Source organism: Callospermophilus lateralis, chromosome 5, assembly GCF_048772815.1.
Source record: "Callospermophilus lateralis isolate mCalLat2 chromosome 5, mCalLat2.hap1, whole genome shotgun sequence".
Taxonomy (NCBI): Eukaryota; Metazoa; Chordata; class Mammalia; order Rodentia; family Sciuridae; genus Callospermophilus; species Callospermophilus lateralis.
Window position 1 is genome coordinate 3,591,512 of NC_135309.1, and position 68,742 is coordinate 3,660,253.

General features: G+C 58.2%; 2 protein-coding genes across 2 annotated transcripts; one reads left to right on the plus strand and one right to left on the minus strand.

Annotated features, from left to right (window-relative positions):
* Nucleotides 1-5,915: 5,915 nt before the first annotated feature.
* Nucleotides 5,916-32,407, plus strand: Wnt9a (Wnt family member 9A). Its single transcript, XM_076855600.2, has 4 exons — nt 5,916-6,070; nt 26,307-26,563; nt 27,321-27,583; nt 29,575-32,407. Exons 1-4 carry the CDS (start codon nt 5,976-5,978, stop codon nt 30,055-30,057), a joined length of 1,098 nt encoding a protein of 365 aa, XP_076711715.1. The 5' UTR covers nt 5,916-5,975; the 3' UTR covers nt 30,058-32,407.
* Nucleotides 32,408-62,467: 30,060 nt separating this feature from the next.
* On the minus strand, nt 62,468-64,478 carry Prss38 (serine protease 38). The gene is made up of 5 exons (XM_076855601.2): nt 64,307-64,478; nt 64,062-64,224; nt 63,229-63,500; nt 62,959-63,101; nt 62,468-62,761 (listed from the first exon to the last, which is right to left on the minus strand). Exons 1-5 carry the CDS (start codon nt 64,476-64,478, stop codon nt 62,507-62,509), a joined length of 1,005 nt encoding a protein of 334 aa, XP_076711716.2. The 3' UTR covers nt 62,468-62,506.
* Nucleotides 64,479-68,742: the final 4,264 nt, after the last annotated feature.

Genomic DNA, 68,742 nt, shown 5'->3' on the forward strand with positions numbered 1-68,742 from the left:
CTGTGTGTGAACGCTATTCCACTTAATCTAAAGGATTTGAGCATCTGAGGATTTGGGTGCCCATGGGGGATCCTGGGACCAATCTCTCTATAGATACCAAGGGATAACTGTACTGGGAAGAAATCAAAAGGAACAAACTATTGACATATGCAACAATTTGGGTAGATCTCAGGAGAACCATGCTGAATGAATAAGGTCATTCAAAAGGCCACATACTGTATGATTCCATTTATATAGTGTCCTTGAAATGTCAAAATGGCAGGCGGAGAGCAAATCGGTGGTGGCCCATCTATCCAGAAATGGGGATGTTGTCCACCTGTGCTGTGGGGTGGACACATGAACCACCATGCCTGGTGGAACTGTACCTCACATGAGTGTGTATAGGAAGGTACTCAATGGTCTCCACCCAACCTCCTGCTGCATGCTGCCCATCAGTTTGCCTGGGGGAAAATGGGTGCAGGGTCCACGGTTCCTCTGTGTTCTTTCTATTCAGATCTCTGACACATCTCACAGTGGACACAGTGTGTATGTAGTTTTCTCACTGTGAACAATAAGCTCCATGTCTATTGAGCATCTGCCCTAGGCCTTGAGCTAGGTGCTGCTCAGAGGGTGTGTGCATGCTAGACAAGACCCTGACTGGGCTGGTGGTCAGGATGGTCATTGGGATGGCAGCCAGGACGGTCACTGAGATGGTTGTCAGGATGGTGGTTGGGATAGACATTGGGATGGTAGTTGGGATGGTCACTGGGTTGGTGGTCAGAATGATTATGTCATTGGGATGTGGTATGGTCATTGGGATGTGGTCAGGATGGTTGTCAGGATGATCATTGGGATGGTCACTGGTATGGTAGTTGGGATGGTTGCTGGGAGGTGGTTGGGATGGTCACTGGGATGGTAGTTGGAATGGTCGCTGGGATGGTGGTTGGGATGGTCACTGGGATGGTAGTTAGGATGGTCGTTGGGATGGTGGTTAGGATGCTGGCTTTCTTACTTGACCTGCAGGGAGTAGCCTGGCTGTGCAGGGACTTGGGTTGGCTGAGTTAGTTGGACGGGGCTCAGCTGTCCAGGCCTGACCAGGTGGGCCCTGGGGTTCCTTCTCCCCACCTCTCTGCTGTCTCCCTTTCTCTCCTCCCCTGTTGGCTTTCCCTTTCCTTTTCTCTGGCGTCTGTCTCCTCTGCTCCCTTGTCCCCCACCCCCAACCCTGTCACAGCCCAAGCTCAGCCCACCCACGCTGGCAGTCTGGGTGGGATCATGTCTCCTTGGGCTCTCTGTCCAGCTCCATTTCAAATGACTCATGCACGGTTTCTGCGTCTCCCCCAGGGAGACCCCTTGCCTGGCCTCATAAACCCTCCCAGTTAGGCAGTGTTTCCTGGTAAGTGGCCCCAGGCCCCTGCTCCCGACTACCTGACTCTGCTTCCCCTCCCAGTCAGCAGCCCGCCCCTCTCCAGGCCTCCAGAAGCCCCAGAAGGGAGCGTAGAGCCCTGGAGCCCAGCCCTCTCTCACGCTTCCAGTTGCTTGGAGACCCAGGCCCAGAGGGTGCGCAGCTGGGGGACCTGTGCTGCCTCCTGGCTCACCTCTCTCTTCAGTCGGTCCTCTGCAGTCCGCACTCTCTTCCTCCCTTTCACCTGATGTACCTCCTCCCCCTCCTCCCACACTTGGCCCCTTTTTGTTGGTCTCTCCGATGATGATGATGATGATGATGATGATGATGATGATGATAATTCTCTTTCATTCTTTTTCTTTCCTTCACTCTCTGAGCCTCTGTCCGACAGGGAATCCTGGCTATGGAGAGGGGCCCATTGCTGGGGTCACAGGAGCCTCCTGGTCCACGCTGCCTCCACGGTTGCCCTATGCTGTCCAGAATCCAGACAGGCCTGGCAGAGATGTGTGGTGGGCCTGACCAAGGGAGGCAGCGGCCCTCCCCTGCCTGGGGTCCTGGTGGGCCCAAATGCCGCGGGGCTCATGCAAAGTGTGAACTGACCAGGCCCCACAGCCTCCCCCAGATGCCCTGGCTGTCATCCTCAGATACTGAGTCCAGCCCCGCAGGGGCAGGGGTCTCCAAGGCTGGAAGTGTGGAGGACTCAGGTGGGGGTGCCCACTCCCACCGGTTTTCCTTTCAGGAGCAGGATTCACTGTGGGGCTCCTCCCTCCCTTCAGCAAGCCTGGGGCTGTGCCCTCGGGGCCTTGCTCCCCTGCTCCCAATGCCAGGCATGGTGGGCAAGGACACACCAGCCTGGCCTTACCCATGCTCACTCTCCCTCACATCCTGGGGAGTCTGTCAGCTGCTGAGTGTCTATTCCTGCAATGACCACGAGATGGACTTGGGGACCCACGGTGAGGAGTCTCCGACTGCAGAGATCAGCCGCCCCCACAAGCCTGTGTTCTTACTGGAGGGCCCAGGGGATGTTGTGGGTCCTTGGAAGTAGGCCAGAGCCAGTGTCCCCCCGTCCCTGAAGGTCTGATGGCCTTCCAGCAGGTGGTCCCTTGGTAAGGGACCCTGCGCAGCAGGAAGAATGGTCATGGGGTTCTCCTCTCCTCAGGGGCTCTGGCCTGCAAGGTGGTTGAGTCAGGATCAGCTGAGCAACTGTGGCTGCATATCTAGGATCTGAATGGAACTTTGCTCTTGACCGTGGACCCAGTGGATCTTGTCCAGCCCCCTGCCCCCTTATTTGGATGACATCAGAGGCCTGGATGATTGAAATGGGGGATGGCAGGCCTCCCATCCAAGGAAGGCCATGGCCCCAACAGAAATAAGAGGGGCACTTCGCCATCAGCCAGAGCACAGAACACTAGATGAGGAGAGTCTGTCTGCCTGGAGAACAGCCCCTTCACACACTGCCCAGAGCCAGGGAAACCCCGGCACGTGGCCGAGCAGGGGCCGTTTTTCCTCCCTGGCTTTCCAAGTGCCTTTGGTGAATTCTGCCAAACCTCTGGGGCTCAGTTTAGACCCCACGGAGGTAGCTTGGCAGGTGCCTGTCAATACCTCTCCCCTGAGAATTCACTTCTGCCTCCTCAGTGGCCCCGATGGGTCCCCCATTCTGTCCAGCATCAGAAAAACCAAAATTGCAACAGTTGTCTCCCCTGGTGCAGCCCCACGTCCCCTTCCCTCAGCTTTACGCCCTCTGCAGCTACCTTCAGGGACTGGAACTGGCTGTGCAGGTACGGCTACACCTCCAAGGAGCAGCTGCCTTCCATCCTGGTGTGGGCCACTGGCGACAGCTGGGCAGATGCCGAGGGCCCACAAGCCACAGTGTTCCCAGTGGACAAGGGTGCGCTGGGCAGGCTGGGTGAGGTAGAAGTGAGCAGGGGCATGCAGCACCCTGGGCCTATCTGAAGTCTGGGTTCCACAAGCACCTTAAGGGCCTGTGAGGGAGAGGGAACTGCTTCACGCTTGTCCTGCTCTGAGGAAGGCCCACCTCTGCCGTGGGTAGGGTGGAGCTGGCAATTCCTGGGCAATGGTGGCCTGACGAGGTGTGAAGCCTGAGGCTCACAGGGCAAGGAGGGTCTACTGGGGCCCTCTTAGGGTGAGGACAGTGGTGGCATCTCCCCAGGGATGGGCAGTTGAGAGCTGGAGTGGTCTCCCAGGCCCTCAGGTAGCTCTGGCATTACCCTACACTGGGCACAGGCCCTGCCACCCACGTACCCTGGGCCCAGTCACCCACATGCTCTGGTTCCCTGGGATGTCTGATATGTTCTTGTTTGGAGCTGGGCCAGGGCTTCAAGTGGGAGTTTGGTTAGGCAGCTCCCCTCACTCAGCTCTCTAACCCTATCCCACCACCACCAGCAAAGAAAGCAAAGCTCTTCCTGAGTGCATGAATCCTTGCCAGAACCCCTCACACCCAGTGTGGCCCAGGGGTCCAGGGAGCTCTCTGCTCCTTGGCTGGCCAGCTGCCTCCTTCAGCAGGGACTCACTGGGTGGCCAATGTGACAGAGCTCCACTCTGGCTGGAAGGGAGCTTTGTAACACCCGCAGTGCCCTGTGACACACATTTACAATCTCACACGTCATTTTTCTTGGAAGCAATCTCATGCCTTTAAACATGTCATCGCTCTGGGTCTCCCGTCCCCTGCTTCCTACGGCTGCCCCTCCACTGCCTCTCTTCCCTGACTGCAGCCAGGCCTTCAAGTGGAAGGAAGTCCTGGGAGCCACACTGGGCACTACAGCTGGGGTGAGCTGGGGCTGCTTTCTGTGCTTCTTTGCTGCAAGAGCCCTATTAGGGGGCCTGGCAAAGTGTGAGCAGAAGAGGGCAGGGGAGGGGTCCCGGGAATGGGAATGATGTGAAGCTGGTCACACCTAACAAAAAGGCAGACCCTAGGCTACAAGGTGACATCACAACTTGGAAAGAGCCACCATTCACTGGAATTAGATGAGTCTCAGATGGGAGAAGGGGGCTCAGAGAGGAAGTGACCTGCCCAGGCCGCTGCTCTTTGCCCATCCCTACCCAGTCACACAGCCAGCGTGAGCTCTTCTGGCAGGACAGAGCATGCTCACAAGGCAGGTCAGCCTGCCAAGGCTTGACTTGGACCATCAGATGGGTGCAGGTTCTGCTCCTGTCTCCTTTATTTTTGCCTTGCCACAGAAAGTGAGTGGTAGGTTTTCACAGCTGAAGAGCCTAGGCCTTCAGAGGTGCTCCTACTCAGACTGGGAGGTCGCAGGCCAGAATTAGCTCAAAGGGTGCTGGCCCACACTAGGGCCAGCAGCAGAGCGCCCCCTGGTGGGCCCAGGGCTCTGAGACCCATACTCTGTGTCTCAGGCTCTGACAATGGCTTCAGTATGGAGTGCTTCAGGCACTGAAGGTGTCCAGCTGAGGAAGCTGGCACTGCCAGGGCACCTACATGCCTGGATCAGGCAGCTTTGATCCCCAGTCCCTTGCTGTATGGTCACAAACATACACAATGCAGAGGCCTCCTGTCCAGGGGACTTTTTCTGAGCCTTCTCAATGCCAAGGTCCATCCATTGGTCAATCCGGTAACTGTATCTGTTTTAATTTAGGCTTTGAATTCTCTGACACCATCTTGCTCTTGCTCCAGAAACGGATCTGAATGAGGCACTGGTAGTCCATGCTTCCATACTCCAGCACCTTGATCCCCAAGAGTCACCCTTCATTCACCATCCTCATGGATGGTGAGGACATGGGCTCTGGGAACGGCTGCTTGATGGTCAGTGCTGGCGGTGACTTCAGTGCTAGCTCTTCTTGCTCAACCTAACGATGGAGAGTCAGAAGCCCTAAGGGACCAGATCGCACCGGAGTGGACCCAGGCCCAAATCGTCCACGGTGACCACTATGGGGTCTCCTTCCTTGGAAGTCCCATTTCCATTTCCTCTTCGTACTTGGTTGCCTGGGTGCCCCGACTCCGCGCAGGCAGAAGCGGCCCCGGACTCAACACCCTTCGAGAGTCCTGGACTCGCGCCCGCGTTTTTGCCTCGCAGCCAACGTCCACCCCCGCCCCCGCCACCCCGCCACCCCGCCCGCACAGCGGTCCAAGTTTCCTCGCAGTCGCACCCGGCTCTCCAGCCTTTCCCATCCCCGCCCCTGGCCTTCTAGCCCCTGGCGGCCGACACTCATCCCGCCCCAAATTCTCCCTGAGCTCCAGTTTCTGCTCTGCTCCGGGCTGTCCCGCTGCGGATACCCGATTCTGGCCCTCCGGGATCCGACCCCCACACTACCTCCCGCCGAGGACCCACTGCCGGGTCCCACCGCTCCGGCAGGCCCTCCCCTCCCTTCCCGGCGGGCGCGCCCCAGACCCACCCCGGGAGCGGCCAGGCCGAGCGGGCGGCAGGCGGGGCGCGCGGCTCGGGTTTCGGCCCGCCCCCGGCGCCGGCGTGACCCCTCCTCCCGGGCGCGGGGCGGGCCTGGCCAGCTGGCTGGCGCCCCGCCCCGCGGCCGCGGCTGCGGGCGCTATAAGAGGGCGGCGGCCGCGGCGCACCCTGCGCGGAGCCGGGAGCGCGATGGTCCGCCGCCGCGGAGCGGCAAGATGCTGGATGGGTCCCTGCTGGCGCGCTGGCTGGCCGCGGCCTTTGGGCTGACGCTGCTGCTCGCTGCGCTGCGCCCTTCGGCCGCCTACTTCGGGTAGGTGCCCTGGGCGGGCGGCCGCGCGCGCAGGCGGGCGGGGACGGCGGGGCCGGGGCGGGGGTGCCCGGAGCCCCGGGGTTCGCGCGGTCTGGGTGCCCGGGCCAGCGCTCAGCGGGGCCCCCGGGTTGCTTGGAGCTGTTTGTTTGCGGCTCGCGCGTCGCTCGATCCGTGGGTCGGTGTCCCCCGCTGCGCACTGCGGGTAGAGAGGCCGGCATACCCGACGGGCTTGCGCAGGGTCGAGGTCTTCCGTGACCCCAGAGTCGTCGCCGTCGGCGCCTTAGGCCGCGGTGTTCCTGCCAAAAGGCTGGAGCCTCCCGGCCCTTGCCCACCCACCCCCCTTTCTCTCCTCGAGAAGTTAATTTAACAACAACAAAAAAATACGTACAAAATCCAGATGTTCCTTGCACTGAGCCCCAAAGGGGGAAAAGAAAACCCTCCAAGCCAGAGAAATTTATTTTTCTTGCGCGTTGCTTTTGACGCCCGCCCGGGCCCCAACCCTGGCCCTTGGGAGCGCGTCTGTGAGACCTGGCCAGGACAGAGGACGCCGCTGTCCCGCGGGTCGCTACCCACAGTTTTGAGTCTCTGACATAGCAGTTTGCGGCACTGTCGGCGCGTCAGCCCCCCCCCTTTTCTTTTCCCCCCTTTTTCCCCATCTCCTCCCTTTCTCAGGTCTGGGATGCCTGAACCCAGCGACCTTTAAAAGGACCCACGCTGCGCTTTGGGCATGCGGAGGTCCAGGGTGTGAGGCAGCGCCCCAGGTCTCTCCCCCCTCCCCGGGCGCCGCCCCTGGGAGCCCTGGTTAGCTCCTTGGGTCCTCGCCGGCCTCCTGGGCGCCCTGGGCCGCTCCAGGGCCGCCGCCCTCCGCGGTCACCTGTTCCCTCGCCTCTGGCCCAGGCGCGGGCACTTGCAGCGGCCTCGCCGGCAGAGGGCCCCGTTGGTCCAGGAATCTGGCACCCGCCAGGGCAGGGAGAGGCCGGCCTGGGCCGAGGAGCCCTGCAGGTGTATCCTGTTCTCAAAGAAAATAAAATATTTTCATGGGAAACTTTCCCTTTGTGTTTTTCTTTCTCCTCCTTTTCTGTCTGTTCCTTTCTCCAGGGTTGTCTTCCAGGGTCAGCTTCGTGTCTTGGTTCCCCTGGGGTCCCCACCCTGGCCCTCTCCTGGCTGGGACTGTGGGTATAGCCCCTGCCTGCCATCTGTGCAGCCCTGAGCCTCACCCCGCGGGCAGGAGGCAGGAGGGAGGGCCGGAGAATGGCCGTCTGGCCACAGGTCCACCGTGAGTCACAGCCTTATCCGCCAGCTGTGCCTTACTCTCCAGCTCGGCCAAGAGGCTCTGCTCACCAGGCTCTTGACACACCCTGGGCTTGTCTGGGCAGCAGGTTTGCTCTGCCTGGGATCTCTCAGACCCACGAAGATGGGGAGGATGGGATCCTGGGCCTCCATCCCAAGCTTTGCAGTTTTAGCTGTGCCTGTGTGTTACAGCTCCCTAATAATCCTGGCTGCTGGCCATGTGCAGGTAGTAATGGTTTCAGTGCCACTGTGTCTCTCCTGGTCAGCCCCTCTGCCCAGCTGTGTGGCCTCAAAGGACCCCTCAAGGGAGTCCCCTCTGAGTGCTGCTCAAGTATAGCTCTCCCAGTAGCTGTCCTGTAAGGGTAGCTGAGAGCAGATGTGCTCAGTAGGGGCACAAAGTAGGGGGACACTGGACTCTAGTGGACTGAGAATGGGCTCCTCCCTAAGCCAGGGGACAGGCTAGGTGCCTTGTGCCTTCCCTTGAGTTGATTCCTAATATGCTGTGGAGGAAGGCAGGCTGGGGGCTGAAGGTCTGCTCCTAGCCCAGCCAAGGGAGGAGATAGGTTCCCAAGTGCTGAGAGACTCCACTGGGCCTGAGCTGTAGGAGGAGCCTGGGGGGATCTCCCTACGGGTGTGGGTGTTCTGGACATCCCTCCCCAGCTTGGAGTGGACAGGGAGCAGGGAGAAGAAACTGGAATCTAGGGCTCTTTTCTCCCTTCCCCCTCTCCAAAGCTCTGCCTGGCACGAGGCTCCCAGGCAGGAACGCAGCTCCAGTTACAGCCCAGGAACCCAGAGAGGAGAGGCTGGCCCCGGGGAGGGTCACGTGGCCAGCGGGAGCCCTCCCTGCCCCCTCCCTGAGCTGCAACCCAACCTTAGGCTGCCCTTCCCTTCTCCAGGCCTCTGGCCACCCCACTGCTGGACCCCTCCAGATTGGCCCCTGGCTGTGCGGAAGGGGCTCTCCTCTTCCCCCCTTGGCCCAGCTCTGCATCTCAGCCTGATTAGCAGGTGGCATTCCCATCTGGCTCTCCTAGGGCTGCCAACATGCCTGTGCTCCTGGGCCTAGCTGCCCAGCCGCAAGTCACAGACCCGGGTCCTCCCCTGGTGGCCGTGGGGGTGGGTTTCAGACTTTGACTCCCTTGTCCCTTGCCCATCTCCTGGAATTCTCAGGTGAGGGGATAAATCTGAAGGGCCCAGTGGGTGAAAGTTTAGAACAGATTGGGGTGCACCCCCACTGGGATGTTTTGTATTTAGAAGGGTATAGAGTCCAGATCTCAGGTTTTGGGGCTGTTCCTGGCAGGCCTGGGCAGCTTGCAGCCCTCCTCTCAGGGGTGCTGTGCAGGGGAGAGCCAGCCCCCTGCAGGGCCCTTGGAGCATGGGACTTTCCATTTGATTTCTTAGAAGACACAGAAGGCATATCATATACCTGTATCACTCAGGGAACATTTGCAGGCCACTTTGGGAGACAGAGGTGGGAAGCTGGGCCCTGATGGAATTCTGCAAGCCAGGTCCTGCCTCTCTTGCCTGCTGCAGGTCTGGTGTCCTCAGCCGCATACCCACAGCAGGCCAGACATCAGCATGAGTTGATGGTCTTGGAACCAGCACAAGCAGCAAAGTTTGGGTGCTTCAGGCCAGGAGGGGTCGTAGGGGCCCAGTGGTGCAGGGCTGCTGAGGCTGGGCTGGATATAACCCTCATCCCGTGGAGTTCTTCAACTGGGAGCCTTTGGTCCACCCACAGCCATCACTAATTCCAGAACCTTGCCCTCAGGGTTGAAAAACTCATCCTGTCCAACACTCAGCCCCCCTCTTCTTCCTCTGGCCCCATGGCCACTGCTCTGCTGTCCCTGTGGATTTTCCTGCTCTGGACACCTCCCATCAACAGAAGCACATGCCGCATGACCTTCCTGGTCTGGCTCCTCCCCGGTGTCATTTCCAGGGTCCTCCACCTCGAGCTTGGCTGGCGCTTGCCCCTTGTCTGACTTCCTCCGAGGGATGAACAGACAGGTGTTCCAAAGCGCTGTCAGCTGACACATAGTTGGGCTATTTCGGCTGTCTGGTTGTTTGGACAGTGTTGCTGTGAACGGGGGAGTGTGAGCATTTCTTTTCCTCGAGCAGACCTGTGTCTTCAGCTCTTTGGGGGTTTGCACCTAGAAGTGGGGCTATTGGGTCCTGTGGTCATCTGTGCCTCACTTTCTGAGGAGCTGCCAGACTGTCTTCCTAAGTGGCTGTGCTGTTTGGCATCCTGCAGCATGCACAACACTTGTTTTATATTTTCCTGGTTCTGGACACCCTCGTGGGTGTGAAGGGGAGACTCTTTGTGGTATGAACATATACGTACAAGGTGGCTAATGGTGTTGAGCAACTTTCAGTGGCTTTTGGCCCCATATATAATCTTTGGAGAAGCATCTATTGTGTTCCTTGCCTGTTTTAGTCAGGTTGTTTGTCTTTTTTGTTGAGTTGTAAGAGCTCTTTACTTATTCTGGCTTTCTTCTTGGGTAGAGAACCTTGTCTTTTGATCCTCGAGCAGGCAGACACTTGTCCCTACACATGGAGGTGGTGGCATCCCCAGGTGCTTCCACACCCTAGCATGTGGTGGGTGTCTGGGGGGTCTCCCCCTGTTCACAAGAACCTTCTGTGAGGGCCTGTTCTCACAGAGGAGGCTGCTGTTATGGGGGTGGAGGATACTGATGAGGATACAGGCCCCTCAGGGTAAAGGGCAGGGGCTCCCCACCCCTGTCCCCACCTGCCAGTGTGTTTATCCTGTTCCTGGCTGGGGATGCCTTGGGGCCATGCGCCCAGGTCTGACAGCTGCTTGGTCTGGGGGTACTCAGCTGGCCCCTGGAGAGGGCATAAGGTAGGAAGGGCCTGGATCACCAGGCTTCATGGTGCTTGAGAACCATGTGGTGGGGGCACAGCGGGTAGGGGGTGGGGGGCTGGCGGGCGGGGGGTGTCTGGGTCTGGGCTCCTGCTGTGAGCAGAGTGGACAGAGCAGGGAAGTCGAAAGCGAGGGTTGGGCTGACCTGATTAGGAGGGGCTGCCATACTGTGGACAGGTTCACACCCCAGGTTCCACCCCAGGAAAGCGTGGGAGCTGAGGGTGGGAGGGATCCAGGACAGGGCAGTGAGGGAGCTGTGGGGAGACTGGGCCAGCCTCTTTGAGGCGGCCCTGGAAGTGAGGCCAGCAGTGGTCGTGAGGGAGACCAGGGTCTGGCCAAAGGAGGCGCGCTCCCTCGGCTGGGGAGGTGGGTGTGGAGATGGCATCCATCCTTGGCTCATGAGGGCCTGTGTGACCAGCAGAAGGAGTGAGGGGCCTGTGCAGGCAGGCGTGGGGTGCAGGTGGGAGGAGCCCCTGCATGGAGCACAGAGGACGGAGGGCCTCCGGGCAGGCTGAGGCTGCCCGGTGTCTCCATCCCTGGCAGGGATCTTCCCTGGCCCCCAACATGGGCTAAGGCCAGACCCCAGGGTGAGAGTTCTCAGGCTCCCTGGAGCTCTCTCTAGGAGAGGGGTGTAGGGCAGCCCCGAGGCAGATCTGAGGTGAGGCGGAAGTGTCGGCCACCTGGTCCCCTCAGCTGTGTGCACAGATGTCCTGCCCACAGCCGGCCGTCTGGACAGGGCGTCAGCTGCCTAATCCCATTCCCATCCTCACCCCACGTGCTGCCTCCTCCTGCGGCGGCTCGGATCTTGCCCTGGGCAGGGCCTGGTGGGTGCCAGTTAGCGTCCAGGTGCCCCAAGGGCAGGGGCCACTCCTGTCAGTCCTGCCCCACCCCCGCCCTGGAGCATGGCCATCACAGGACAGCATGTGGGTAGTTTTTACCCCAGAAGAGAGTACACACATACAGATCCCTCCCGAGAGGCCTGGGCCCCAGGGAGGGCAAGGGCCATAAGGGTGGATGGCCGGGGAGTGAGACTGCCTGTTTCTCCTGCTGACTGCAGAAGAGTGGCACCTGGTGACAGGCCTCCTGCCCTCGCCCTCTTGATCCCAGCCTGCTGGGCACCCGGCCCCTTTGTGTACTGTGCTGGGCGACTGGGTCCTCTGCTGGTCCTGGCTAGTGCTGGCAGGTTGCAGCAGGCTTGGGACCAGGCCCAGACATCGGGGACCAGGCCCGTGCCTGGCATGAACCCTGGGGCAACCATGGGTGAAACCAGGCCCCTGAACCAATGGAGGTGGGCATTCGGGGACTCTCTTCTGACTGGTGTCCAACTCTGCAGAGTCAGGGTGAAGGGTGCCATGTGCCCCTGCAGCCCTCACCTGCTGCCCAAGGCCTCCCCTGTCCTGGAGGCTCTGCCTGGGTTGCCCTCTCTTCCAGAAACCCCTAACAGCCCCACTGTGTTTAATTCTCCTGGGTAGCCAAACCCGGGCAAGCAGGAGGGACTGTGAATCTCCCCTAGTGGGCACTGTCCCCTGCCCAAAGGCTCTGAGGCCATGGGGTCCCTCTGCTATCTATGGGGCTCATGGCACTCATTCCTCAGGTGGTCTGGCCTGGCCCACTGTCCTGGCTGGCCTTGACCAGCTGTGCTGTGTCCACACCTTCTGGTTGTGACCAGGGAGCGCCTATGCCCCTACCTGCCCCTGCCTGACCTTCTAGTGCATGGATCGTGGCCCAGGTACAGTGTGCCTACACCACTGTGAGGAGGGATCCCGGGTGTGGATGGCCACAGGGGCAGCCATCAGAGCCTGGCCCATCAGGGACTGGCAACCTTCTGGTTTTCCTGCGGAGGTTAATCTGGAAGTACGTCTGTGAGCCAGGCCCAGCCCAGTGGCAGGTGTTGGGGGACAGCCTCACTGTACCCGCCGGTCTGGGTGGCACTGGGCTGCCCCTGCTCTGGGCCCCATGGGCCTACCCCTCCTGCAAGGTCCCTGCTGGCCAAGTGCCGCTGCCCACAGGAGGAAACCCCGCCGCCCAGCTGGCAGCCCCAGCGCCTTGGGCCAGGCAGCCGGACGAGGTGAGGGAGAGGCAAGCCACAAGCCGCGTTCGCTTCCTCCACGACGCTGGGCCCGGAGCCACCAGGGCCAGTGGGTGGGAAGCCTGGCGACCATGAGGTGCTGCCAGAGGCGTCCAGGCCCTAGATCTCCAGGACCTGCTCTGTCCTGGCAAATAGCAATGGTGGGGCTGAAGCCCCAGGCCACAGCCTTGGCACAGTGCTAGGCCCCGGGGGACAGCCATCTCTGGGAGGAAGTGATGCGGAGGTCCCATGCTGCCCCTGCCTTCCCTGTGGTCAGGCTGCTGGTGAGGACCACAGGGGCCAAGGTCACTAGCAGAGGTGGCTCCTCCAGGAAGCTGCCACTCCCCTCTTCTCCCCAGGGGTCCTGGGGCTGTGGGACTCAGCTGGCTGCACCGAGGGTGGCCAGGACCGTTTCTGGTAGGCTCCAGGACATGGGCCTCCCTCGCAGCTTCTGTCCCCAGCTTGGGCACGTCTGGGCACTGGGTGTCTTTGCTGCCCTGCAGGATGCCCCTGGGCTTGGGTTGGAAGCTAGGCCGAGCAGGGCTACGCTGCAGGCCTTGGGGCGGGTGGAGGGTAACCTCAGCCCATGCTCTCAGTGCTGGAATTTGTTTTGATTTTGTTTCACATGGAAATTAAAGCTGTCTGGCCAGCAGAGGTTCACAGGCGGGGCTCTGCGGCTCCTGGGGTGCAGCCTTGGCTCAACCGCCCTGGCTGGGGGAGTGCTGGGTCCCGGCAGGGTGGCCGTCAGGGTGGCCGGGCCTGCTGGCAGGAGAGGGCTGTCAGGGGAGCAGTGGGGGCCTGGCCTCCCTCCCTCTGCCCTGAGGGGAAAGAGCTCAGCTCAGGTGACCAGGCACGTTGCTAGCCTGGTCAGCCTGGGGAGGGACCTGCTCTCCGGCTCTCACCTGAGGACAGGGATCACCGGGCTTGTCAGATGGGCAGCCATGGCATGGCAGCCTCAGGCCCAGCCCCAGAAGCTGGGATGGGGTAGGGTTTGTCCTCAGAGTGCCTTTCACTGCCCTGGGCTGCTGCAGGACAGGTCTGGGTGGTGGGCTGCCAGGCCCCTGCCTTTCAGCACTGGGTTCCCTGCTCTGGCCAGTCTCCAGGGCCCAGGGAAGCCATCCTATGACCCTTCCAAAGGTCACACCTCTCAGGCAGAGGCCTGGGCACCCTGGAACTTTGTGTGTGCTGTCATAAGGCAGCCCCGTCCCCAGGACACCGCCCTCCACCCCACCCCCCTGTGCCCATCTATATTACCACTGCCCCCAGTGCCTTGCCCATCCCCATGACCACCCTGCCCTCTGCACGACCACCGCCCCCCCGTGCCTGTCTGCATGACCACCCCCCATGCTGCCCTGTCCCCACAACCACCCACCCCTGCGCACGACCACCACCCCGGTGCTGGTCTGCATGACCACTGCTCCCCATGCCCTGTCTGCATGACCCCCCCTCCCCGCATGACCCCCTCCCTGCACAACCCCCCCACCGCAGGCCCACTGCCCCCCCAGCCCTGACCGCACCCCCCCCCACCCCCGTGCCCCGTCCGCGTGACCACCCTCCCTGCTCCATCTGAAAGACCATCCCCCGTGCCCCATCTGCAAGAACCACCCCTGTGCCCTGTCCACATGATCACTGCCCCTGTGCCCTGTCTGCATGACCAACCCCCCCCGCCCCATCTGCACAACCACTACCTGCCTGTGCCCCATCTGCACGACCACCTCTCTAGCCCCAGAAGCTGGGACGGAGTGGGGTTTGTCCTCAGAGTGCCTCTCACCACCCCCATGCCCCGTCCACATGATCACCTCCCCCTGCCCCGTCCACACGGCTACCTCCCCCTGCCCCATCTGCACGACCACCCCTGTGCACCATCTGCCTGACCACCACCCACCCCCGTGACAGAGCAGCTTCCCTTCCTGGAAGGCAACATATCTTCCACAGCTGCAGCTTGAACTATGGGGACAGGATAATGGGGTGGGAGCTGGATTAGGTTGCCTGGGGCCCAGGGCTACGGGCACCCCCTGGAGACTGCAGGGACTCCTCCCTGGGAAGGCAGCATGAGTGGGTGCTGGCTGTGGCCCTGGGCCAGGGCTGCAGACTCTCACTGGAGAGCTGGTGGCAGTCTGGCCTCTCTCCTCTGGTGGCTGTGCATCCCTGGCCTCAGCACTTGAGCCTGACCCTCAGTGTCTTGCCTCTGTGCAGCTGACAGCACCCAGCAGGCCAGGCACTGAGGGTGGCCTGAAGGTGCATGGGCACCTGTGCAGACACCTCTTCCAGTGAGGAGGTCCATCACCAGGAGTCACAGCTTCACCCTGTGCAGTATGGAGTCTGTACATACATGGGCACGTTTATACACGTGTGCTACATGTGTGCACTTGTGTATGCTTATTGCATGTGCACATATGTGAGTGTGTGTGTGTGTATTTCGCAGCATGGATTTGATGTGTGCATGTAGGAGTGAGAGCATTGTGTGTGTGTGTGTGAGCGTGTGGGGGTATGTGTGTGGGTATGTGAGTGTGTGGGGGTATGTGTGTGGGGATAAGTCTGTGAGTGTATAAAAGTGTGTGGTTGTGGTATGGTTAAGTGTGTGTGGGAATTGTGGTTATATTTGTGTGTGTGTATCTGTGTGTGTGTCTGTGGGTGTGTGTATGGTATGTCTGTGTGTGTCTGTGGGTGTGTATATATTATGTCTGTGTGTCTGTGTGTGTATATGGTATGTCTGTGTGTCTGTATAAGTGTGTATGTATGGTATGTCTGTGTGTCTGTGTGTGTATATGGTATGTCTGTGTGTCTGTGTAGGTGCGTGTGTATGGTATGTCTGTGTGTCTGTGTAGGTGTGTGTGTGTGTGTGGTATATCTGTGTGTGTATGGCATGTCTGTGTGTGTGTATGATATGTCTGTGTGTGTGCAGGTGTGTGTGTATGGTATATCGTGTGTGTGTATGGTATGTCTGTATGGGGGTGTGTGTGTGGTATGTCTGTGTGAGCATGTATGAATATGTTTATGTGTGTGTCTGTGCAGGTGTGTGTGTGGTATATCTGTGTGTGTATTGTATGTGTGTGTGTCTGTGTGTGGGAGTGTGTGATGGTATGTCTGTGTGTCTGCAGATGTGTGTGTATGGTATGTATGTATGAGCATATGTGGGTATGTCTGTGTGTGTTTGTCTGTGTGGGTGTGTGTATGGTATGTCTGTATGTGTATGGTATGTCTGTGTGTCTTTGTGTGTGTGTGGTATGTCTGTGTGTGTGTCTGTGCAGATGTGTGTGTATGGTATATCTGTGTGTGTGTATGGTATGTCTGTGTGTATGTCTGTGCAGGTGTGTGTGTATGGTATATCTCTGTGTATGTGTATGGTATGTCTGTGTGTATGGGTATGTGCATAGTATGTATGTCTGAGCAAGTGTGGGTATGTGTGTGTGTCTGTGTAGGTGTGTGTGTGTGGTATATCTGTGTGTGTCTGCGTATGGTATGTCTGTGTGTGGGGGTGTGTGTGGTATGTCTATGTGAGCAAGTGTGGATATGTCTGTGTGTGCAGTGTGCTGGTGGGGAGGTGTCGTAGTGCCTGTAGGGTGTTTGTGGGTGTGCGTGAAGGTGTATCTGAGGCCGTGTGAACACACAGTGCATTTCTCTTTGAGTCTGCCCAGGAGCTAACGAGCTGAAGGGAAGCTGAGAGCCATGGGAATAGCGCTGCCCTAAAGGTGGGAGCCGAGCAGAGCCCAGGGCCTGCTACAGGTTGGGGTACTTGGAGGACAGCCCTGGAGCCCATGGGAACCCCAAGACCGCCATCTTTGGGCCCCCAGGGCAGGCCAGGTGACGTGCAGGGTTCTGGCCTGAGTTGCTGGTGTGGCCCAGGCACAGCCTGGCCTTGGCCTTGAGTGTTCTGGGTGTGGGGCCTGAGTGGCTGGGGACCTGGCTGGCCCCCTCCCTGAAGAGGCTTCCTGAGACCAGCATTAGCATCCTGGATCAGCTGTAGCAAGGCACCTCGAGCTGGGCACCCTGGAGCAAGAGGATTTGCATTCCTGAGCCTGGAGGATGTCTGAAACAGACCTGGGCTCCCTCTGAAGGCTGCAGCCAGGGTCCCCTGCCCTCCAGCTGCTGTCCTGCTAGGGCCCGTGGTGTCCTGGGCAGCATCTCCCCAACGCCTGCCCCTTTGCATGCAGCCTCCCTGACCTCCTGACCTGTGCTCACCTTTCCTTACAAGGACACTGGCTCTAGCCCTGTTGTGACCTTACCTTGAGGGTCACCCTTCCCTACTTCTGCAGGACCCCTGATCCAAAGGAGGCTCCTCCAGAGGCCTGTGACCAGGCTCTCTGTGCACTGTGGGGACACAGCTTGACCCACGCAGTGTCTCGTCCTCTGCTTCAGACTCTACCCACTCACAGTTTCTTAAATTTGGTGACCAGTGTGTGGTGAGGGATAAGGAGGCCTGCAGGGCCGTGTGGCTGGGATCTCAGAGATGACAGTCCAGACCCATCGCTGGACCCCAGGCAGAGCGGGACAGCCCTTCTCACATCCCAAGAAGGCTGATGACAACAGCAGGAGACCAAGAATGAAGAAAAGAAAGGCAACCAAAGCAGTTAAGCTCAGAATGTCTGTGAGGAGCCAGCGCCACAGGAACTGGCCCAGCAGGTGGAAACGCCAGGCAAGACGGGGTCAGCAACAGACTGAGAGGCCATCAGAGACTATGGAGGGAGGTCAGGAAGCTGGGAGCCTGTTCAGAACCGCCAGTGCAGCCGGAGATGGGAAACTGGGGAGGGAACAGGCCTGGGCTAAGGCTGAAGGGAAAGGAGGCGAGGTCTCTGAAGCCCAGTAAAGCCATGAAGAAAACTCAAGAGGCCCAGGGTCTTCCCAGGCGGAGAACAAAAATACATGTGCACAGGAATGTGACATGCTAGGATTAAAGGACACCAGAGCCAAAGACTGTAAGAGCAGTTGAAAAAACCCAGTCCAGGTGGTGTTCCCCAGAGGCGCTGGGCGCCATGGGCTGACCCAGCTCTAAAGGCAGAAGGCCCTGCGGAGAGTGAGGTCCCTGTGAAGGGCCAGTGCAGACCCAGGAAACAGCCTTCTTGGGCCCGAGATGGAACCACTATGCCCAACAGCATGACCGCGGGCAGGGCAGCCGAGAACCAGGGAGCAGGTCAGACCCGGTGCTGAGGGCAGCCGAGGACCAGGGGGCAGGTCAGACCCGGAGCTGAGGGCAGCCAAGGACCTGGGAGCAGGTCAGACCCGGAGCTGAGGGCAGCCGAGGACCTGGGAGCAGGTCAGACCCGGTGCTAAGGGCAGCCGAGGACCAGGGGGCAGGTCAGACCCAGAGCTGAGGGCAGCCAAGGACCTGGGGGCAGGTCAGACCCTGTGCTGAGGGCAGCCGAGGACCAGGGGGCAGGTGAGCAGACTTCTAATGAACAAAGGGAAAACATCAGGCATACAGAAAAGAAGGCAAAGGACAAGGCAGCGTGGTCAGCGGCCCAGATGGACCCAGAGAGCACACCAGGACCCCAGACCTGAGAGTACAGTGCACGAGGTAAGGTGTTGGGGTCTGTGCCCGCATCTGTGGTTCTGTCTGCTGCCCGGGTCTGTGACTGGTCACCTGAGTGCTGCCTGGGTCTGTGACTGGGCCCCTGAGTGCCTCTGTGACTTGACCCCTATCTGCTGCCCAGGTCTGTGACTGGCCCCTGAGTGCTGCCTGGGTCTGTGACCGGTCACCTGAGTGCCATCCTGGTCTGTGACCAGTCACCTGAGAGCTGCCTGGGTCTGTGACCGGTCCCCTGAGTGCCGCCTGGGTCTGTGACCGGTCCCCTGAGTGCTGCCCGGGTCTGTGACCGGTCCCCTGAGTGCCGCCCGGGTCTGTGACCGGTCCCCTGAGTGCTGCCCTGGCCTGTGCCTGGGCCCCTGAGTGCTGCCCGGGTCTGTGACTGGGCCCTGTGTGCCTCCCTGGTGCTGGGACTAGACTGCAGGTCAAGAGTCACTGGAAGGATGACAGTTTGTGCCTTCCGTACCATTTTGAGGAGGAGTGTGACTTGAAAGCACGGAGCTGATACCTGGGAGCCAGTGAAGCTCTTCTTGCGGACCCCAGGGCACGTGGTGGAGGACAGTGCAGACTGTGTGCCCATCACGTACCTGGAGCAGCAGCAATGGCAGGTCACCTGATCCAGTAAAGGGGGCGTCCAGAGCACACGTCCCCTGCCTAAAGATGGACAGCGCGATGCAGCCACTTGGGAGGATACGCTGACAGTCCTCCAAAGTCTAAGCGTGTAGCTTGGCATTGACTGGCATGCCCATTCCCAAGTTATGTACCCAAGAGAAGTGAAGACACTTCCTCAAACATGTGTGTTCCCAGAGGCTTCAGGCATAGTTGTTGGAAAGTGGGACCAACCCAAGTGTCCATCCCTAACAGACAGAGAAGCAGAATGTGGCGGGCACTGGTGGGAGGCCTTCCTCTTGAAGGCAGTTCTGTCACGTGCCGCGATGGAGGCAACCTGGATGGTCCTGGGGCAAGTGAAGCACACTGGGCACAGGCACTGCTGTTTCCGACCTCCTTAGACTGTCCAGAGCAGGTGCGTCCACTGAGACGGGAGGCTGCCTTGTGACACGAGTGCAGGTGGATTCTTTTTGAGGTGATGAGAGGGTTCCAAGTTGGCTGTGGACATATGATCTGTGCCTTAAATTGCAACCATTCAGAGTGAAGGGAGAAAGGGGGTTGGAATGGAAATTATTCCACCAAGAGAAGCTCAGGTGTAGGTGGCTTTATGGCAAGTTCTTCCAGATAGCAAAGAGGACATGATTGTCCTAGCCCAGATCTTCAGGAGACTCAGAGCACCTGCCAGGCACCAGAACTTGACAGGAAGAGCAAAGGCGAAGAGAAGGGCCAACACTGGCGAGCAACCTCCGTCAGGTGCTGTTGGAGACCATCCGTCAGGGTCCCAGCAGGATGGAACCCTCTGACCAGGTAGGTTGGTCTCTCCAGGTCACCGCAGACATGCAGAGCTCTGTGTGACAGTGCCACGGCTAAGGATTTTTTTTGTTACACTGGGGATTGAACCTAGAGGTGCTTTGCCACTGAGCTGTGTCCCCAGCCCTTTTATTTTTTGAGACAGGGTCTCACCGAGTTGCTTTTGGCATCACTAAATTGCTGACTGGCCTCAAACTTGCAATCCTCCTGCCTCAGCCTCCCAAGTCACTAGGATTCCAGGTGTACACAAGCACTTAATCCCACTTAAGGATTTTGAAAGGTTCTTTGCTAAGAACCACAGGGAACGGCAGCGTGATCCGGGGTGACCAAGAGGCATCCCACAGAAGTGTTCAAGTGTAAGATGGGGGTGGCTGTGCTCACCCTTCATAAATGTGATTCTGGCTATTTTAACAGACCCTGTTTCCCTCACAGAGCAGTCTGCAGTTGGGCTCTGAGGGCAGTGTCCCAGCCCTTGCTCCTCAGTTCTCACCATTGTTCAGTACTGTCCTTGGGGCCCACTGACTGTATCTGGGTGGCAGGAGCCATGCTGGGGCTCCTGAGGGAGACCGGCGTGAAGGGAAGCCCTCGTCGTGGAGCGCGGGCTTGGCTGCACACTCCACCTGCCTGCCAGGGGCACCTCTTTGGAAGGCCTGCAGTGCCGCATTCAGGACAGCCAGCCAACGCTGCCACATCGTACCCAAGACCCTCTGGATCAAGGAAACAGGCACAGCAACAAAAACCAGGCTGTAAGGATTGAAAAGGGAGGGTGCGGAGGAAAAGAACCCTTCCTTCCACCGTTGGGGGATGCAGATCAGTGTGCGTCCAGAGGAGTTGAAGTCGGTGTGGGAAGAGACCCCTGTGCTCTGCGTGTGCCGCCGTCTCAGGAAACAGGAGCCGAGCGCGTGAGCTGGTGAAGGGGAGGAGACCGTGGTGTGAGCACAGGGGACTGGGCCGACCAGCTTGTACCCATTAGAGCTTCCCCAGGCAGCCCACAGAGTTACACATGGAGTGGTGGGCACCAGGGCTGGGCGGAGATGCCAGTTAGGTGTAGGGAGTGCTCCACCACACACAGAGCGAGCTAGCGGTGTGGCGGATGGGCTGCCCAGCTCAACCGGATCACCGTGCAGCAGACGTGTTTCAAAATACCATGTTGTGCACTTGTGTGTGCACTGACAGACATACAGTCATGTATGCAGTCGTCCAACTGTGAACCTTACAAAGAAGCCAAGCCCATCTCTGAACACGTGTGGTCGTGTGCAGAGAACATGGAAGACCTCCACAGGTGGTGAGGGCATGCGGAGGCAGCAGAGCCTGGTCAGCACAGGAGCCCACTCATCATTTGTGTGTCAGCAGTGGGCCCAGTGAACCTTGTAAAGACAGGCTGGAGTCCAGGACTGGAGTCTTCAGAGTGGACAGGAAGGGACCCCCTGTGAGTCCATGGAGTGGACAGGAAGGGACCCCGAGTCCATGCCCGCAGACTCCGGAGCCCAGTGTGGCGGTCAGCTGGCTCGCCACCGATGTCCCTGGCTTGCCTAGGGAGCTCCTGAGGAAGTCCTAGCAAGAGTTGGGCTATGGGCAGGCGGAATGGCTGTGGCACTGCAGGCACAAGGCCGGCTTCTTGAACGTCATGCTGGGACGGTCGTGTTCCCTAGGGACATAGGGCTTCCCAGAGATGGCGTGCTCCAGCTGGTATGGCTCGCTGGGAGCTGCCTGAGGTCAGCAGGCAGAGGGCTTTTGGAAGGTCCTTCGTGATGTGAGAGCAGGTGGGCTCATTTTCAAAAAGTGTTTTCTACATTTCTACTTTGAAATAACAGGTCCTATCGCCTGTGTCTGTTGGGCACTGCATGGTCCACTGTGGAAGGGCTGCTGGGGCGAGTTCTCACCTGCACAGCCTCACGGGGCTGCGTGCCTGCAGCGAGGAAGCATTGCTTCTCTGCATCTTTCAGGAACACAGTAGTCGCCATGCTGTGTGACCGACATCCTGAGCCTATTCTTCTGCTTAGCAGAAACCGTGCACCTTGACCAACCCTCTGGCCCTGGTGACGAGCATTGACTGCTGCAGAGTTTGGCTTTCTCAGCTGCAGAGTGTGAGGGAGCAAGCGTGGCCCTCGTCTCTCAGAGCCTGATTCACTCCCTGGACCTGACAATTCCCTGCTCGAGTGTGTGGCCTCTTGAACTCTGTAGCATGTACTTTCAACAGGGCCTCAGTGTCTTCATCTGCTATCAGTGGTTGGATGGGCTGTTCTTGTGTCTTGGCTGCTGGGCAGGGGGCTGTGGTGAGGGGCAGTTCTGGTGCCTCTTGGACACGCTGACCCATGTCCTCCACAGGTGCCCCTTGTGTAGCACATGATTGGACGGGCAGTTTCCACACTCTCCTCCACAGTGGTGCACATGTCCCTCTCCTCTGCCCCTACCTGCTGTCCTTGCTATTTGTGACAGTAGTCATTCTTCCTGGAGTGAGCAGGTGTCTCCTTGTGATTCTGATGGACATTTCCCTGATGATTAGCTTTCTTTCATGTACCTGTTAGCTATTTCTTCGTCCTCATTTCTGTTTAGATCTATTGCTCATTTATTAAATGTTTTATTTCTTGTTACTGAGTTTAGTTCCTTCTATGTTTTGGATACTAACCTCTTATCAGAGGTATGATTCTGAGCCAGGTATGATGGCACACACCTATAGTCTGGCTACTTGGGAGGTTGAGGCAGGAGGACCACAAATTTGAGGCCAACCTCAGCAACCTGGAGAGACCTGTCTCCAGGCTGTGTGCATGTGGTTTGCGGGTGCCCTCTCCCACTCTCCATCCTGTGGCCTCTTCTCCCATTGGCCGGCTCCTTTGCTGTGCAGCTCTTCAGCTCCATGCCACCCCATGTGCTCTCTTTGTTGATGTTGCTTGTGCTTTTGGGTCACGTCCAAGAAATCTCGCCAAGACCAACGTCGTGTGCATTTCCTGTTTTCACCGGTGGTTTCATGGTTTCAGGCGTAGGTCTCAACTCACTGACCTACTCCAAGTGGATTTTTGTGTATGTCGTGACATGAGACTTCCAAAATTGGAAATAAGAACATCTAAACAAGGTGGAACCCGTTGTGCCATCGAGCTGCCAGCTCTGAGCAGAAGACGGCACAGGGTGGGCAAAAGGGCCTGTGCCCCAGAGGAACTGCTGTCCCTGCCAGGAGGTGGCTGTGCTGGGTTTTGCAGCCGGCCTGTCTGCCCCCTCTCGGCAGGTTGCCTGCTGGGGACTGGGTGGCAGCTGCGTTAAGCCTGGCAGCAGGTGGTCTGTGTGAGGTGGGCAGCTGGTTCTGTTGGCGGGGACCTGTGCGGTGCGTGCCAGCCTGCCTGGGACTCTGCAAGGCAGAAGCCTCGAGGTGGCAGCCCCGTGGGCAGAGCCAGCCACCCACGCTGGTGTGCAGGGTGGGCAGGCACAGGGGTGGCTTTCAGCCGTGTGGAGAGGACAGGCTTCCCTTGCCCCAGGTCACCTGTGGTGGACCTTTCCCTGTCCTGTGCATTTGCAGATGGCTTCTGTCCTGTGCTGGGAGTCCTGCACACCTCTCAGTGCCCCTTATCCGATGTACGGGGCTGGGGCTGGGTCAGGGGTGCACCGTGGCTGCTGCTGCTTTAATGGCAACTCAACACCCATGGCCACGTGGGTCTGACCTACCGCCCACACTCCCGCCCCCTCCCCGAGTCCACTCAGCCATCCTACGTTGCTGAGTGTGGTCCGCAGGACCCGGTGTCCTCGGCCCACCATCAGGCCACCTGCCCGCTGGCCCACGAGATATCGTGACCAGAGCTGCTTTGAGCTCACCCCCCCTCTGGCACCTTGGAACTCAGCCAGCCCAGCTTGCAGGCACCCAGGGCACCCAGGTGGCCTTTGTCGGGCAGAGCCGTCCAGTGTGAAGCCTGCTCTGTGGCACTGCCCCACTCCTGGAGCCCCAGGGCACGGTGTGGAGCGTCTGGCCGCCCATCTTGCTGAGTCCTCTCGTGGTGGAGGGGTAGAGGCTCCCTGGGGTCCTTTTGTCAGGACACTGATCCCATCACGAGGCTCCCACCTCGTGACCTCCTCCCGTCCCAAAGGCCCCACCTCCTGACATTGTGGCTTGGGGTGAGGATGAACATTCAGACCAGGTTGGTGGATGAATCGTGGAATTTTATAGGCACACTGTTCCGGGGTTTGATGCGTGCTCCTCTGATAGAGACGGAACAGTGCTGTTTGGTGGTGGAGTGTCCAACAGCTGGCTGTGTTTCCTTCCTGTGAACTGCATGTTTGTCCTTTGTCCATTTCCATTATTGTTTGTCTTTATTTTTGTTTTTTAAACTGATATGTAAAATGTGCACGTGTGCATTGGTGTTCTGATGTGTAGGCTGCGTGTTGTGTAAATCGGGTGAAGCTATCTTATCTCCTCCGACACTTATCAGTTGTTCATGGTGGGAAGGTCTGAGGTCCTCTCCTAGCGTCAGGCACGCTGCGTGATTGCCACCTGTGGTCCCACTACTGTGCAACGGCACACAAGGTTCTTATTCCTGTCCACCCTGTCCGCTTCGATGGACTCCTGGGGTTCATTTATAGAAAACAGATGTCCACAGACACACACCCACGCATGGCACGCATGCACAGTTAGTTCTCGCTCAGGGATGTAAGTTGCACACTGATATTTTCTCCAATATTTCCCCATATGTCACTTGTCTGCTGGTCTTTAAGTCTCTTCTTTTGCTCCCTCTGCAGAGATTTTTAAAAACACCTTAATCATTGCTTCTGTAACGCCCGCTGGGTTCAGAGTCACAGAGACAGCGCTCCTATTCTAGGTTATTGTGTGACCTCCTCATCTTCCCCCAGGGCTTCCAAGGGTCATTCTTGGCTTTGAGGTTGGTATGGTGGAAGCCCTGACCTAGTAGACAGCATGCCACCTCTTCACCCTGGGCCTCCCCGTCGTGTGCCATAGCCCCAGTCCTCTCCCCTGTGTACCCTCCTTGGTCCTCTCATGGCACTGGCTTGGGACAGGAGCCTCTAGGACAGTTGTCCCTGAGGCTATGCATAGAGCTAAGGCAGGGTCAGCCATGGGCAGAGGGTGGGGAGCACAGGCTGGCCAGGTGGAGACCCGACCTCCCGGGTCCCTACTTATAGTGGGACAGGCTGGCCCACTGGAGTGGAGGGAGTGTCTCCCAGGCCCAGACACATGTGGAGTGTCATTGTCTTAACACCCCCGACTGGCTGTGTGTCAGGAAGTGTCCTTGGCCTGCAAGTCCCTCCCCTGTCCCCACTTCCTCTTTGTCTCCCTTGATCCTCCTCTGCCTGCCCCTCGTGCCCCCTTCCACAACTCCACGTGCACTTTGTGCCCCCATGAGACCCCCATGAGGGTCTGGGCCACAGAGCTTCCCTGGACACGGGAGTGTCTTGGCAAATCCAGGCCATGGCACATGGAGTGGACGCTGAGGCCTTTCTGGTGCTTTTGTCCTGAACCCGGCTGTGACATTCTTATCTGGGGACAGAGGTCTCCGATGAGAGCTGCCTTTGAGTTTGGGGTGTGGCTCTGCCTGCCTTGGTTTTCTCTGGTGGGCAGCCACCAGGCTCTGCCCCAGCCTGCCTCCACCCCTGGCCCTGGTGGGCAGTTCTCCTGGGGCCTGGTCTGGAGCCATCATTGAGCTCAGCCACCTGGCAAGGCTGGAGTCCACCGGTGGCCTTTGGTCCTCCTGGAGGCCCTCTGCTCAGATGGAGCTTTGGAGGTGAAGCCCAGCCCTTGGTGGGGCTCTGGCCCTAGCCCTCCAGTCAGCTTCCTCCCAACTCAGAGCCTCTCTCCAACCTGGGAGCTCCCAGGAGACCCTGCCTCTGCCCCGCTGTGCCCTCCTGCACCCCTCTGCCCTCCTGGAGGCCCCACCCCACTTCATGTTCCCAGGGCCCTACCCCTGCAGTGGGGCTGACACATCCCCTCTGCGACCTCTTGGCCCTGTTCCTGCCCCAGCCCTCATGTAGACCACCCTTATGCAGGTGAGTCCACAGCCCCCTGCGAGGGACTCAGGTGAGGGCAGTGTTCCAAAGCCGCTACCCCCCAATCATTCCCAGAGGAGCCTGGGCACAACAGCATTGCCCCTGCTGAGGGGCAAAGGGGACTGTTTCCTGTGGTGTTTGAGGCAGGGAACTTAGTCCTGCCCACGTGCGAACAGATGCCTCCTCGTCCAAGGATGAAGGCTTGGGCATGGCGGGAAGTGCGTGTGCCTGCGGGCTCCATGTGCAGTCTGCCCACATGGGGTGCTGAGGCCTGTGGGTGACGCACAGAGGTGGCAGGACTCGGGTGTCAGTCCTGGGATGGAGCAGGGTGCAGAGCTGCCGGGTCAGGGCTGAGGCACTGAGGCTGGGAGCCTCGCTCAGTGTGCACAGCCTGTGCCTGCACAGTTGTGTTCTGGACAGGGACTGCTGGAGTGTCCAGGGGTTGCCATCTGCTGTGGGGACATGGGGGTCTAGCAGGCTTGAATTTGGAGGAAGGAGGTGCAGGAGCCTGGGGCAGGAGGGTACATGACTGGAAGGCGAGGAGGGGAGGGTGAGCCCCTCCTTGGTCGGCCATTAGGCTGGGGGATGAGCTCTCCGGCCACCTGTGAAGAACTGGGCCCTGGGGTGTCTTCACTGAGAACTGTCCTTTCACTCTGGTGGCCAGTCCTGCCCTTCCAAGACTGAAAGACCCTGCCTGGTCACCAGGCTGCAGAAGGCAGGCAGGGAGGAACAAGCCAAGGCCTGCCCCTGAAGCCATAGACCCATGGGACACCCCCAGCTGGTGGCATCAGAGGGAAGTGGTCTCCAAGCTGGGGAAGGGAGCAGAGTGTGGTAGAGACACCAGGGAGCTGTAGTCCTGGATTTGGCCCTTTCCCCTGCTGCAGCTTGAGCCTGGCTGTGCTCGTGGGGGTGGTATGTGTCAGGGAAGGGGCTCCATGGGTCTGGGCAGTGTGGCTGGTGTGGACTGGACTCCCTGAAATGGCTGGGATCCTCCTGCTTCGCTCTGTGGGATGGTTCTTCTGTCCCCAGCTCCCGCAGTCCTGGCTGGAGCTGGGGCTCACTCTTGCCTCTCCATCCCCAGGCTGACTGGCAGCGAGCCCCTGACCATCCTCCCACTGACCCTGGAGCCTGAGGCGGCTGCCCAGGCTCACTATAAGGCCTGTGATCGGCTGAAATTAGAGCGCAAGCAAAGGCGCATGTGCAGGCGGGACCCGGGCGTGGCAGAGACGCTGGTGGAGGCAGTGAGCATGAGTGCGCTCGAGTGCCAGTACCAGTTCCGCTTTGAGCGCTGGAACTGTACCCTGGAGGGCCGCTACCGCGCCAGCCTGCTCAAGAGAGGTGAGTGCCCAGGTCCTGCCCAGATCTGGCCAAAGAGCCCAGGTGGCAAAGGTAGGACTGCAGGGCTGTGGGCATATCCCTCCTGCATACTCTCTTCCTCTGGGTCCCAGGTGACCTGAAGCCTGGCTTCTGGCAGTGGCTGGGGCCTGGACAGGGCAGCCCCTTACCTCCCTCCACCCATCCCCTCACCTCCCTCCACCCATCCCCTCCATCACACACACTCATGGAGGGCCTGGTGGCATAGGACATCTTTGCTCAGTCTTTGACAGGTCCCCGGGCTATCTGTGAGCGCTTGACTCATGCCAGGTATCTGAGTGCCCAGACACCTCTATCCAAGGAGAAGCCCACCTCTTTCCTCCCTCCTGTACCTGGGGCACAGAGGTCGGGGCCCCTCCACAGCCTTGCCTCAGCTGAGGGCTAGGGTGCTGGGCGGATGATCAGTGGTAGATGCTTAGGGAGGTCCTCCACGGAGAAGGCCCTGGATTCCATCCCCAGCACTGCCAAAACAAAACCAAAGGAAACCAAGCATAGGGGACTTGAGGCCAGGGCAGGGCCACGCCCTGAGTTCCAGCACCCTGGACGTGCCCTGCACCCCAGGCAGGCAGCACCACACACCTGCTCACCTGAGGGGATGGTTCAGAGCCCCCCAGCTGTGGTTTGGCTGCAACACATGTGAAATGGGAACTTCCAAGTGGGTGCAGAGTCCTGGGGCCTACCTGGCTACCTGGCCTCACTGACCTGCCCCTGCTGACCCCAGGCTTCAAGGAGACCGCCTTCCTCTATGCTATCTCCTCGGCTGGCCTGACACACGCCCTGGCCAAGGCGTGCAGCGCCGGGCGCATGGAGCGCTGCACATGTGACGAGGCGCCGGACCTGGAGAACAGAGAGGCCTGGCAGTGGGGCGGCTGCGGGGACAACCTCAAGTACAGCAGCAAGTTCGTTAAGGAGTTCCTGGGCAGGCGGTCAAGCAAGGACCTGCGAGCCCGCGTGGACTTCCACAACAACCTCGTGGGTGTGAAGGCAAGCAGAACGGGGCGGGGTGGCGTGCAGGGTGGGTGGGGTGCAGAGTGAGTAGGTGTGGCAAGACGTGGTGGATTGGGTACAGGATCTGTGGAGAGGCAAGGCTCAGGGTGGGTGGAGCTGGGCATGCAGTGGGCGGAGCCCAGGGTGAGAGGAAGGGGCTGGGCGCAGGCCTGGGGTTGAATGTGGATGAGTGGACATAGGAAGGGAGGGGCTTGCTGGACGGAGGCTACTTCCCGTAGAGCTTGTTAACCATAGGACAGATGGGGGCACTAGCCATGGAGGGGTGCCCCGTCGTGCCCCAGTGAGACATCCCCTGTGGAGAAGAGGAACTGGAGGCCCCAGGATAGTCTGGGAGGGACAGCTGGATGGGCCCCTCTGGCGTGCCACTGCTGGTCTAGAGCCCAGAAGGGTTCCTGGGTTGTCATCTAACCAGGGGTCGGCAGGATGTGCCCCTCCTGCCAGGGCAGCCCTCAGGCTTGTCACCAAGACAGTTGAGAGCAACCATAGTGGGAATGTGCTGCCTGGGGGTCCTGGGAAGAGTCTGGGAGTGCAGAACCCACTCACCCAACTCAGGGCTGTCCACACCTCTTCTGCTGGCCCCTCTATAGCCAGACTCCGAGCAGAGCTAGCTACAAGAGACCCAACTAAAAAGACTCAGGTTTCAGAGAGAAATTTCCAAGCTCTCCAGTGGGCCCTTTGGGAGGCCTTGGGCTGCAGCCTGGGTGTACCTAGCTCTGCTGGCTGTCCTACCCGCCTTGAGTCACCAGAGCTCCAGATGCTGGCTCCTGCGAGGGAGGGGCAGATCCCTAACTCTAAGACACCCCAGTCCCCGACCAGCCCTGACCACCAAAGGCTGACTCCAGGTCCAGCCTGGGCCTCAGGAGGGCAGGGCCAGCACGCCTCCTCAGGAGCCGCTCTTTATGAGAAGGCAGAGTTCTGGCCACGCACTTGTTAAGCACTCAGTCTCCCTGTCCATCAGTGCTCTGCTGCCTCCTTCTGCCTTCCTGAGCCGGCTGGCAGGCGGGTGAAACTGGAGGGCAGATTAAATCCCCAGGCTAGGCCCTGGTTTTCCTTTGTGTTGACCCCTCCTTCCCCAGTCGCCCTTTTGTGAGCTATTAATGAAAAGTCAGAATGTGAAAAGCCCTGGACCTGGGGCAGCCACATTTTAATTAAACCCGTCTAGGTTTCTCAGCAAAGCATCACTAAGTGGAGTCTCCGTGGCCGCAGTAGGGGGCGGGTGGCTGCATTTCTTAACCCCTCATCCAGCCTGCCCTCCTGGGGCCATGGTGGGAACTCGTGGTCTGGCTCAGGGCCCACCTGGGAAAGGGCTAGTCCCCTCCCCACTTGCTTCTGCCCCAGGGAAGAGATCCCAGGCTGGAGATCCCAAGGGAAAGCCAGCCCCTCTTGGGACCCCAGCCTCCTCCCAGTGTGGACCCTGGGTGCTCAGCCGGGGCTGCTCCTGAGAGCACCCCGCTCAGGAAGCTCTTCCAGCAGTAGAATTCTCTCACTGTCAGGAGTGGACTTCTGCCCTTCTGGAGCGCCTGACCTACAACAGCAGCTGGGGCTCAGGGCCGTGCCTGTGGGTCCCCAGTATTTAGGTGGGAACCGGTCAGCCCAGGTGCAGACCCTGGGTCAGGGCACGGTTGTCCAGCTTGTCCAGTGAGTGACATAGCAGACTTCAGTGGGGCTAGGGTTGTTGAAGGGGAAGAGGGGTGGACATCCAGGCAGGAAGGGGTGTCTCAGCAGGGTGGGGGGTATCTGCTCACAGAGGTTTGGGGAGGTGTCCTGGAAGCTAAGGTGCAGCCATAGGACCTCTGTCCTGGGTAGTCCCTGGCTTGGAGGGAGAGGGACCTGCACAGGGACCAGGGAGTGGAGCCTCCACGTCAGAGAGATGGTGATGACCCCTGCTGGCCAGGTCTGGGTCTGTCCAGCCCTGGGTGGGTGGTTGGGCTACCTGGCAGGTGCTCTCACGTCCACTCCTTCTGCAGGTGATCAAGGCCGGGGTGGAGACCACGTGCAAGTGCCATGGTGTGTCGGGCTCCTGCACCGTACGGACTTGCTGGCGGCAGCTGGCGCCCTTCCACGAGGTGGGCAAGCATCTAAAGCACAAGTACGAGACGGCGCTCAAGGTGGGCAGCACCACCAATGAGGCCACGGGTGAGGCAGGTGCCATCTCCCCACCACGGGGCCGGGCCTCAGGGGTGGGCAGTGCTGACCCGCTGCCCCGCACACCCGAGCTCGTGCACCTGGACGACTCACCCAGTTTCTGCCTGGCCGGCCGCTTCTCCCCAGGCACAGCTGGCCGCAGGTGCCACCGTGAGAAGAACTGTGAGAGTATCTGCTGTGGCCGTGGCCACAACACGCAGAGCCGGGTGGTGACAAGGCCCTGCCAGTGCCAGGTACGCTGGTGCTGCTATGTGGAGTGCCGGCAGTGCACACAGCGTGAAGAGGTCTACACCTGCAAGGGCTGAGCCCAGGCCCTCCAGCCCTGCAATGTGCACACTATGAGAGGAGGTCTACACCCACAGGGGCTGAGCCCAGGCCCTCCAGCCCTGCCGTGTGCACACAGTGAGAGGAGGTCTACACCTGCAGGGGCTGAGCCCAGGCCCTCCAGCCCTGCCATGTGGGGTGTAGGCAATGCACATAGTGAAAGGAGGTCTACACTTACAGGGGCTGAGCCCAGGCCCTCCAGCCCTGCCTGGGGTGTAGAAAATGCACGGAGTGCAGGGTTCACACCTGCAAGGACTGAACCCTGGCTGTGGCAGGCATTGTGCAGCAGGAGACAGCTCCAGCTGCAAGGGCTGAGCCCAGGGCCCCAGGGTTGGTGTCTGGGTCAGCTGTGGAGGCCAGCTTCTGTCTGGCCTCCCCAACCCCTGTGCTCCTGCCCAAGGCCTGAGCTTTCTCCCATGACCCGAGAGCGTTGCAGCAATGCTTTCTCAGCTGTCTCCATCCCTGACACCAGTCCCCCATCTGGGCCCCAGTCTGTTGGCTGCCCCTCCCCGCCTCCGGGCTCCCTCTGAGGCTTGGAGGGCAGGTGCACCTTTGTGACCACAAGGCCGCCATGGGGCATGGGCCTGGCCCGGCACCCAGCACCAGCACTGTCTTCAGAGAGCCAAACCACTAGGAGAGTGCACAGCCCTCCATCTCCAGGGCCCTGCTGCCTAGGCGCCCGGGTGGGGAGGACTCTGCCTTCCCTCTCTGACATCGAGCACTTCTCTTTGGAGTGAGTATCAGTAACTTTAAGTTATTATATTATATTATATATTATTATTATTATTATTATTATTATTATTTAACTAATATAATAATTATTATTTTCTCCATCCCCTTTGCCTCTTGGGCTGACTCTGTCTTGCCCTGAGCTGGGCAGGGAGGGCTCCTCTGTCCCTGTGCTCCAGTCTTCCTCCCGACCTGTTTGCCCTATCGTTTGAAACCACTAAATTGAGATGATATTGTTAAATGAAGCAAGTGGCCTGCAGAGCTTCTTGGAAGCCGGCCCCCCACCCCATGCCAAGGGGACAGTGCCACTTGGTGGCTGTGCTCTGTACCTTATGGGCAGAAAGTCAACACCAGGGTCTCTTGCAGATTCTGGGTCTTGGGGTGGCAGAGGGGTGGGCTTGGTGAAAGAGGCAAGGCCATCCTTTGAAGGTTCATCCCATGGAGAGACCACACTTGCTCGTGTGTCACAGGGGTGGGGGCAGGCAGGGACAGACGCACTTGGAGAGTCTCTGGCTGGCCTCTGACAGTGGCACACCCTTCTTTGGGGCCATGCTGTTGTTTTTTCAGGGGGAGGGGTGACCGACACTGACCTAGTTTGGTTTGAGCATGTGTGTGGGGGTGTGTGTGTGTTGCGTGAGTGTGGGTCGTGTGTGCATACTGTGCTGGTGTGGTCAGCGGTCACTTGGGTTGTCCCACCTCCTTGGTGTACCACATAGTAGCCCTTTGGCTTGCAGAGGTCTGGCCTGCAGCTTTTTTGGTGGGTGGCCTCATGTGGGATGGGGTCTGGGAGGAGGCAGGTGTGGAACTACTGAGCAAGGAGTGGGCTCCTCAGAGCCCGGTGTCCAGGAAGCAAAGGGGAAACTGTTTTTGAAAGGAAGCCTGTTTATGTGGCTGCAGGTCTCTGGTCCTTCTGAATGGTGTCAGTACCGTTTATTCTCCTGGGTTCAGATGGCAGCCCTTGGTCAAGGCCCCGTCCCAGTAAGTGAGTGTGGGTGGGCTGTGTGAGGGCTGCATCGAGGTGACCAGAGGGGCAGAGTGACTGGCAGGCCCGGGGGGCCTGTCCTCCCAGGTGTCCACACCTGCCAGGGTCTCAAGCAGCAGGCCTGGCCACTCTGCCCCTGAGACTGGAGCTCAGTCATGTGATTCATGAAGGACACCCAAGGGCCAGAGTCTTCTTACCCAATACCAGTTGAGCTCTGTCCTCAACATTCAGAAAAGGCGCTTCACCCGAGGCAGCCTGCAGAGGTCTGTTGGTGGTTTTGTTTCTCTCTAAAGACACACAGAGCGTCCTGCTCAGTGAGGAGGCCACCGTGCTGGCCGCCGCCTCTGACCTTGTGGGACAGTGTGGAAGGAGCTGTTCTGTGGGGCGTGGAGCCAGTGGTCTCCCTCTGCCCCATCCACCTGCTCCCACCAGCCCAGCGGGGGCCTGACCTGAGGCCTGCCTCTGGCGGGGCGGGTGGCCCAGGAGGGAGGGGCGTCCCTGTGCTGAGGCTCCCACGAGCCTGTTGATTTCTCTACCTCATCTGTAGCCCATGGGTGTGAACCCGAGTGACTGTGGAGAATGTATTTATTTAACAGCTTTGTATAACAGAACCAGAAACAAATGGAGTACTAAATAAATGTATTTTAAGTTATGCCCACTTGAGTCTGCCACCTTCACAGGGGCCCTGGGGGTTGGGGCAGGCAAAGGAGGCGGCTACAGGGGAGTGGGGAATGTGAGGAGGACTGGGGAGGAAGCTGGGGCAGGCAGAGGAAGGAGGAAGATGTGGGCCCAGGACGAGGAGCCATTGCTCGTGGCGGGCCTGTGTCCCCATGCCATGTGGCTGCCCAGGCCCCACTGGTCTCTCTACCTCCTGTGTCCTCTGGGCAGGGGCTTACTCACCCACTCCCACCCAGTTCTCTCCCTCCCTCCCAAGCTGTCCAGAGGACGGCCCCCCACAGGCCAAGCCCTCCTACTCAAGTCCACCGTGGTCCCCACCCCTCTGACACATCCTGCTGGAACCCCTCCCTGATGGCTCCTGCTCGTGCCCTGACTCCCCCCGAGTCGCTGCCCTCTCAGCCCTCTACCTGTTCCCTGGGCCTCGGGGAGCATCAGGGAGAGGCCTCCATGGAGAAATTCAAATCTGCCTAATTTGAATTCCAAATTCTCTTTCCTGACTCTGGGACTCTCCTGGGAAGGGAGGATGGCCTCCCAGTGCTGAGTCCTCGCCTCCAGCCTCTGGCCTCTACTGGGCTGAAGTCCCCCTCTCAGGATCTCCACAGACTACCTTTAGCTCCCAGGCCTCTGCCCAGCAGGCCAGGCCTGAGTGGGCCTGTTCTTGAATGTTGGAGGCAGAACTGTCCAGCCTGGGTGAGAATCTGGCCGGGTCAGTTTCCCATGGCTTGCCCTAGTGAGGAACCCTGACTGGTCTTCTCTGGTGGGTCCTGGGTCCCAGCTGTGCAGCTAGGGTTCCTGTGTGGGTGGATCGTCCAGTGTTCAGGGTCTGTACCTGCAAGCCTGCATACAGGTGGCGTTGTGGCTGTGTGCAGTTGCATCTGCATGTCCCCATGTGTGTACGTATGTGTTCAGAGGGGCTAGGTCCATGCATCTGTTATGCATGCATGTCTGTGGCTGGGACCATGTTGGTTCACATGTGCCAAGTGTGTATGTGCACACATACATGGCCCATATGTCTGTGTGCTCGCCCATGGCTGGCTCCACACTATGCATGCTGTGTGCGTGCATGTGTGTTGTTCACGTTTTTCTGCATGCATGTGCATGTGTGAGTGCTGTGGGGACTAGTGCTGGGCTGTAGCCTGCTGCCTTGCCCTGTGCAGTGTGCGGGGCCTGCCTCCAGAACCCCCTGCCCCTCTCTCTGCCCTCTTCAGCTCTGAGCTCCAACAGGTCCATAGCCTGAGGCAGGAAGGAAAACCTCTCCTGACCAACCGCTTCTGCCAGGTGGGTAGAGACACCCTGTAGGCTGCCAGGTGCTCCCCACCTATTAGGGCAGAGGAGAAGCTTCTAGGCAGTTCTGGAGCATAGGGCACCTGGAGCTGCCATCCTGGAGGTGGAACTGAGGGTCACAGCCCCTTCCTGGTAGGCCAGGGCTCTGGGCTGGGGTCTCTGTCCTGGCCAGTGTGGGGGCTGGGAGGGTGGTGGCCTGACTGGCAGCTTTGCTGGATGCCTTGTGGATGGGAGTGGAGGAGGAGCCAGCACGTTGCCAAGGAAACAAGACCCAACAAACACTCCCCCCTCGGCCTGGTGGGGGGCCTGTGGCAATGACCTCATCTGCCCACCCAGCCCCTCTCCCAAGGCCAGGCTGAGGTGGGGGGTCCTGGGCTGTTTGTGTTGGGCCTAAGTCCATGGAAACGGTTGTGAGCAGGCAACTGGTGGCCTGACCTCCCAGAGCTAGGGAGGGGAGGGGTCCTAGAAGGGAGGGGAGAGAAAGGGGAGGGAGGAGGAAGAAGGAATGGGGAAGTGGGGTACCCAAGAAGCGGGAGGAGGAAAGAGGAGAGAGGGTGGGCTATCCAAGAAAGAAAGGGAGGGAAATTAGGGGGGGAAGAGAGGGGGAAGGGAGGAGGGGGGAGGGCGAGGTGGGAGGAGGAGAGGGGAGAGGGACAGGGAGAGGGGAAGAGGAAGGCAGAGGAGGGAGAAGGGAGAGAAGAGAGGAGGAGGACAGAGGGGAAGGAGAGCGGGGAGGGGACTGAGGAGGAAGGCTGGAGAGGCACCTGCCCTTGGCAGTGAGGGGCCAGGGCAGCTCCTGGGGGAGGTGCCCTAAAGGACAAGAAGGGCCTGAGTGAAGGGGCTCAGGACATGGGGCAGGTGGGCCAGCCCTTCCAAGCCCTGGGGGGTCCAGGGCTGGGTAGGGTGAGAGCTCTGTGGAGCAGGGCCTCGGTGTGGATTTTACCTTGTGACCTCCCTCTCCTAGAGGATCTCCCTTGTCTTCCCCAGCCAATGTCTGTGGGCAGGTTGGATGCCACCCAGCCTGCAGTGAGCTCTGACGTTGGCCCTGGTGCTGGCCAGGTAGCCATGGTTAGAACGCCCACAGCGAAGGTCCAAGGGTTCCAGGGGTCGTGCGTCTCAAGGCAGGGGCCAGAGCCTGTCTCCCTCCCTCTCAAAACGTACACATCTTTGTGTTGTTTGAAATAAGTTGGAAACATCTGATTCTGTGTCCCAAATGATATTCCTCCCAAGGCGACTGTTTCCACCCTGACATGAGTGCACCCCACCCCTGCTCAGCCCCCTTCCTGGTGTTCGAGGTGTTCGCTTTGGCGTTGTTTGCCCCCCTGACTAGGGATCCTGAAAAGATAAGCCTCTCTTCTTGGGGCCCTGTGTTCAGCAGAAGGTGGTGGCCACACTTGGGAAATGGAGATGTTCTTCTGTCCTTCCTGTCTATTGAGAAACTTAGTGTTGTGCTTTTCTAGCAATGTCAAAATAGGTAAGATATTTTTCTTCTAAATTTGGTGTGTCATGCAGGCTGAATGTCAATCATCTGAAATGCTTGGGGCCTGAGATGTGTTACAGATGTTAGGCTTTTTTTTTTTTTTTTTTTTTGGATTTGGGGATATTTGTAAAAGTTGAATACCCCTAATCTGAAAATCCAAAATCCTAAAATCTAAAGTCCAAAACTTTTTGAGGGTCACATAGGTACTTAAAGTTTAAAGTTTTGGATTTCAGATTTTTTGGATTAGGGATGCCCAACTGCAAAGCAGTGCCATTGTTACTGGATACTTGCATTTCTCTATCCATTCATCCAGCTGTCTACCCACTTATCTATCCATTAGTCTATCCTTTCACCCTCTTGTCCACCCATCCATTCATTTCTCCACCCATCCATCCATCTAACCCGTCTATCCATCCATCCACCCACTTATTTATACATCCATCTATTCATTTCCCCATCCATCTTTCTATCCATTTCCCCATCCATCCATCCATCCATCCATCCATTTCCCCATCCATCAATCTACCCACCTATCCATCTATCCATCCATACATACATACATACATCCCCCAGCCACCCACCTATACATCCATCTGTTCATTTCCCCCATACATCCATGCATCGTGTCCCCCCACCCATCCCCCCACCTATACATCCACCTATTCATTGCCCCATCCATCCATCCATCCAACCCCCATCCATCCAATCACCTATCCATCCATCCATCCATACATACATACATACATACATCCCCCAACCACCCACCTATACATCCATCCATCCATTTCCCTGTCCATCCCCACCCGCCTGTCCATCCACCCACTTCCCCGTCCATCCACTCAGGACAAGTATCCATCAAGTGCCTCATACATGCCAGGTAATGCCAATGCTAAAATCAAGGGTATCAGCATCAGCATTAAAACTGTATGTTCCATGGAGGAAAATCCATTGAGGACAACTAACTGTCCATGCAACTGTCCTACCATAAGCTATCAGGGGGACAAACCCTGCAAACTCTAAGTCTGTTATGGTGGTGACATGTATGAGAAGAGGTCCCCAAAGTCTGGCCACAAAGAAGCCCCTGCTGATGCCCACAGAAAACACACCCAGCCCACAGGGAAAGCTTTGAAGGAAATGGAGTGTAGGCTGCCCAGAGTGGAGCAGAGGCCAGGCGTCTAGTCACTGCCTGTTGGACGGGGTGTGAAGACGGCAGGTGCAGACTGTCAAAGGGCCATGCTCAGGCAGGAGTGGGGTGGCTGGAGCAGGGTGGACAGCCAGCTTGGGACAGCTGAAAGCTGCCACCTGGGTCCACAGAGGCCACAGCAGGGAGTTTGGGCAGTAACTGAGGACAGCTTCCCACATTCTGTGGCTTCCCCCTGCAAGGTTCAGGCTGTAACCAGCCCGATGGCCTGACTTCTAGACTTTTGCTTATCTCTGCACTGACCACTTTTAGCAAGAGCTCTGCTTCAGCACCCTCGCTATCTGATGGGTTCCTCACCCCACCACCCCCAGATGATGTCTGGTCACTGGCCTGCCTGCAGCAAGAATCCTGGGTCCAGCCAGAGCCCCTCTCTGCTCCTGGCCATGTCCCAGCCATGGATCCTGCTTTCCACTTGCTCATGCTGTGTCTGGAGGGGAGCCCGGTTCTGTACGAAGACTTCTTTCTCCCTATTGAAATTGCCCTGAATAAAATCTGATTTTGCTGCTATAATTTCCATCCAGTTCTAGTTTCCTTGGATGCTGGTGTCTCTCCCAATATGAGATGGGGGGGGGGTTGCTTGGTCATTTGCTGCTACAGGTGTCCAAGGAGCTGTGCAGAATGGTCCTGCAAACAGAATCCCCAGGAAGGAGCAGGAGGGAGGACAGTGCCCACCACCCTGGGGCACATTCTGGTGAGCAGGAAACAGCAAGAGGAGTCGCGGGTGATGTGGGAGCGAGGGCGTCCCTGTGCAGGGAGAGTGCAGGCCAGGGGGCTGTGCTGGTGAGATGTGCCCAGCCCTCCAGGTCAGATAGGGGAAGTCAGGGTTGGTACAGGGAGGGCTAGGGCAGGGGTCCAGAGAGTCACGGAGTCTCCTGGAAGAATCTTGATAGTGGATATGGAGGGGTGAGGGGCTGGTGGACACTGAGGAAGAGGGTGCTGTAGGGGATGGGCCAGCAGGCTCCAGCAGGGGCCTGGACACAGCTGTAGGGGAGCTGGCCAACTCCAGCCAGCTCCGCCCCCCCACCACCCCGTGCCCAGGGAGGAGCCAGGGCCATCCCCTGCCCGCCAGCAGGGTCCTTCTGTAGATGCCAGCACAACCTTAGTGGCATTTCTGCACCAGGTTCCGAGAGCGGGGGAGGTGCGTGGGCGAGGAGGCCCATGCAGGCAGTGTAACCTGGACCCACTGGGAGTGAACTCTCCTGTTAGGACCCTGTCTGGGTGCAGGGCAGGTCTCTGGCACACCTGGAGCCAAGCTCGGGGCCTGTGGAGGTGACAAGGCACAGGGGAGCCAGAGGACGGAGGTGGAGCTGGCTCCATGTGGCTGCGCATGGTGACGGAGCCACGGGACAAGAGTGCCACTCAGCCAGTGCCCGCTGAGGGACCCGCTGCTGTGGGATCCCCGCTGTAGGCACTTGTGTGTAGAATGATGTCCCCTCTGGCCTCCTGTCCACTCACGGTCTCCAGGCTGGGCCTGCGGGTCCCTCTGTGCAGGTGGAGTCTGCTCCTCAGGGAAGGGGTGTGTCCTGGGCGGGGACCCCTGTGGTATGCCAGGGACCCTAGTCAAGGGCAGATGTCTCAGCAGAGGACACTGTTGGGCCCACCAGGGGGCCCAGAGAGCCTACAACTTTGTGAAGTAAGCACAGTGAGCAGCAAGAAACGAGGGGCTACCCCACCCTGGCTTGGCCCACTGCACAGGGCTCAGGGCAGGTGGCCAGCTGTGGATCTTGGAAACTGTCACTGATAGTGTCCCCTGCTGGTGATGTTTGTGATGCCCCAGGAAGTTCTCCATGCCAACCTTAGGGCTCCCACGTGGCGGATGGACAGGTGAAACCTGGGCCATGTGGGGCGTGAGGATTTACTGCAGGGTCCAAGGCGGGGGCTACTTCCCAGGACCCCCCACCCCCAGCATTGTGCTGGATGTTGGGTGGACCCTGAGCCCACAGGGCCCAGAGACCCTGTCCTGCCTGGCATCTCAGCTGCTCCCATGTCCTGGTATACAGTGGTGCTCAGACAGACACAGAAGACAGGTGGGCCCCATCCTCCTTCTGAGGGACAGTGAGGTAAGCCCCCTCCCCAAAAGTCGGCAGCGAAGGTCTGTGCAGGGGAGGAAGGGACAGCAGGCCTGGGAAGGGGTGCTGACTTGGAGGAGGCTGGGAGGGACCCAGGGCAATTGGGGAGGGGAGGACGAGCTGGAGGGACTGTCCCCCACGGCCTGCACCTCTGCTGCAGCCCCTACGGAAGAGCTGGCTCTGGTCACCGAGCAGCCATGCAGCAGGCTGGACAGGGACAGCCTCCAAGCCACATACCACAGTCCGCCCTTTGGGCTCAGGGAGAATGTCCCCCTCCAGCCAAGGGGACCTAGGGCAGAGCTGCCCTCTTGGACCTGGGGATGGCAGCAGGCAAACACCACAGGTGCCCCAATGTCCTGCTGTGTGTGTCCCCAGAGCCTCTGCAGGCCACACCCCTACTGGCTTCTGCCTGACCTCACAGTCACACCCACCAGCTAACTTCTGCTGCCCTCTGGGTATTCCTTTGTCCCTCTGGCTGCCCCCTGCCTGTTCCCGGACCCTGGGCTGCCCCTGTTCACCATGAGGCTGCCCAGTGATTTCCCCCCTGACGGATGGAGCCCAAGGGAGCAGGGTTCCTCTGCACCTGAGCCGTGCCCCGCTCCTGCTGTAGGAGGAGAGGAACCTGCTCCCTGACACCGTCTTCAGTGTGTGGCCCTGGACAGCCCAGAGAGAGCCAGAGAGAGACAGAGAGGCAGAGAGAGAAACAGAGAGAAACAGAGGACAGAGGGGGACAGAGATAGAAAGAGAAAAAGACAGGCCTCCAGTGCAGGTCACCTCCCCTGGGGAATGGAGTGGACAGGGACAGTCCTAGCGAAGCTCCCCTTCCACTGCTGATAGGCGCTAGGGGTGCTCGGCTGGAGGAGGGGGTGGACTGGGCCCTTACTGGTGCCCCCCACACCCTCTCTGAATTCTGCTCCCCAGACACCTGCATCTCACCCAGCCTAGCCTCTTCCCTGGTGTCTGAACCCAGAAACCTGGGGCTGCGGCCTCCTGGGGGATCAACCTGCTCATCCATCTGCTCCTCCACACTGTGACCCTGTGGCCAGCAACTGGACTGTCCTAGGATGCACCCTGTCAAGACCTAGGAGCCTGCCTAGAACCCCAGCCTTCTCACCCTTCATTCAAACTCCCTTTCCAAGGGCTCAAGTGGCCAGGTGCAGTGCCACACCTATAACCCTGGTAACTCTGGAGGCTGAGGCAGGAGGATTGCAAGTTTGAGGCCAGCCTGGGTTACTTTGTGAAGCTCTGTGGGGGTGGGCTCAGCGTAGAGCCTGGCTTAGTCCCCAGCGCCATGCACATGACCCAGGTGCCACGTCCTCCTGCCTGCAGCCATCTGGGTTATCTGCCAGGCCCAGGGGATGGGAGTGAGGGTACACCCATCACAGGGGGCGGGGTGGCGGGGGGCCTGTGTTCATGTGGTGTCTGTGTTCATGGAGAGAGGGGCTCTCTGGACCCAGGGTTGACTGGTGGAGGAAAGCTCAGGACGCCTCCCCAGCAGGGGTGAGATACGGAGGAGAGGCCAGACTTGTCCCTTGCTGCCTCAGGACAGTGATCAGTGCTGGCTGCCAGGAGCCCAGGGGAAGCCTGGCCGTGGGCTGTGGGCTGGGGAGAGAGCTCACGCTAGTCCGCAGGGCTGCAGGGCAGAGACGGAGGGGGAGTATTATGTAAACACTCGGCTGCTGCATTCTAGCAGGATGAAATCATGCTCCTCTGGCTTGAGGCTGGGAGCCGGCCAGGAGGGCTGGGTGGGCCTGGGGCTGCACCAGGCCCTCAGTGAGGGGTCTTGGCGAGGGGCATGCTGGAGTCCCCCAAGCTGAGGCAGCCAGAGCGCAGCCACTGCTGGGAAGCAGCGCCTTGGCTGGGTTCTTCTCTGCCAGGCTCAAGGGCCTGCGAGAGGAAGGGTCAGGGCCCTGTTGCCCAGGAGGCCACAAGTTTCCTGTGGGGCCCACTCCTTCCATGTGGTATACAGAGGCATGTGCATAGAGGACGCTGCACAGCTCCTCCTGGACCCACAGCACCTGTGGCCACCTTGTCCCCTAGAGCATCCACCCTGGAGGCCAGAGGCCTGGCTGTGCTGGACTTGCCCAGCCCCACTCAGCGAGGCCTGGTGCAGCCCAGGGCCTCCAGCCACCCTAGTAGTTCCCAATCTGTGGATCACCCAGTGCTCAGGAAGGGACAAGCACTGAGGAGACCAGGGTGTGCCAGGTGGGAGAGATGCTTGGGGGCCAGGGTGTGACTAGACAGGGCTGTAGTGAGCCCTGCAGTCCCCTCTTGGGTGGGCAGTGCCGGACAGTCTGATGGCCTCCTGCCCCTTTCTGCCAGCTGAGGTCCAGGTGTGCAGGGCACAGGCTGTGTCTCATGATGCAGACAGGGAGAGACAGGGGGACAGAGACAGGGATGGAGAGACGGGGGGACAGAGACAGGGGACAGAGATAGGGATGGAGAGATAGTGAGAGAGACATGGGACAGAGACAGGGATGGAGAGATAGGGGGACAAAGACAGGGGACAGAGACAGGGATGGGGAGAAGACAGGGAGAGAGACAGGGGACAGAGACAGGGTGAGACAGGGAGGGAGACAGGGATAGACACAGGGAGAGAGAGACAGGGAGGGAGACAGGGGGACATAGACAGGGATGGAGAGACAGGGGGACAGAGACAGGGAGAGAGACAGGGGACAGAGAGGGATGGAGAGACAGGGGACAGAGACAGGGATGGAGAGATAGGGAGAGAACAGGGGAACAGAGACTGGGATGGATAGACAGGGAGAGAGACAGGGGATTGAGATAGGGATGGAGAGATAGGGAGAGAGACAGGGGACAGAGACAGGGAGAGAGACAGGGAGACAGAGACGGGACAGAGACAGGGATGGGGAGATAAGGAGAGAGATGGGGGACAGAGACAGGGATGGAGAGACAGAATACAGAGACAGGGATGGAGAGACAGAGAGAGACAAGGGACAGAGGCAATGACAGAGGCAGAGATGGGGACACAGGGAGAGACACAGAGACATAGTCAGCGGGTGGGAGACATCCCCAGTCAGTGATGTGGCTGGGGATTGGCTGGGGTGGTGGCCCCAGGACATGGTATTCTGTTGCCTCTGGGGAGTTCTGAGTCTTCTGAGGGCAGCTGGGGGGTCACTGGTCATGGGGCCCTCATGTTCTGGCCTCTGCTCTGCGTGGCCCCTCCATCCCCATGTCCCCAAGGGCGGACAGCCTGCTGCCCACTGCTCACCTCAGGAGCAGGAGCCCACACTGATGACTGCGCCTGCTTACTAGTGTCCCCCACTTTCCTCAACCCCAGCCTGTGCTGGGTGTCACCAGTGTGTCCTCATGTGTGGGGGCAGATGGACAACAGGTGTGAGGGGCTGCAGCTGACATGGGGATTCCCTGGGGATCCTGGGGCTCGAGCTCAGGTGCTGGGACCTGGGGAGAGACCTGGAGAGGGGACATGAGTCCGCCATCCCACCTACCTTGGAGGGTGTCTGGCCAGGGATGGTTGGGGGCCAGGCCAGCCTCTCGAGTCCCTACTCCGGCTGCCTGCAAGGGCTCAGCTGGGGAGAAGCCCCCACTCTTGGCCCTTGGGAAGGGAGCCATTTGCCCACCTAGGGCAGGTTCCTGGGCCCTCCCCCATGGGTCCGTGGGCAACAGGTGGGAAACCCCCAGTGGGTCCTCCCAGCCCCCTGTGCACATGGGGTCCCCAGTGCTCAGATGGGTCTCCAGTGGTCCCGGGGTCACAGTGTCCCACTCTTGTCAGGCAAACAGGGAGGACTTCCTGGAGGAGGGTTGGGCCAGGCTGGAGCTGAGGCGTCCTCAGGGGACGGCATGGGATTGCTCTGGCAACTGTGGGAAGAAACTTTGAGTTCTGTGTGTGCATGAGCGTGCATGTGCACATGTGTACGCTCCCCGTCCAGGCCCTGTGAAGACCCCGGAGCACAGTGACTCAGATCCATCTGACAGGGGACACTGCGGCGCCGTGTGTCAGGTTCCAGGCAGTGGCAGTCAGCTCCTAGCCTGTCCCCTTCTGTGACTCCTACCTATGAGGATGTGGCAGAAGACTCAGGTCAGGACAGGACTCTGAGCCGCTCTGGAGGCCTGAGGGCAGAGTGAAGCCCGCCACTGCAGAGGCACGAGGATGTGGGCTCCTCTGGGTGACTTCGCTGATGCCACCTGCTTCTCAGCAGCCCCGTCCCCTCTTCAGAGCTGCCTCCACTGGCTGGCCCAAGGGAGGGCCCCACCTCAGCCCAGTCCAGGGCTCCGCGCCCTGCCGGTGCCTGTCCAGGAGCTCTGCAGGACTCCAGCGGCAGATCTGAGGTGGTGGTCCAGACCCCTGCTGCTGAGAGCAGGAGGGGAGACCCTCACCATGGCTGGGGTGGCCTACAGACCCCACTTCCCCATGAGGCTGTTGAGGGAGGACATGCCCAGTCTGGGGACTTGGGTCAAGAATCAAGTCTGGCTGGTACAGATGGACTCAGCCCCCTCAGCTGCCCTGGGGACCAAAGTCCACTCTGGATGGGTCTGTGGCCTGTGTCTGGGAGTCTGGCTACCACCTGTGACCATCTTGGACCTCTGAGGAAGGGCCGCTCCAACCCCATCTCCACAGGGGCGCTCCTGAGCAGAGAGCTTCTTCCTCTCCAAGGTGGGTGGGCACCCAGGGGCAGGCTATGCAGGACAGGGCTGGGATACTGGGCAGCATCTTTGTGTGACCCCATGGAAAGTGGTAAGGCAGCTGGGTCTGGGGTTTGGGTAGGGGTGGCCAGAAGAAGGAGGGAGATAGTCTCCCATCCCAGGCCCCTCTGCCCTCACTCTGTCCTCCTTCAGAACCACAGGATCCTGAGAACCAGCCTCCTTCTGGCCTCCTGGCCTTTGTGTGGCCTGGCCTCTGGCCTGGAGTACTCTTCAGGCTTCTTGAACTCTTATTCACACAGCAAAGCCCATCTCAAAAGGCCCCCTTCCCTGGGCCATCTTCCCTGATAGCACCCCTGGACAGAGAGCTGGAAATTTCCCCTAGATGACTCTCCATCCTGGGCCCACCCCACCACCCTGCTTACGTACCTGCTCCGAGTGCCCATTTCACTGTGGACCCTAACCTGGGCAGGGTGGAGGTGCCAGCTCCTAGAACATGGCTCAGGGACAACAAGTGACCACTCAGGGATGGAAGATGTAGGACTGGATGGTCAGAGAGCACTTGGATCAGGAGCCTGAGACCTAGAGAGACCCCTGGAAGCAGGTACCCATGGGCCCCAGACCTCCCACACTCCCCTTCCTCCTCACTGCTGTCCTTTGTCCTCCTCCTGGGCCCAGTGGGCAGCCCAGGCCTTGCTGCCTGAGGGGAAAGCAGCTGGATGCCCATCCCTGAGCCCAAGTGAGACTCCCAGTGAGTGGGCTTGATGCTGAGCAGCTGCCTGACACACGCTGTCTACTGAGCCCCTCAATGTGTGGGCACAGCAGGCCCCATGACCAGGTGGAGCTGCTCTCCTAGCTGAGCATGCCCAGGGGCCTGAGGCTGGCAGCCCTGAGGGGCCTCCCCTCACATCTGGGGCCATTCTTCCCAGGAGCAGGCCAAGCCCCAGGAGCCCAGGCTGATTGCTGCCTGGTGGATGGCCCCAGCAAGAATGACCCTTTCCACCTGGGTTTGGGATTGGGAGGAACATAGAGAGATCAGAGTCTGTCCTTGGCCAACTACTCCATTCCTACTGAGCTCTGCCCTGACCACTGGGCGCCCATGATGATCTTTGTACTGTCCAGCTTCAGGAGAACCCTGCTGTGTCGATGCAGTCGAAAGCCCTGCCCTCACTGCTGCCCAGCTCCTCACCCCTCAGTCTGGCCACTGGCCTGCTGAGTCTTGCCAGCTGGGTCCAGCCAGAGTGCCTGACCTGTGTCTTCACTGGGTCACTTTCTAGCTGTGGACCTACTCTTGGCCACCAATGTGTACTCACCACTGTGCTGGGGCATAGCTCTGTCTGCTCCCCACTGTGAGACCTCCCCATAAAGTCCTTCTGTCTTGATGAGTGTTGTTAGGCCTTTCTTTCTTAACGGAAGGACAACGGCAAGTCCAGGCAACGTCCCCAAGTCCCCCCCACTGCCTGGGGACGTGACTCCTGCGGCACTGATGGGCCACCAGACAGAAACTAGAGTCCTATTATCCATGTGGACCGTGCGAGTGGCCTTCGTGCCCACAAGTTGCCAGGCAGCCTCTGAGCCTTGTGGACGCCGGCAGTGGGGCCCTCTACCTGAGAAGCCTTGCCCCATTCCCCCACCCTCAAGCCCCAGGGGCCTCCTGTTCCTGGGCAGCCCCCGCTTCTCTGGGTGTGCACACTCCGACCTCTCCGCCTGTGTGTGTGTGTGTGTGTGTGTGTGAGCCTGTGAACGTTGAGAGACCCATCCCGCAGCAGGAGCTGGTGCTGCCCGTGGGCAGGCATGGATGGGCACGTGTGTCCTGGACATAGTGCAGATGTGGTGCGCGTCTGCAGGCACTTGTGTGTTGGCACAAGCACATGTGGGCACTGGCATGAAGCTGTGCACGGGCAGTGGTGTGGGCGTGGACACAGGATGAGTGCATCTTGGATGCGTGTCTTGGGAGCAGGCCTGTCTTGGGCAGCCTGCGTTGCTGCAGGGATGATGCATGGACACGGTATTTCAAGCTCAGACACGTAAGTCACGGGCACCCTGCACCCGTGTGGGGGCTCAGACCTGAGTGCCCAGGTGTCTGTGCTCCACGGCTGTCCGGCTATACCCATCCTGTCCTACGCCAGGGGCTGCCCCTGCCCCTTGGCTTACTCTGCTCTCTCTGTGGAAAGGTCTGATACATCTGAGAAATTCCACTCCCAGGCGGCCCCAGGGACAGGTCTGGTTTCCTCACTGCTGGAGAGGAACTGGGGCTGCTGCCCAGGGTGGGGCTCCCGCCCCTGTGGGTGTGTTCCCAGGATGAGCCCTGGGTGGGGAGGGCAGTTCCCACATGAAGGGCCCCAACTGTGTGGGGGTGACATTTGAGGACCCTGTGCATGCCACCCATGCCTGGGTGCTGCCTTGAAGAACCCCATTCTGCATCCTGGATGGGCCTGGGGTGGTCAGGGAAGAGGCTGGAGGGGTGAGTCGGAGAAGCCTTGGGGAGCTTAAGTGCTCCCTGAAGGGTGCCCTCTGGCTCAGGTCCCGCCTCCTGCACCCTCCAAGGCAACTGGATCTGTCCTGCTGGGGCCACCCTGCCTGCTTTGGAGACTGAAGGAAGCTGGCTGCGGCCCTTGTGGGAGGGCTTCACCCTGAGTCTGTGGGGCTCATGGGGACTCGCTGGTGTGGGCTGATCAGCAGGGAGGACTCGACATCCACTGGCCTCGCTGCAGCTGTGATAGCTCAGGACCCAGCAGAGCTGCAGCCAGACCCACCAGCCTGGGGAGGACATCTGGAGACACCGCTGGGTGCACCCTGGGCTGGGGTAGGGGCCAACGGTGCCCTCTGTTCTCCTGGGGTGCTGGCACACCAGGCATGCCCGACCTTCCTGCAGCCTGGGAGAGGGGCAGGCTTGGAGAGGGGCAGGTCTCCCTAGCAGGGGTGGGGGGTGCTTTGCCAGGCAGGGTGCCATCCCTAGACCTGTTTGTTGAGCTCCCCACCTACTACATCTCTACCCTACCCTACCCCAACCCTTTCTTCTGGGGCCCAGAGACCCCAGGGCCTTGGGTGGCTGCTAGTGGATGGACACTGGTCAGTGGCCACTGCAGTCTTCTGCTCTCCTGCCTGTCCCATCTCCCAAGGCCCCCAACCCAGGGCCCATACTGCTGCAGCTGCCAGCTGAGCTCCCTGAGAGTGCTCAGGTGGGTCCTGAGGACCCTGCCCAGACTTGGCCTTGGCTCACCACAGCCTCCCTGGCCCCCAAGGCAGCCCCTGGTCCTGGCGACCTGGCATGGGCTGTGTGTAGCTGGCCTTGTCTTCCCTGGATGTCTGGGGCAGACAGACCCGGGGTGCTTCCCTGAGCCCCAGCTGATGGACAGAGGACGTGGTGAGGCCAGTCTGAGGAGGCTGCCACAGGGAGGCAGTGAGAGCAAAGGGCCCTGGGGGGGTGTCCAGTGTGTCCAGCCTGGGGGAAGGTGGGAGATGGCCCTCAGGACTCCACTGTGGACTGGGAGCTGGTTTCTGCAGACGTAAAGGTGACAGTCCTCTTGAAGACTTCTGAAAGCCAGTATCCAGTATCTGGAAAGTCATACCAGTCTTCCAGCACTTCTGGCCCCCTGGCTCTCCTCCCTGTGAATTCCTGGAATTCCTTCCCCGCCCCCTGCTGGGCTGGGTGCGACTGGGGCTGCACTTCCCAGGGTCAGTCAGGCGCTCAGCCTCCAGGCCCCAGGCAGTCACCCCTGCCAGGCACCAGGCTGCCCTCAGAGGCCACCGGTGCTGTGGGGCTCCTGCCCTGCACCCAGGGCTTGGTTGCAGGAAGCTTGGGCTCATCCACCCCTCACCCTGGAGGAGGACGCACTGTGGGTGTCCTGTGGGCTCCTGGCGCTTCTGACCACACGTGCAGGGGTCCAAGAGCAGGTAGGGAGAGGCAGAGACAGGGGGACAAAACAAGACGGAGACAGGAGGCCAGTAAAAGAGCAAGAAGGGCTGGGGGTAGCTCAGAGGTGGAGTGGGCACTTGGCTGGCCTGTGAGAGTCCTGGGTTCATCACCAGTGGAAAAGAGAGAGAGGAAAAGAAAGTGGGGGGAGAGATGGAGAGAGAGAAATGGAAAGAGAGAGAGGAGAGATGGAGAGAGAGAGAGAGAGAGAGGAAGAGATGGAGAGAGTGGGGGAGAGATGCAAAGGGGGAGAGAGAGAGAGGAAGAGATGGAGAGACAGTGGGGAGAGGTAGAGAGAGGAAGAGATGGAGAGAGAAATGGAGAGAGAGATGGAGAGAGAGGGAGAAAGATGGAGAGAGAGAGGGGGAGAGAAATGGTGAGAGAAAGGGAGAGATGGAGAGAGAGAGAGAGATGGAGAGAGAGAGGAAGAGATGGAGAGACAGAAACAGCGGAAGAAAAAGCATAAGACAGACCGAGACGCAGAGGCAGAAAGGGAGAGAGAAAAACAGAGATAAACGAGGGAGAGAGACACCCAGAAACAGACCCAGATAGACAGAGCTGTAGAGAGAGGGAGAGAGAGACTGATGGGGACAGAGGTGGCAGGACAGCTGGGGCAGGCCGCAGCTGCGGTCTTTTGTGCCAAGGGAGAGGTCTCAGGCTGTGGCAGGCCCAGGAGCCCCGCTGGGGTGAGGTGGTGGTCTGGAACACTGACGGCTCTGAACTGCTGCTGGACATTTGGCCTTGTGGCTCCCAATGCAAACTTCACCCTGACCCCAAGCCTGTCCTCTCAGGCCCTACTGACCTCACAGTTGAATAACCTGTGGCTCAAGGCAGATAGCCTGGGCCCTTGGCCTGCTGGCTCCACATCTAGGTGACAGCATCCACCACCTTCTGATGTGCTGGTGGAGTAGGGGAAGAGGGCAGCCCCACGGCTCGCCCCTAAGACCAGGCGGCAGGTGGGCCAGGGTCCATGGAAGTATTTGCTGTGGTGCCTCCCTTGGGTCCCCAGTCCTACTTGAGGCCTCTCAGGAGAAACAGATTGTCCCTGCGCCTGGCCTGCCCCAAACCTTAGTTCCCTTCCTGGGTCACAGATGGGGCAGAGAACAGAGGAGCTGGATGCCCAGGGGTCCTCAGCCTCGAGCCTGCTGCCCACTGCTGGGCTGCACAGGGGCTGAGGAGAGGGCAGGGCCTTTGAGGGGAGGCTTTCCCAGCTCTCCTCCCTAGCCACCCCCAAGCCTCAGTGACAGCTCATGTCCTCAGGCCCCGTTGCCCAGAGTGGACTTCTTTCCCAGACCCACCCGCCCTGGGGACTCGGGCCAAGCCCCCACCTTGCAGAAGCCCTGTGGTGTGTGTGGGGTCCAGAGCCCATGGAGGCCCCATGTGAAAGCCCCTCCAGATTCAGCAGCTCACCAAGACTCTGGGGCAAGCCAGGCAGCGTAGGTTCTGGCTGCTCTGTACCCTGGGGCACCTTGAGAGCCCTGGAGCAGCAGGGGCAGAGACTCCAGGCTGCTCCACTCCCTGCTGGCCCCGGCCACCGGCTGGAAAGGACCATTCCTGCTGCCTTAGGGCTGGACCTTGGCCACCTGTGGGAAGACCAGGGCTGGAAACCTTCACGGGGAGCAGAAGGGTATCTGCAGGGGATGGGGAGGTGGCCCTTGCCAGGGTTGCTGTGGGGTCCTGCCTGGGCGGAGGAGTCCACCCACAGATGCCCACCAAACCTGGCCGTGGGAGGGACCCACCTTGGCTCCAAGCTTCTAGTACGCATTGTAAGGACAGCCAGTCTGGCACCCTCTGCACCTCTCAGGGTCTCCCACCTGGGACATCCTCCCTTCCTCATGGCTGGGCCGGCACAGCTGCTCTCACCAAGACCCTCACTTGGGCAGAGTGACTGCCCTTCACTGTGGCATGGCCTGGCCCTGAATTCAAAACTCCCCTCCTAAGGTGGGAACCCCCCAGGGAGGTTCCCAGCAAGGACACCAAAGGGACCTGTGGTGAAAGCGTGGGGGCACAGCCCAACCCCCCCTTCATAGAGGGCAGAGGAGGTCTTCCAGAAAAGCCCACAGATATGGCGCCTGGGACCCCCAAGCCCTCGGGACGAGGGTGGAGCTGGCTTTCTCCCATGGTGGGCCAGAGCTGCTGCTCCCAGCACCTGCAGGCCATGCCCTGGCTACCGCAGACCCACGCTCCCTGGCTGTGGAAGCCTGTCTGCACAGGACAGCTGGTGGCTGCCTTGGTTCCTCTGTGGCTTGTTCAGGAGGTAGGTGGTCTGGTAGAGCCCCGCCCACCATCTCCTGGCATGCTGTGGGGTGGGCTTGGGTTAGGGCACTGTGTGCCCGATGATGTCACCTCTATCCCCAGCCTCAGTTTCCCCAGCTATGAGAAGGAGAGATGCCAAGGTTTCTTTCAACTTGCAGATAGGAGGGAGAGCACTCACTCCCCAGAGGAGCCACCAGAGGGGACATTTGTCCTGTGGATGCTCACCCTCACTGTGGCTGCAGCTCCCGACCCCATCGGCCTTCCCCTGCAGCCTGAGGTGGTCACAGTTCAAGGGGTGCGCTCCCTGCCGTGAGGCTCCTGGGGACAGCCTGGGGTCCTGGCTCCTGTCTGGGGGGTCCTGCGCTCCCTGGGCAACAGCAGGTACACCGTCAATGTGAAGGGACTGCAGAGACCTTGCCAGGCATCCCTCTCCCAGGGACCCCAGCGTGGCCCTATAAGCTGCAGGTGCTCTGGGACCAGCGTGTCTGCCTTTCCTTCTGACCCCGCGAGCTCCGGTGGAGATTCCTGCCGGCTCTGGGCCCAGCACCACTGCTGAGAGAGTGTTATTTCACCTGCTGGCTTCCAGCATTCCAGGGCAGGGCTGGGAGGCCATGAGAAGGTTGCGGTAACCTATATATTATTTTTATGCTGGTGCTTAACACGGCGTCTTTGACACATGTGCGGGAGTCCCGTCGTAAATCAGGCTGGGTCCACTGTGCACCCGTGCAGGGGGCCGCCAGGCCTCTCACACGTGTGCTGTCCGCAGCCTCCCTCCGGGAGCTGAGCTTCAGGGATGGTCTGGGCTCCAGCTGCTGCCAGTGGCTTCCCTTTGCCTCCCACTGAGCTTCCCCAAGAGCTAGGAAGGTCCAGGCCAGACGCCCAATGCTAGTGTTGGATTTGGCGGCCATAAGCACATGTGAAAGTGTCTGCATGGATGTGCTCATGAGTGTGCATGGGCGTGCTCCTGTCTCAGTGTGAGCTGTGCTCATGTGAGTGTTCCCAGGAGTGCGTGTGTGCTTGAGTGTGAGCACACATGTGGGCACGCATGCTCCTGTGGATGTTTGTGCACGTTAGTGTGCCACGTGAGCATGCGTGTGCTTGCTGCTGCACTGGGCGAGGGCTCTGTGCTCATGTTTGCAGGTGTGTGCTGGTGTGCTCATGTGGCATTGTGTGCCAGAGGACTCCCAGGCTCCCACGGGACACGGTGCTGATGCGTGTGTGTGGATGTGCTGGGCAGAGGCCCGGCTGCTCCGTCCACTCTGGTGTGGCCTTTGCTGTCTGCCTGGGTGGGCCAGGACTTCCCCACGTGCTGTGCCTAGTGGCTCCCCTCCTGAGGGGCGAGGACATAGGTGATGGCACCATCCCAAAGCCCCCAGGGAACCCTGAGTCAAGCCTGGGACCACATGGATCAGGGCTCTCTGGACCTGGTTTCCCCCTCTGTTGCACACACATGCCATCCCTGTGTTGATGGACTGGGCCTCAGATAGGCTGAAGGGACTGTGGGGACAGTAATCTTCCTTGGGGTGCCTTGTCTGTGGAAAGTGGACGTGAGAGATTCGTGGCCTGGGGAGACTCGTGGGAAAAGTGGGTCTTCTATAAATTGGGTCAAGGATCCTGGCCTTCCTGACCTGCCCCCACCTGCAGGAACTTTGTAGGTGTCCTCTGACCCCATTTCTTTGGCCTGAGGCCCCTGGTCTGGGCAGCATGTGCTACTGAGGACCACAGAGCCCTGGCTTGGCCCAGGGCTGGGCCCCTCCTTCTCTCTGCTGCGAGAGCAGACAGTCCCTCCTGGCTGGGGCACGAGTGGATGGTGTGTCCCCATAGTTGGCACAGCACGTTGCGCCCAGAGACGTAGGAGGAGGGTGTTTTCTAAGGTGACCGTCCATGTCTTTGTGCGTACCTGTGGTGTGCATGCCTCAGTGGGCCTGGACCAGCGCACCTGTGGGATGGCCTGACATGCCCCTGGTCCTCAGGGGGTCTTCACTGCAGGACTTCAGGGTGTGCTCTGGTTGCAAAGTGACACAGGGGTGGGGCCAATCTCAGCATCTGTCAATGGACACCCAAGGGGCTTTGCTGCCTGTATTGCCCAAGGGGCTGCGGTCCCAAGGTGGCCATGCTGTGGTCCTCTGAGTCTTCCGAGGGCATCTGCAAACGAGGGCTGGCTGTTGGCAGGGGCCTCGGTTTCTCTGCTGAAGGTCTCATGTGGTTGCTTGACTGGCAGTCCAAAGACAAAGATGTCCCTCTCACTTCCGCCACATGTGTGGGTGCCAAGGGCCACCCTTAGCTCAGGACAAGTTGGGCTTTCCAAAAAAAGCTTCATGATGCTGCTTCCTGGGCCTGATCTTGAGCCCAGGCTGAGCTGAGGCCCAGGAGGGATGAGCAGTGGAGAGGGGCATGTCTGGGGACCCCTCAGCCCAGATCCAGAGCTGTGGACACTGTGCAGATGCCGCCAGGCCCGGCACTGTGGGGACAGCGGCTCATAGTGCTGCCTCACCAAGGCCCCGGCTGGCTTGTAGAGTAGGGCTGGGTGGGCTGCCCCACGCCCCAGCCTCTCTTGGCCCCTCAGCCTCCCCTTTCCTCCCTTTCTGGGGCAATGACCACCATCGAGGACCCCTAAAGCCTCCAATGGATTCCAGTGTGCTACACCCTCAATGATCTCAAGAAGATATGGCCAGGGAGAGGACGGGGCTGAGAGGCAAGGGCAAGGGTTTGGGGACCCTCCAAAGGGTCAGAAGTTCTCTCCATGGGTGGATTCATGGGAGGACAGGCAGGAGCCATTCTAGATAGCAAGGACAGCTGACTCCTCCTCTCCTGCCTGGAAAGCTTAGGGGAACATGGCTGGAGTACAGGGTAAGGATTGAGATGGCCTGGAGCCAAGGGGAAGAGGGACACAGGGAGGGTCCTGGGGGCAGCTTCTCAGCACCCTGGGCAAGGGGTGTCTGGAGGTAGGCAGGGAGGGGGTGAGGTGGAGACTTCTGGAGGCAGGTCCCAGGTGGGACTGCTGAGCTGGGGTCCCAAGGAGGGAGCTGTCCAGCAAGTGTCCACCTGTGAGTGAGGACCCTGGCTCAGGGGAACACAAGCCCTAAAAGGGAGGCCCTTCCTGACCCAGCTGCACCAGCCCCAAGCCCCAGGCTGTCCAGGAGGGGCCTCAGGGGGGAGTGTGGAGGGGTGGGGGTGCACTGGGCCTCAGTCAAGGGGCCTCTGCACAGGGGTGCCCGTGGGCTGCTGTGCCTGAGTACCCGGCCTCTCAGGCCCCTGGTGCCGGGCCACAGAGGTGAGCAGCTGATGATGAGGAGAGGAAGTCCTGTCAGTGCTGGCGGGAGGTCAGGCCGCGGCTGGGCACACACAGGCTGTGAAGCGGACACCAGGGCTGGCTGAGGCCACTGGCCACCACATAGGCCACACAGGGCTGCTAGGCAGAGGCACTGGGGAGCCCCACACTGTGAGCTTCCTGGACCCTGAGGGCAGGACCTCGACCCAAGAGCCACAGTCCAGCCAGGCCAGATTCATCCCGGGGCTCACACCCCTCTGTGCTGAAGGAGACCCTGGCCTTGGGGGCAGGGGCTGCCTGGTGAAGGGCCCCTCTCCTGCTCCTGCAGCTCGAGGACATCCTGAGGTGTTCCAAGGCCCAGCCCTGTCTGTCCACCTGGGTGTCCTCCCTTTGCCCAGGGAGGCCAGTGGCAAGACCAGGGGATCTGGGGGCAGAGCCCCTGCTGCTGCCCACAGCAGCAGCATGCTCACACACATTTTATAAGGACCCAGGACGATGGCTGTGTCTGCCTTCCGCTCCAGCGCATTTTATTAAGAAGGAAAAGGAGGGAAAAAGAAAGAAAAATAAATGAGAGTCTCCCACAAGGACCACACACGGTGGCCCAGCATGGTCACGGGGCAGGGCTGGCCCAGCTGGCAGACTGCAGCCCACAGCCCCTCCAGATCCTGATGGTGGCAGCAGCAGCCCTAGTGGAATTTGGGCCAGATTGGGTCCCACTTTGGGTTCCTCACACCTCTGCTGTCCCCCGGCTGCTCTGAGATGGGGGCTAGCAAGGCGCCTGTGTCCTTGGCGTGGTTCTGGTGGGGCCTGTTTGTCATAACCCTTGCCAGCAGCCCTGACCCTGGCGGTGCTGCTGACCCAGGCAGGGACCCCCCTCCTGGCTGCATGCCCCCAGCCCATAGTGCCCCCTGGGCACACTGTCTCCATCCATCCACCCCATCTCTGCAGCCTCTGCTGGACACCAGGAGGTCCCAGGACTGAGTGAGGACCATGGCCTAATCTGGATCCTGTGGGGATAAGGCCAGGGGCCTGGCAGAGTGTCTGTCCCCCCTCCTGATGTTCCACCCCCAGTCTCGTCACCAGGACCCATAGGCCTGACAATACAGGAAGCCCCTCTGGAGATAGGACTTTGAACTGGGAACCATCCAGAGGGAGCAGGGGCTGGGAGAGCTGGGAGCCCCCTCCCCATAGCAGAGCAGGCATTTGGCTTCTGGCTCCTTGGTTAACAACAATGGAGGGGGTGGGTGCAACCTGGAGGCCCCCCCCCCCACCGCCCCGAGTATGTCTGTCCCTCATGCTTGCTTCAGGAGACAATCACTGTGGACCTCTTGGAAAAAATGTTCTCATTGTGAACATAAACAGGCAGCCCAGCTCTGCCAGATGTTCCTGGAAAATGTTTAGGATCCCAGTCAACATATGAAATTTCCATCAGACCTTTTATTAATCAGAAGGCATTTGCTGTCGGTTCACCCCGCCTGATCCCCTGGACGTCCTGGGAGAGGCCTGGGCCCCAAAGGGGACTGTCAGCACAGGGCCTCCTGCCTCCCCTCTACCCCCAGCAGAGAAGGCTCCAGGACTTCCACAGGGACCAGCCCCTGTCACTCAGCCTGTGGGTCCTCCAAGGACCAGGACCCTTCCCACGCTCCCAACAGCCCCTCTCCCACCACCTCTCCCCGCTCCAGGCAAGCCCAGCTGCTTCCAGAGGTTCTGGGCAACTCAGTGGTGATCTCTTTTATGGGGTGGGAGACTCGTAAAGAACCAAGAGCCCCACTTAGGAGCTGAGAAGCTTGGCTGGCTCCACAGCCCAGGAGGAGAGGCGGCGAGTCCTGGGGGTCAGGAGGGAGGGAGTGGCGGCAGGAGCAGGAGAGGTGACCTGAGGGGGAGTCCTGGGGAGGGAGGCCTGGAAGGAGTCCTAGAGGAGAGGCCTGGGAGGAGGGGGCTTGGTGGGGCAGGCTGGGGGCAGGAAGCTGGGAACTGGGGAGCCCCAAGAGGGAGGGAAGGCCTGGAGGGGGCAGGAGTCCGTGGGGGAGGGGGAAGGGAGGGGAGGAGTCCCAGGGCTCACCAGACAGGGAAGCTGGGTGGATGGGACCCCCAGACTGGACCCCGGGGCCCTCTCTTAGTAGGATACCCAGGTCCTGTGTGAGTCAATGGAGCCCCTTGACACCCCAGGCCCGTGGTGTGTATCACAACCAGATGGGCAGTGGCCCTGGCCACAGCAGTCAGGAAACTGGAGCTGACTTTCACCCTGGTGTGAGGATGGGTGCACTCCCTCACTGGCTCTGGGCAGGGCTGGGCAGGGGGACCTGAGAGGGCCATGCTGCCCAGGGGCTGGGGGTACTTCCTGCCCTCATTCCTAGTGCGGCCTGCTCACCCCCAGCTCCTGAGCCTGGGGCCTCTACCCTTGGCAAGGAAGCTCAGATTGGTCACCTCAGAGGTCCGGGCACGTTGTCCTGGCACACGGCCAGCTGTGTCCTCAGCCCTCCTTATCTGGGCTGTGCAGGGCTCCAGGCCACCCTGGCTCGGCAAGAACCCATCAGCTTCCGAGATGAATGGCCGTGGTAAGGAACTCCGCGTGATGGCTCTTGGATCAGGTCCTGGCCGCAGTGTCAAAGCATCATTTTTTATGGGCAGCTCTGTTTTGGCCATTAAGTCATAGAGGGAAGGCGGGAGTGGAGTCCGGCCTGTGCTCTGAGGGTGAGGCGCCAGCATGGCCCAGCTGGGGCCTCTGGAGCAGACCAGTGCCCTGGGATGGTGGCGAGGAGGCTGGGAGGGGATGCCAGTGGGTGGGCATGGTGGGGGGCTGGGCAGCCCCCTCCCACTCAGGCCTCCGTCGCCTCTTCTGGCCAGGGAGAACAGGGAAGATTCTCCCAGCCAGCTGGCCAGGACTGAGAACTGAGCCAGGTGGGTCTGGGGCCTTCCTGCACAGAACAGGGCAGCAGAGTCCCTTGAATTCCTTGCTGTCCTGGGGGCGGTAGTGCGTGCCCTTCTGTCCTGGACCTGGGGTTTGCCCACTGTGTAGCCCTCCCTGCAGCATCTCCAACAGCTTATGGGAGTAGGACCTCACTGGGGACGAACTGGCTGGCCCTCAGTGAGGCCCTCTCTGCAGGAACAGAAGTGGCGTCCAGGCCAGAGCAGTAGGTGGGGACCTGCTTGCTGCTCATTGTCCTGGGCGCAGTCTTGCTGTGGAAGGCTGGGAGGGGCTGCCTTCCACCCCTGAACTCACGACGCCCCAACAGGTCCCAAGAGCTTGCAGAGTACGGAGAAGCAGAGGGACGTGGGGCAGGGTGTGGGACGGAGCCGAGCCCAGCTCACAACTCTGACCCAAAGAGCTTCAGAGCCCACAGTAGAACCAGCACCCGTCACTGTCCCCACTCCCTGACCTGCCTTGTCCAATACTGAGCAGGCAGCGACACTGAGGCCAGGAGGGTCACCTGAAGGATGGGGAGGAGGAGGAGTCCTTGGCAGTCCTCTAGAGGACAGAAGAGGAGGGGTTATCCTAGGGAGGTCCCATGGAGGACAGAGGAGAAGGGGTCATCCTAGGGAGGTCCCCTGGAGGACAGAGGAGGAGGGGACCTTGGTGGTCCCCTAGAGAACAGAGGGGAGGAGTCCTTGGTGGTCCTCTAGAAGACAGAAGAGGAGGGGTCATCCTAGGGAGGTCCCATGGAGGACAGAGGAGGAGGGGTCTTCCTGGGGAGGTCCCCTGGGGGACAGAGGAGGAAAGGTCATCCTAGAAAGGTCCACTAGAGGACAGAAGAGGAGGGGTCATCCTAGGGAGGTCCCCTGGAGGACAGGGGAGGAGGGGTCTTCCTAGGGAGGTCCCCTGGAGGACAGATGAGCAGGGGTCTTCCTGGGGAGGAAGATGGAAGGTGGAAGAAGGGGCAGAAACGTGAACTAGGTGGGCTGTCACGGAAAGGTATGGAGGCTCCTCAAATAACTACCAAGGAAAGGATGCAGAGTCCTACCACTGGACCTTCCTCCAAGGGACACGAGGTAGCTTGTCGGAGAGACATCTGCACTCCTGGGTTCACACTGTCCATGGTGGTCAGGTGGGATCAGCACAGGTGGATGAGGAGCAAGTGGTGCCGTCACAGGCCATCCAGTCACAACAGGGGTGAGGTCCTGGTTTCAGTGGCCAGGTGGGAGGAGCTGGAGAACCGTGGATGAAACACGCAGGCACAGAAACAAGGGCTGCACATGTTGGCCACCTGGGGTGGTATCGTGGCGTGACCTCAGAGAAACTGAAGCCTGTGCCCTGCGGCTCACCCGCACTCACCCTGATGGACAGCAGGAATGGGACCTTTCAGAGCAGCTACTAGGGAGGACTCTGAATGTTCCCAGCTCAAAGAAAGGATGACTAATGGCCAAAGTCTGAGGTGACGGACCTGCCAATCACCTGATCTGATCATCACACGTTGCACATGGAGATTGAGCGGCCACTATACCCACTAAGAGGGTCAACTGAAAGGAAAATATGTGTTAAAAAAGGAGAATGCTGCAGCTTCTGTGTGGTCCTCTGCTTTGGCGGAGTGATTTCCTAGTTCCAGGGAGGGTCCTGACCATGGCAGTGCAAGGGTGGGCAGAAGAGGAATTAATTTTGATTCACCACGGAGGGGCTGGGGCTGGAGAGGATTTGAATGGGCAGTGTCAAGAGAGGTTGCATTTGTATGTCTCCTGTTACTATGCCAAAATGCTTGAGGTAGGATGGCTTTTTAAAGAAAAGAGGTTTTGCCGGGCTTGGTGGCAAGCACCTGTAATCCCAGTAACTCCAGAGACTGAGGCAGGAGGTTCAAGGTACAAGTTCAAAGCCAGCCTCAGCAACTTAGCGAGACTCTATCTCAAGATAAACAAATTAAAAGGACAGGGGATGTGGCTTAGTGGTAGAGTGCCCTTGGGTTCAATCCCCAGCACTGCCACAAAAAGGAAAGGGGTCTGTTTAGCTCATAGTTCTGGTGGTCCAAGATCCAGGGGACACATTCGGGGACTGCCTTCTCGCAGCAGAGTTCTAAGGCAGCATAGGGCACCACGCAGCAAGACAGGCAGTGTGTGTGTGTGTCCTCCAGTCTTCCTGCATGTCCTGTGTTCCTCAGAAGTCACCAGGACTCCTCCCCAAGGCCCCACCTCTGAAACCTCCCTGGAGGGCTCAGTCTCAACACAGGACACACACAGAGGGCGGTCCTCACACCACGAGACAGATGAGACAGATGGGGGCCCAGGCACTGCTGGGGTCAGGAGGGAGTCCAGCCACACAGCTCCCCAGGGTGGAGGTCTCTGCGCCCAAAGCCTGGGGATACGGGGCTGCAGGCTGCCCTTGGGCACGGCCCACTCCTGCTGTGGGCTCTCTGACCCTTACTCCAAGCACCTGGCACCATGAGCCCCCTGAGCTTCCTGGCCAGGTGTCCACCAGGAGCTGACGGGAGCTGGGGACAGGTACGGCTGGAGTGGGAAGCAGTGTCCTCGCCACTAACTCATGAGCCAGTGAGGTCCCTCTGCGGGCAGCATGGCACACCCAGTGTGGCAGCAAGGCAGAAGCCCTCAGAAAGCCTGGCCTGGGCCTGTGGCTGGCCGGTTCTCTCTGAAGCCCGTGCTGGGGGCTCTGCAATGCCAGGGCAGCGGAGTCCCAACTCCCAGGTGCAGCCTGCCTCCTCCGCTCAGCACCCCAAGCCAGCGTCACAACTGCCACTCACACCAGGCAGGCCACCGCCCCAGCTTTGCAGAGTAGGCCACTCAAAAGTGCTGGGGCCCAGGGAAGTCCCACTTCCAAGAGGCCAGAGAAGTGCCCCCTGGTGGAGGAGAGGGCAGGGTGCCACTCCGCAGCCACTGCTTTGGAGTCCTTGGAGGAAACCATGAAGTGGGAATTAGAACCCAGAGATGTGCCCGGACTTCAGCCCAGGATGCCACAAAGTCCTTAAGCACAGCCGCCAAGCTGGGGGCCAGGGTGAGGCCTGCCCACGCACTGGGCTCTCCCCTGCTACAACCATCACACCATGCACACCCCTGCCGAAGTGCCACACAGAACCCCGCAGACACGTAAAGGGCCACGTCACTTTACAAACTGAAGCTAGGAGCAGGGGAGTGTGCCCATGACCCTAGAGCCTCGGGGGTTGAGCCAGGGGGCCAAAGTTCAAGGTCAGCCTGGGCAACTTGATGAGACCCTACCTCAAAATAAAATACAAAGGGCTGGTGCAGCTCAGTGGTAGGGGATGCTGGAGCACTATGAGGTCCTAGGTTTGATATTTATTTGAGGTACCACAAATAAATAAACACAACAAGCTAAAGAATAAACATTTCATCTCTGAAACAAAGCGGGTTCCCTTTAACGCACTCTAGCCGCGTCCTGAACGTTGGCTCCGCAAGTGCTACCACACGGGCACGTGCTCTGCCGGGTGGGGTGCGAATGCCCCAGTTTGGGGCGTGGTTCCTCCAGGAGCCATGGCCAATCCAGGCACTGCAGAGCCATCACACATGGGGGCGATGGGGAGGCCTGGCAGCTGCTGCTTCCCATAGGCAGCCTCTGTGGCTGCAGAGAGTTCCCTCCTGGTCCATGGGGCTGCGCCCACAGAGCCCCTCCTGGTCCATGGGGCTGCACCCACAGAGCCCATCCTGGTCCATGGACTTGTGCCCACAGAGTCCCCTCCGGGTCCATGGGGCTGCGCCCACAGGGGCACAGTGGCCGGAGCACCCTCTGCACCAGCCGCGTGGTCAAGTGTGTTCCTCTGCTTTGACGGGTGCTGGAGGTAGTGCTGATCCCGGCTTGGGCAGCAGCCTGACTCTGGCTCAGTGCCATACCATGCCCACTCCCCAGGTGCCTGGCAGCTCTGCTCACTCGACAGTGGGAAGCCACTCTCCCTCCAGGAGCACCCACATGTGCCATGGATGTGACCCAGGAAGACAGAGTCACATGCTGACGCTCCTTTCGGGGGGGCTCCAAAGTGTCCGTGGCTCCCCAGGCCCAGTGCAGGTAGACGACAGGCCAGGGGGAGGGCTCAGATGTGGTTAGACCTGGTCATAACTGATCGTGGCCACAACCCTTGCCGTGTAAAACCACAGCTCTGTAAACACCAGTAGAGCCAGATAGCGGAGCTTCGTTTCAGTCTCCTGCCAGAAAATAAGCCCAGGGACAGCAGAGAATGATCCTTCCATCTCCTTGCCTTCCCAGGGCTGTAACTGGGACACAGCAGGTGTCCCATGAATGTCACATGGAATGTGTTTATGTTTTGAAGTGCTGCAAGAACCCTTGTGTTCAGCTGCCCTTCGGGGCTGCATGACCCCTCCCTGGTTGGGATCCTGTGATCTCAACTCTATTCGACCAGTTACCTCCAGGAACTGAAGCGACACTTGTCACCCACCAATCCCACAGGCAGGGTGCAGTCTGAATGTTCAGCCTTACCCACTGACTTCTGTATGCATGGCAGACGTGGATCACCCAGTCTGTGGCCTGCTGAACTGCAGCGTCCACGTAGAACGCGTCAGTATCTTCTGACCAGCTAGCCCATGAACTGTCTCTCCCTGGGAATTCTTGCAAGTTCATGTTTTGATAAAAAGTTGGAAATCAACTTATCTAGGTACAGAGGAAAAGAAGAACCTTAAGCTGCTCTGTCTGAGCTGTGTGTCATTCCCTTGGGTGCACCTGCCGTGGTAGGGGCTTGCCCTGAGGGTCGGCCCCTTCAGCCCTCAGCAGCACAAAGACCTCCCTCCTGGTTCTGTTGTGCTCCTCTTTAGGCCATGGTCTGGGAGTGGCCTTTGAAGCCCATGTGCTGGAAACCCAACCCCAAGGTCATGTGTTGGTGGTCTGTGGAGGGACAGGGTCAGGAGGTCCTGCTGTCACCAGGTCCCTAGCGGGTCAAGGAGGACGTGGCTTGGTTAGGAATATGCTTGCTCTAGCACACCTGTGAGGGCTATGTGAGGCCCTTCCAGGTCATGGTGGGGCAGAAAGTCCCCGCAAGAGCCCATGCTTCTGCGTTCCAGCCTCCAGAAGATGAGCCAAATAAGCTTCTATTCTGTCTCCTGCCTGTCTTCCTTTCTCTTTCCCTCCTAACCTCTATTCTTTATAAGTTTCCCAGTCTGTAGTATTTAGTTATAGCAACAGAAAATAGACTGAGAATAGGGGCATTTTAAAGAGCTCTGCGTGTGACCTTCCATCTCTTTTCGGAGGGGGTTGGTGGGGGGGTCCATCTCATTGCTTGAACCTTGATGTCCCCTAACAGGTGCACAGATTGCGTTTACACAGCTGTCTCAGGACTGCTGAACTTCCTGTCACCTGGCCGTCTCATGTTCTCCAGGACAGCCCCCCACACTAAAAGCCTTCTTGTTCTTTACATGAGAACGTCTTAAGTGACCCTGCTCATGTCTCTGGACACCTCCTAGGTGATGATAGAGACACTGTCCTCCAATGGTGCACAGTGACAGTGGAGGCAGAGCCTGCCCAGTCCCAACCCACGTGTCAGGCAGGAGATACCCCATTAGGGACATAATGGCATCTCTCGGTCCCTGATTGTCGAGAAGTAGAGAGGAATGCTTTTATAGAATTTGGTCTATTTGAACCTTCTGTTGATTTTGATTTTTTAAAAATTCCTAAAAAGGGAATTAAAACTCATTTACATATAATTGTGTAATATCTTGTGATTTCTTATTTTTTTGTTTCATTTTTTTTTCTTTTTTACCCCCAGTGTTGGAGACTGAACCCAGCCTTGCACATGTGCCTACCACTGAACTATATCGCCAGTCCTTATAATTTTATTTTGAGGCAGGGTCTTGCTAAGCTGCTGGTCTTGCTAAGTTGTTGAGGCTGGCCTGAAATTTGCCATCCTCCTGCCTCAGCCTCCCAAGTCACTGGTACCATAGGTGTGTGCCACAGCATCCAGCTCCTCTTTGTCGTTTCTTTTTTTATGTTCTTGTTCTCATTTCTTTCTTGATTAGGTTAGTAATCCCCTCTCCCCTGCCACTATACACTTTTTAGGTTTTTTCTTTTTTAAAAGCAGCATTTTGAAATAAAATTGTCCCTTGGTGTCTTTGAGGTTAGTTCCAGGACCCCCTGCAGGTACCAAAATTCAAGTCTTTGTGTAAAAGGCTCAGTATTTGCCTGTAACCCAGGCAATCCTCCTTGCAGTTTGCATCCTCTCTAGGTGACATACGACACCTCATACAATGTAAATGTTCTGTAAATAGCTGTTATACTGTATCATTTAGGAAATGACAAGAAAAGTAAGTTTGTTCATAGTTAATAGAGACAAAATTTTGGGAGGAGTATTTTCCATCTGAAGCTGGTGAGTCTGGGGTGCTAGACATGTGGAGGGGCAGGGCTGACTGCCAGCTGTGGTATGTTTTGATTTGGGCTCATTAGTTTCTGCACAGATCCTCTGGTTCCTTTCTTGGGCCCAGCTACTCTCAGCTCACCTTTTCCAGTTTTTCAAACTGGATGTTTAAATGTCTTCAGGAACTCCTTTCTGTTTGCAGGTTTAAATATTCAGACAATGCCCTTCCCTCTTGCATCAGCTCTAGCTACAGCCCACAGACTCACACTGGCCTCTGGATAGTCCTTCCTACAAAGGCTCCATTTGATCTGGGCTCTTCCTTTCATGCTATGGCAGCTGCCTCACTCTGAAGGTGGATGTACAGGGGGCAGGTGGGCCCTTCTCTGCACGGACACTCATTCTGAAGGAATCTGCTGCAACCCTGGAGCAGAAAGACTAGTACAGAAGCGCTGAGATGCTTGCTTCATAGATATTTAATAACCTTACCAAAGCTCCTGGCTCTCCTGCTGCATCTCCTCTGCCCTCCTGGGAAGCCCCTAAGCCTCCCCTGGGAGACCCACCTATGGCCCCCGGCACCTGGCCTCACCTGGCTCTGGAGAGACTGCCAAGAGGAGCATAGGGACCCGGCAGGCTGCAGCTGGATTGAAGCAGGGTGTGCAACCATGAGGAAGCTTGGGGTGGTCTCAGTCCTCACAACACTAACAGGCCCACCAGAGTGGTCACAAGGACACCAACAGTGACTTCCAGGATGGGGCAGAGAGCAGGGGTCGGCTGAGGAGGAATGGGTGTGATTTCTATGTTATAACGGATCCAGTTTGAGAAATAGGAGACCCGGGCATACACTCCAGGGTACAAGGGCTGGGTACATCCGCGGCCCCAGCTCACGATTCCAATCTGCAACCATGTGTGGTTGAATTCACAGACCAGCGGCCCCCCAGAGTCACCCTGCAAAGGAAGTGGGGTTTTCTGTTACCTGAGGGTCGAGGGCCTGTCTCTCAGGTGCAGGGAGGGTGGCCTCGCTCCCCACTCACATGGCCCCCTCCCTGGCGGCAGGTACGAGGTATTCATGCACCATCATCAACACACAGCCATCCCAGGGTCCCTGCCCAGCCCCAACTCCAATCCTTCCAGTGGGGGCATACCTCGCACACAGTCCTCACATTAAAGAGGTCCCCAGCACACAGCATGTCTGGCAGGATATAGGACGAGTGTCTGTAAAGCAGTGCACACAGGGCCTTGGAGACCAGCGGCAGCTGGACCTCCTGCAGCTCATCCGTGGTGTGACCTGTAGGGTTCGGAGAGGGGCAGCTGTGAGCTCCAGGCAGGGACAGCAGAGCCTCAGCCTGCAAGGAACACAGCCCACCTGGGAGAAGACGTGTGCCGGCTTCAGTGTAAGCTGCCCTTGTGCCTACCTTGCTGCGTGACCACACCCCACCCAGTGGCCCAGCAAGAAAGGTTGGTGAGGTTCACATCAGGAGGTGCCAGGCAGACAGGAAGGACAGCATCGGAAAACACTATGCGGGTCTTCAGCTGCACCAGAGCCACATCACTCCCCACCGGGTGGAACCTTTCGTAGTTGGGGTGCAGAATCACCTGGTTCACCTCGAACCACTGGGTGTGCTCGTTGGCCACCAGGAGGTTGACGATTCCCACGTACATGTCAAAAATCTGGATGCTCTTGTCCCTGGGGGCCAAAATGAAAGCCACTGCATGTAGCCCCCACCATCAGCCTATAGACAGAACCAAGACTGGAAGGCAGTGAAGCCTGACCAGCAGAGGTACCCACAACAGGTGCCTGACTCAGATCGCAGACCATCAAGGGCCCCTGGCCAACAGCTCTACAAGCCAGACGCCCCCACATATGAACCCTCCCTTGCAGCAGGCTGGACAGTGACACACTTCCCACAGCAGGCAGATGGCCAAAGGGGAGTCTTGTCCCTGTGCACCAGGCAGCTGCTGTGGATGTGACTGAGGCTCAAGGGACAGGGCCTTGCTCGGTTAGCATCAGCGAGCATGGCTGGGGTGCGGTCTCTAGCGTGGGCACCTCACTGAGGGTCTGAGGTGGAGGGAGCTGCTGGTGTGGGGCCGGATGGTGCAAGTGGGAACCAGCCTCCCAGAGCGGTCGGGGCCTCAGTGCAGAGAAGGGTTCTGCTAAAGCAGACGGGCGCTACAAGTGGTAACCCATTACGAGGTGGACGCAACACCATCGTGGACTCGCTGTGTTCCTGCCTCCCGGCGCCCTCACCTGCCGAAGCAGTGCGCGGCCGACAGCACCCAGTACTCGTTGAGGATGGAGCCCCCGCACACGTGAAAGCCGGCATACTGCACGCTGACCTGCCATGGCCACTTCCCCGGCGGCGCGGACACACCGCCCAGGATCTTGCCCTGCACCGCGCGCCGGCCACAGGCTGGGGAGAAACAGGCAGAGTGGGCGCGCGGCGGGGCAGCGCGAGGGGTCTGATGGCTGCCCGCGCCAGGGACGGGACCTACCCACAGCACTGCTCAGGGAGTCCCCCGAGCTCTTAAGGTGTTGGTGGGCCGCGGCGGTAGCCCGGGCCAGGGGCGTCTGCAGGAGCAGAAGCACTAGCAGCAGGAACCCCAGGGCAGCGCATCGGGATGCGCCCAGGCGGGATGCGCCCAGGCTGGATGCGGGGGCGGCCATGGAGGAGCCTGCGCAGCAGGTGACTACGTAGTTGCAGGTGACAGCGCCCCCAGCCGGTGGGGGCGCGCGAGCAGGACACGTGACAGCGCCTGAGCCCTGGATACCCGATGGCGCCCCCAGCAGGACATGCTCCCACCAATGACTGCAGGCCCAGCAGAACAAGCTCCCACCAATGACTGCAGCCCCAGCAGGACACGTGATGGTGCCCACTCTAGGCATGTGACAGAGCACCCAGCCCAACTCTTGTAGGTGTGGCATTCCATCCCATAGTCACACCTCGATCTTCCAGCTCTGAGAACTTCTTACCCAGCCTGGTATCCCAGCTTTCTCCGTGGCCAACTCAATTTGGTTGAATCATTGTCTCTCACACCTGTGCCATACCCTGTGAAAATCTTTTATTTTTTAAATTGAGGCTTCATTTACACACAGTAAAATATACTCATCCCAGCTAGTTTTGACAAGTCTTGTTATCATCAAAATACAGGATTCCAAAGAATTACATAACAAAAATGAGAAAAATTAGGGCAATTCCAAACAAAATCCTGGCATGGTTTTTAAATGCACTCTACAAGCTGGTTTTAAAAGTTATAATTCATGCTGGGTGCAGTGATGCAGGCCCATAACCCCAGCAGTGACTGGGGAGGGTGAGGTAGGAGAATCTCAAGTTCAAAACCACCCTCAGCAACTTAGTGAGACTCTCTCTCAAGATAAAAAAAATGTATAAAAAATGAAAGGACTAGGGATGTGGATCAGTGGCTGAGTCCCTTGGGTTCAATCCCTAGTATAAAAAATTAATAATTCATGTGGAAGGGTAAAAATTTAAGAATAAGGCAGATAAAATTTCCCTACAAGACACCAAATTTTATTATGATTCTGCAGTAATTAAAACATCAGTGGGGCATAGGCTGGGACAGATAATGGAATTGTCTTCATCAGTTCAAGTTGCTATGACAAAATACCAGAGACTGGAGGGCATGTCAACAACAGAGATTTATTCTTCATATTCTGGAGGCTAGAAGTCCAAGGTTGGGGATCCAGCATGGTCAGGGACTAGGGAGGGCCCTCTTGGGCTGCAGACTACTGCCTGCTGGTGCTGACCTCACATGGAACAGACAGGGTGAAGGTTATGACTTAATCACCTCCTCAAGACCCCACTTCTGGATACCATCACACAGGGAGTTAGGAATTCAACCTATGAATTTGGGGGAAAACACAAATATTCAGTTTATTATAGGAATGAAACCCAGAATTAAATCCTGATAGATATGCAACTTCGATATCTAATTGCAGTGGTGTGTTAATCCACTTTCCATCACTGTGACAGACTACCTGAGAAAATCAACTTTAAAAAGGAAAGATTCCTTTTGGATCATAGTTTCAGAGATTTCAATCTACGGTCACTTGGTCCTGTGGCTTCGGACCTTTGTGAAGGAAGCATCATGGCAGGGGACACATGGTGGAGCAGAATTGCTCACATCATGATAGCTAGGAAGCAAAGAAAGAGAAAGGAAGGGGCCAAGGGCAAGCTAGTGCCTTCAAGGTCACATGTCCCCTAAAGTTCCTACCACTTCTGAAGAGTGCCACCAGCAGGAGAACAAGCCTTCCTTGGGGTCACTTCATATCCAGACCAAAACAATGACAAAACATAAAGCCATCTCCAGAAGCAGGAGACACTTATAATGTGCTAAGGACTCACCAGAACAGTGAGATCTGGGGAGCAAGGAGACAATGACCCACCCCATCTGAGTGGGTGCTGCCCTTGCAGAAATGGCGGCAAAGGGGTCTGTCCTTTTGAGGCTACTGAAACAAAATAGGAGTCAGGACCCAGCAAGGGGTGAACTGTGGTCAGCCACACTTGCTTCTGGCTGAAATAAAAAGGGATGCTCCCCAGAAATAAGGGTGAATCCTAGGTAAATCAGTCCTTTAATGGCCACAGCCCAACTCTGAATCAACTGGGTACTCAAACCTTGAACCTGGAAAATCTCAAGTTCTCAAGCCCTGAAGGCAACCGAAGGTAACTCCAAGTGGCTGGTGTGCCCATGCACCTGGAAAAAAGCCCAGTGAGCTCCTCTTAGGGCAATGAGAGCATTATCCATGAGGCTAAGGATGTTTCACTTGTTTCTACAAGTGAAACCTGACCTCTTTTCCAGCACACAAGCAAAGATGGTCAGAAAGAAGCACAAGATGTGCACCATGACAGAGAACCAGTAGGAAAACAGACTCAAGAAATCCCAATGCCTGGATCACCAGCCAGAAAACATGAAAGAAGGACGCTGACTATGGGTAGGCTCAAGGGGGTCAAAGGCTTGTCGACTGTTTGCAATGACTGGAAGCTGTAAATTTGACCAAGGAGAATGTGAAAAGAATCATCATAGAAATTATAGAAATGAAAAGCCCAAAAACCAAAATTCAGAAATCACTGAATGGTTTTAACAACAGTTGAGGCCCAGATGAAGAGAATCCATGAACTAGAATGTGAGTCAGAAGAAACGACCCCCTATGGGAAGGAAAAGAGATGCTCAGAAAAGAAATGTGGACGTACTATGTGCTGGGTGCACGCACTTTTAAGAAAGAAAGTGCTGCTTTTATTTTGATTTTTTAAAATAAAACAATAAAGCCAAGTTTTATCAACAGGACCAGAATGACCTTCCACCTGAAACAACTCCCACCCAAAATTTAATACAGGAAGCTGGTGTTTAAGACCAAACATCAGGCAGTGAATGCTGGATCCCAGAGAGACAGTGGAGGTGGCCACCACTGAGAGACTCCCAGGGCACAGCACAGCAGGACACAGCTCCAGGGCATTTGGGGGAGGCTGACAGAAGAGAGGGGATAACAGGACGGCCATGGTGGTCAGGTTCTCAGGAAAGGGCACCAGACACAAGAGAAGGACAGAGAGAACCCTGGAGGACCGGAGAAGGCACCTTTGTGTTCTCAGCCTAGAGTTTGTCACATAAGCATGTGACAAAACCACCCAAGGATGAAGAGAAAACCCCAGGAGAATGAAGTGGAAAGCCACCTGGTACTCACAACAGGTGTGAGAGTCCCATTCACAACAGGCAAGTGGGAAAGTTTCCATGCCCACAGGACAATGGCAGGTGTACACTCTCAGTGATGAGAACCAGTCGTCACTAGACCAGACACACCCACGCCATCTAGGAAACCACAGAAGCAAGACCTGAAAAGACTTAACTGGAGTCAAGCCACACAAATGAATTCAGATTAAATTCAGGAAGATCTGTAGGAATTAAAATATATATATATATATATATATATATATATATATATATATATATATATATATATATATACAGCACCCAGTGAGATAAAATTCACAATGCCTGGCATTGGTTCAAAGAAACTAGACAGGTAAAGAAGCAAAAGTTCCCATCCCCAAAACAAGGATAAATCACCTGCAACTGACTTCATTGTCAAAATGAGCAAACAAGGACATTAAAACATATCATGGCTGTATCCCATGAAAACAAGAAGTCACGCAGAAGCCTAAGAGGCACTAAGAAGCACAACCAAACTTAGAAATGAATCCACAATCCTGAGGCTCACCCAAAGTCTTACAGAAAGCCTGAGAGGAAGGAGGATTGCATATTATAGGTGCTAAGAGTGGGACTGGAGGACCCTCTGGTTGACGGAGGGTAAATTTCAAAATGTTTGTATGTAACTAAGTTGGTTATTTATATATATATTTAGCATAATAAGTTAAAGCTATTCAAGGCTTTTCCCCTAAGGTCAAATATTAATAATACTGATATAAACCAAAGTTTAATCCTGTATATGTTGAAGTAACAAGGATTTCTTAAAACATTAATCTGCTCTTATCAAGATAATTTCTTGTGTCTGTTAAGTTTTAGTCTTCAGAAAAATTAGTCTTAAAGGAATAAGGGTTTGTACAATTCTGGCTAAACAACAACTGTTATTTTAGTATTTTACACTACATTACTGAATCTAAAGTGTATTACACTACATTATTGAATCTAAAGTTTTCTTTAAAAGCCAGACTTGATATATAAAAACATCAGTGTAATTGTCGTGCTATTATTGGATTTTTTATATACTCAATGTATTCATACCTTCCAAGTATACAAGTCTTTAAAATATAAGGTTTAAAAGAACAAAGAACATTTTACCAATTGGTGTTCTTCAAACTAAAGTTTAGAGTAAAGGTTTGGGGTTATAAAAATTATGTTTCTTGGTTCCTAGCTATGATACAAACTAAATAGGTTTTTGCTCTTGTTAAATTCATTTT

What these genes read in the sequence shown, in the direction of transcription:
- Wnt9a (XM_076855600.2), top strand. Translation starts at nt 5,976, where the DNA reads ATGCTGGATGGGTCCCTGCTGGCGCGCTGGCTGGCCGCGGCCTTTGGG. An exon ending in CCTTCGGCCGCCTACTTCGG is followed by an intron (nt 6,071 to 26,306) that starts GTAGGTGCCCTG and finishes CTCCATCCCCAG; the next exon opens with GCTGACTGGCAGCGAGCCCC. An exon ending in ACAACCTCGTGGGTGTGAAG is followed by an intron (nt 27,584 to 29,574) that starts GCAAGCAGAACG and finishes CTCCTTCTGCAG; the next exon opens with GTGATCAAGGCCGGGGTGGA.
- Prss38 (XM_076855601.2), bottom strand. Translation starts at nt 64,478, where the DNA reads ATGGCCGCCCCCGCATCCAGCCTGGGCGCATCCCGCCTGGGCGCATCC. An exon ending in GGGTGTGGTCACGCAGCAAG is followed by an intron (nt 63,102 to 63,228) that starts GTAGGCACAAGG and finishes CGAACCCTACAG; the next exon opens with GTCACACCACGGATGAGCTG. An exon ending in ATGTGAGGACTGTGTGCGAG is followed by an intron (nt 62,762 to 62,958) that starts GTATGCCCCCAC and finishes CTTCCTTTGCAG; the next exon opens with GGTGACTCTGGGGGGCCGCT.